This window comes from Pseudophryne corroboree, chromosome 7 (assembly GCF_028390025.1).
Source record: "Pseudophryne corroboree isolate aPseCor3 chromosome 7, aPseCor3.hap2, whole genome shotgun sequence".
NCBI lineage: Eukaryota > Metazoa > Chordata > Amphibia > Anura > Myobatrachidae > Pseudophryne > Pseudophryne corroboree.
In genome coordinates, this window is record NC_086450.1 from 515,911,755 (window position 1) to 515,983,843 (window position 72,089).

The window sequence follows — 72,089 nt, forward strand, 5'->3', positions numbered from 1 at the left end:
CTGAGGTCCGAAAAGCTTTAGGCGTGGTGACTGGTGTTTCCTTGGATTATTCCTGGCGGTGACAGTTTCCTACAAGTTGGTACAGTGTATCCGGACCACTGATCCACATCACCCCATTTGAGATCTGGGAGGGTAACCTCACGAATGCCTGGCATATATCCATATCCACTATAAGTGGTCTACATGCTTTTTATCTATTTGTATATTGTGAGTGCAATTTATTAAAACATCAAATCAAAAGTTGCATTCGACTGTACTTGCACTATGTTTGTTTATCTTTGAAAATTTAAAGGTAACATCTATCTCTGTGGTGGAGACATATGTGAGGATAAGAGGCTATATCTCTAACCAAGGTCCTCTCTCGCACGGCACCCAGATCATTCTGGGAGGGATTCTAAAAAAGAGGTTGATTATTCCGGAAACATTGTTTGATGTAAGATAATTCGACCTTATTTTGAACATGTGTGACTAGCGCATTGGTGATCATATATCTTGTTTCACTCTAGAGGAGTGGAGATATCTGTTGGAGGGAGCTTCTCATTCAATCACTATACTTCGACCACAAGAATCTTTTATATTTGAAAAGCGCACAATGTCTTAACCCTCGTCAGTCCAGATGGGCACTTTTCTTTTCCAGGTTCGACTTTAAACTCCAGTTCTGTCCGGGCTCTCAGAATCGCAAGGCCGATGCCCTTTCCCGCTCATGGGAGCAAGAAAATGCGTCAGAGTCTTCAGATAAGCATCCTATTATTAATCCGATGGCATTCTCCACGGTAGGGATGGACTCTACGCCCCCACCAGGGAAAAGTTTTGTGAAGCCGGTGTTAAGGAAGAAGCTCATGCATTGGGCCCATGCTTCCCGTTTTGCCGGACATACAGGTATCCAAAAAAAACCTTGAGTTTATCTCTAGGTCCTATTGGTGGCCAACTCTGAAGAAGGACGTCATGGAGTTCATTGCATCTTGCCCAAAGTGTGCCCAACACAAAGTATCCCGCCAGTCGCCTGCGGGGCAACTGGTTCCATTATCCGTTCCCCGTCGACCATGGACCCATTTATCAATGGACTTTGTTACGGACTTGCCTATGTGCAACAAGTTCAATACCATCTGGGTGGTAGTTGACCGGTTCACCAAGATGGCACACTTCATTCCTCTTACCGGTCTTCCGTCAGCTTCCAAGTTGGCTCAAGTGTTCATACAAGAGATCTTCCGACTCCACGGTCTTTCTGAAGAAATTATCTCAGATCGAGGAGTCCAATTCACAGCCAAATTCTGGCGAAGTTTGTGTCAAGTCCTCCAAGTCAAGCTAAAGTTTTCCACAGCTTACCATCCTCAGACCAATGGTCAAACTGAAAGGGTGAATCAGGACTTGGAGGCCTTCCTCCGCATCTATGTGTCCTCCTCTCAAGATGACTGGGTTCAACTACTTCCCTGGGCCGAGTTCTGTCATAACAACCAATATCATTCCTCATCTTATTCAACACCATTCTTCACTAACTATGGATTCCACCCTAAAGTTCCTGAATTCCAACCGCTTCCAGCAACTTCTGTTCCAGCAGTGGATATCACCTTGCGTCAGTTTGCAAACAACTGGAAGAATGTCCGAGCGGCTCTGCTCAAAGCATCGTTCAGGTACAAGAAGTTTGCTGATAAAAAGCGTAGAGCGGTTCCTGCTCTCAAGGTGGGTGATCGTGTGTGGTTGTCTACTAAGAATTTGAGGTTAAGAGTTCCCAGCATGAAGTTTGCACCTCGTTACATCGGTCCTTTCAAAATTGAAGAAGTCATCAATCCTGTTGCCTACAGACTCCAGTTACCTCCTTTCTTAAAAATTCCCAGGACATTCCATGTTTCCTTGTTGAAACCGCTGATCCTGAATCGGTTTCATTCTACACTTCCTCCAGCTCCGAAAGTCCAAACTCAACGAGGAGTTGAGTACGAAGTGGCTAAGATTCTGGATTCACATCATCGTTACGGTCAATTACATTATCTTATTGACTGGAAGGGTTATGGTCCTGAGGAACGCTCATGGACCAATGCTTCTGATGTCCATGCTCCTGCCTTGGTCCGGAATTTCCATTCCAAGTTTCCTCAAAAGCCAAAGAAGTGTCCTGGGGCCACTCCTAAAGGGGGGGGTGCTGTCACGATCCGGGTATCTGGACGCCATTACTTACCTTTCAGATGCCTCCTAAGGCTGGCTCAGCGTTCCAGGACCGGATCCCATCTGTTATACTGATGTCCACATTCCTGCCTCCTCTCCTGTCACTCTGAGACGCTGTCACAGCGGCGCCATGTTTACATCCGGAATGGCGTCTCCCGCGGCCTCCGCCGCCGTCCCTGAGTTTCTGCATGCAGGATGTCAGAGTGGCGCTTACGTCAGCCGCGGCCTCCGCTGTGCCCGCGTGGTTCTAATGTGCACTCATCAGTCTGGCGTCTCCTATCTACTGTGGCCGGCGCCGCCATTGTTGCAAAGTTCCCACATGGATTACCAAACCAATCTTCCCTCCAAGTGTCTGCATGGGCGCAGCCATGTTGGATTCTGTCACCTGTTCATTTCCACCAATCTGTTGTTACCATTGTAATCTGCATAATTGCCTAGCCAATCCCTTCCTTGCTGCAGGTATAAATATTCTGTGCCTGAGCAAGGAAGGCGTCAGTGCTTTGGTTGTCAAACCTAGTTCCAGTTTGTCTCTCTCTCCTGTGGTTGTTTTCCAGGTTCCAGTTTCCATCTCCAAACCTCCACTAAAGAGACCCGCCCCAGTCTACCACCTGCGGTGCAGCCTGACTCTCCAGTCCTCTGGGACTCATCTGTTTCCAGCTACAGATTTACCTGCTTCCAGCAGAGATCAGCTCTTCTTAAAGTGCCGGTACCATTTCTGCAGATTACCACTCACCACCGGTACTATTTGTTTCACCGCTCTCAAGCTCCATATATCCATCATATTTCATCGCTCTCAAGCTTCATTTATTATTTGGCTGGTTCTATCCAGCAACCCACTCCATGCATTTCATCTGTCTGGTTTCAACCAGTACCCACAGCAGCTATTTTATCTACAGCAGCCCAGCTTTTCCTAGAACACCAGCTGGTACAATCCTGGGCTATCTCCATTACTACAGACGGGCCTGGTAAGGACTTTCCACCTAGAGGATAATAAGAACTGTCTCATACTACCAGAGCCCTGTGGCCCTTGCCCTCCTGTAGTACCCAGGAACTGTGTCATTTAAACTGCTGATTTTATGTTTCTCTTTTATTGCTGCTGTGATACATGGAGTATGTCAAATAAACAACATTGACTTTTATTTTGGTTGTCGTGGTCACGCCTTCGGGCAATCTTCTTACATGTACCTTACATGTCTAGGGGTCTGATACAACCTCCCAGGTTCCACTACACCTCAGCCCCTACAACTGAGGCTGCCTCCCGTCAGCTCAGGCCCTCAGTTGTGACAGGAGCACTCAGTGGGCAATGATCCACCAGGCTCCTCTCCTCAGGGTGTTGGTGCAGTATGAGGTGTATGGGAGCACTCAGTGGGCAATGATCCACCAGGCTACTCTCCTCAGGGTGTTGGTGCAGTATGAGTTGCATTGGAGCACCCAGTGGGCAATGATCCACCAGGCTCCTCTTCTCAGGGTGTTTGTGCAGTATGAGGTGTATGGGAGCACTCAGTGGGCAATGATCCACCAGGCTCCTCTCCTCAGGGTGTTTGTGCAGTATGAGGTGTATGGGAGCATTCAGAGGGCAATGATCCACCAGGCTCCTCTCCTCAGGGTGTTGGTGCAGTATGAGGTATATGGGAGCACTCAGTGGGCAATGATCCACCAGGCTCCTCTCCTCAGGGTGTTGGTGCAGTATGAGGTATATGGGAACACTCAGTGGGCAATGATCCACCAGGCTCCTCTCCTCAGGGTGTTGGCGCAGTATGAGGTATATGGGAACACTCAGTGGGCAATGATCCACTAGGCTCCTCTCCTCAGGGTGTTTGTGCAGTATGAGGTGTATTGGAGCACTCAGTGGGCAATGATCCACCAGGCTTCTCTCCTCAGGGTGTTGGTGCAGTATGAGGTGTATTGGAGCATTCAGTGGGCAATGATCCACCAGGCTTCTCTCCTCAGGGTGTTGGTGCAGTATGAGGTGTATGGGAGCATTCAGTGGGCAATGACCCACCAGGCTTCTCTCCTCAGGGTGTTGGTGCAGTATGAGGTGTATTGTAGCACTCAGTGGGCAATGATCCACCAGGCTTCTCTCCTCAGGGTGTTGGTGCAGTATGAGGTGTATTGGAGCACTCAGTGGGCAATGATCCACCAGGCTCCTCTCCTCAGGGTGTTGGTGCAGTATGAGGTGTATTGGAGCATTCAGTGGGCAATGATCCACCAGGCTTCTCTCCTCAGGGTGTTGGTGCAGTATGAGGTGTATGGGAGCATTCAGTGGGCAATGATCCACCAGGCTTCTCTCCTCAGGGTGTTGGTGCAGTATGAGGTGTATTGTAGCACTCAGTGGGCAATGATCCACCAGGCTTCTCTCCTCAGGGTGTTGGTGCAGTATGAGATGTATGGGAGCATTCAGTGGGCAATGATCCACCAGGCTCCTCTCCTCAGGGTGTTGGTGCAGTATGAGGTGTATGGGAGCACTCAGTGGGCAATGATCCACCAGGCTCCTCTCCTCAGGGTGTTGGTGCAGTATGAGGTGTATGGGAGCACTCAGTGGGCAATGATCCACCAGGCTCCTCTCCTCAGGGTGTTGGTGCAGTATGAGGTGTATGGGAGCACTCAGAGGGCAATGATCCACTAGGCTCCTCTCCTCAGGGTGTTGGTGCAGTATGAGGTGTATGGTAGCACTCAGTGGGCAATGATCCACCAGGCTCCTCTCCTCAGGGTGTTGGTGCAGTATGAGGTGTATTGGAGCATTCAGTGGGCAATGATCCACTAGGCTCCTCTCCTCAGGGTGTTGGTGCAGTATGAGGTATATGGGAACACTCAGTGGGCAATGATCCACCAGGCTCCTCTCCTCAGGGTGTTGGTGCAGTATGAGGTGTATGGTAGCACTCAGTGGGCAATGATCCACCAGGCTCCTCTCCTCAGGGTGTTGGTGCAGTACGAGGTGCATGGGAGCACTCAGAGGGCAATGATCCACCAGGCTCCTCTCCTCAGGGTGTTGGTGCAGTATGAGGTATATGGGAACACTCACTGGGCAATGATCCACCAGGCTCCTCTCCTCAGGGTGTTGGCGCAGTATGAGGTATATGGGAACACTCAGTGGGCAATGATCCACTAGGCTCCTCTCCTCAGGGTGTTTGTGCAGTATGAGGTATATTGGAGCACTCAGTGGGCAATGATCCACCAGGCTTCTCTCCTCAGGGTGTTGGTGCAGTATGAGGTGTATTGGAGCATTCAGTGGGCAATGAGCCACCAGGCTTCTCTCCTCAGGGTGTTGGTGCAGTATGAGGTGTATGGGAGCATTCAGTGGGCAATGATCCACCAGGCTTCTCTCCTCAGGGTGTTGGTGCAGTATGAGGTGTATTGTAGCACTCAGTGGGCAATGATCCACCAGGCTTCTCTCCTCAGGGTGTTGGTGCAGTATGAGGTGTATTGGAGCACTCAGTGGGCAATGATCCACCAGGCTCCTCTCCTCAGGGTGTTGGTGCAGTATGAGGTGTATTGGAGCATTCAGTGGGCAATGATCCACCAGGCTTCTCTCCTCAGGGTGTTGGTGCAGTATGAGGTGTATGGGAGCATTCAGTGGGCAATGATCCACCAGGCTTCTCTCCTCAGGGTGTTGGTGCAGTATGAGGTGTATTGTAGCACTCAGTGGGCAATGATCCACCAGGCTTCTCTCCTCAGGGTGTTGGTGCAGTATGAGGTGTATTGGAGCACTCAGTGGGCAATGATCCACTAGGCTCCTCTCCTCAGGGTGTTGGTGCAGTATGAGGTGTATGGGAGCACTCAGTGGGCAATGATCCACCAGGCTCCTCTCCTCAGGGTGTTTGTGCAGTATGAGATGTATTGGAGCACTCAGTGGGCAATGATCCACCAGGCTCCTCTCCTCAGGGTGTTGGTGCAGTATGAGATGTATGGGAGCATTCAGTGGGCAATGATCCACCAGGCTCCTCTCCTCAGGGTGTTGGTGCAGTATGAGGTGTATGGGAGCACTCAGTGGGCAATGATCCACCAGGCTCCTCTCCTCAGGGTGTTGGTGCAGTATGAGGTGTATGGGAGCACTCAGTGGGCAATGATCCACCAGGCTCCTCTCCTCAGGGTGTTGGTGCAGTATGAGGTGTATGGGAGCACTCAGAGGGCAATGATCCACTAGGCTCCTCTCCTCAGGGTGTTGGTGCAGTATGAGGTGTATGGTAGCACTCAGTGGGCAATGATCCACCAGGCTCCTCTCCTCAGGGTGTTGGTGCAGTATGAGGTGTATTGGAGCATTCAGTGGGCAATGATCCACCAGGCTTCTCTCCTCAGGGTGTTGGTGCAGTATGAGGTGTATTGGAGCATTCAGTGGGCAATGATCCACCAGGCTCCTCTCCTCAGGGTGTTGGTGCAGTATGAGGTGTATTGTAGCACTCAGTGGGCAATGATCCACCAGGCTTCTCTCCTCAGGGAGTTGGTGCAGTATGAGGTGTATTGTAGCACTCAGTGGGCAATGATCCACCAGGCTTCTCTCCTCAGGGTGTTGGTGCAGTATGAGGTGTATTGGAGCACTCAGTGGGCAATGATCCACCAGGCTTCTCTCCTCAGGGTGTTGGTGCAGTACGAGGTGTATGGGAGCACTCAGTGGGCAATGATCCACCAGGCTCCTCTCCTCAGGCTATGTTGGTGCAGTATGAGGTGTATGGGAGCATTCAGAGGGCAATGATCCACCAGGCTCCTCTCCTCAGGGTGTTGGTGCAGTATGAGGTATATGGGAGCACTCAGAGGGCAATGATCCACCAGGCTCCTCTCCTCAGGGTGTTGGTGCAGTATGAGGTGTATTGGAGCACTCAGTGGGCAATGATCCACCAGGCTTCTCTACTCAGGGTGTTGGTGCAGTATGAGGTATAAGGGAGCACTCAGTGGGCAATGATTCACCAGGCTTCTCTCCTCAGGGTGTTGGTGCAGTATGAGGTGTATTGGAGCACTCAGTGGGCAATGATCCACCAGGCTTCTCTCCTCAGGGTGTTGGTGAAGTATGAGGTGTATTGGAGCATTCAGTGGGCAATGATCCACCAGGCTCCTCTCCTCAGGGTGTTGGTGCAGTATGAGGTGTATTGGAACACTCAGTGGGCAATGATCCACTAGGCTCCTCTCCTCAGGGTGTTGGTGCAGTATGAGGTATATGGGAACACTCAGTGGGCAATGATCCACCAGGCTCCTCTCCTCAGGGTTTTTGGTGCAGTATGAGGTGTATTGGAGCACTCAGTGGGCAATGATCCGCCAGGCTCCTCTCCTCAGGGTGTTGGTGCAGTATGAGGTGTATTGGAGCACTCAGTGGGCAATGATCCACTAGGCTCCTCTCCTCAGGGTGTTGGTGCAGTATGAGGTGTATGGGAGCACTCAGTGGGCAATGATCCACCAGGCTCCTCTCCTCAGGGTGTTTGTGCAGTATGAGATGTATTGGAGCACTCAGTGGGCAATGATCCACCAGGCTCCTCTCCTCAGGGTGTTGGTGCAGTATGAGATGTATGGGAGCATTCAGTGGGCAATGATCCACCAGGCTCCTCTCCTCAGGGTGTTGGTGCAGTATGAGGTGTATGGGAGCACTCAGTGGGCAATGATCCACCAGGCTCCTCTCCTCAGGGTGTTGGTGCAGTATGAGGTGTATGGGAGCACTCAGTGGGCAATGATCCACCAGGCTCCTCTCCTCAGGGTGTTGGTGCAGTATGAGGTGTATGGGAGCACTCAGAGGGCAATGATCCACTAGGCTCCTCTCCTCAGGGTGTTGGTGCAGTATGAGGTGTATGGTAGCACTCAGTGGGCAATGATCCACCAGGCTCCTCTCCTCAGGGTGTTGGTGCAGTATGAGGTGTATTGGAGCATTCAGTGGGCAATGATCCACCAGGCTTCTCTCCTCAGGGTGTTGGTGCAGTATGAGGTGTATTGGAGCATTCAGTGGGCAATGATCCACCAGGCTCCTCTCCTCAGGGTGTTGGTGCAGTATGAGGTGTATTGTAGCACTCAGTGGGCAATGATCCACCAGGCTTCTCTCCTCAGGGAGTTGGTGCAGTATGAGGTGTATTGTAGCACTCAGTGGGCAATGATCCACCAGGCTTCTCTCCTCAGGGTGTTGGTGCAGTATGAGGTGTATTGGAGCACTCAGTGGGCAATGATCCACCAGGCTTCTCTCCTCAGGGTGTTGGTGCAGTATGAGGTGTATGGGAGCACTCAGAGGGCAATGATCCACCAGGCTCCTCTCCTCAGGGTGTTGGTGCAGTACGAGGTGTATGGGAGCACTCAGTGGGCAATGATCCACCAGGCTCCTCTCCTCAGGCTATGTTGGTGCAGTATGAGGTGTATGGGAGCATTCAGAGGGCAATGATCCACCAGGCTCCTCTCCTCAGGGTGTTGGTGCAGTATGAGGTATATGGGAGCACTCAGAGGGCAATGATCCACCAGGCTCCTCTCCTCAGGGTGTTGGTGCAGTATGAGGTGTATGGGAGCATTCAGAGGGCAATGATCCACTAGGCTCCTCTCCTCAGGGTGTTGGTGCAGTATGAGGTATATGGGAACACTCAGTGGGCAATGATCCACCAGGCTCCTCTCCTCAGGGTGTTCGTGCAGTATGAGGTGTATGGGAGCACTCAGTGGGCACTGATCCACCAGGCTCCTCTCCTCAGGGTGTTGGTGCAGTATGAGGTGTATGGGAGCACTCAGTGGGCAATGATCCACCAGGCTCCTCTCCTCAGGGTGTTGGTGCAGTATGAGGTGTATTGGAGCACTCAGTGGGCAATGATCCACCAGGCTTCTCTACTCAGGGTGTTGGTGCAGTATGAGGTATAGGGGAGCACTCAGTGGGCAATGATTCACCAGGCTTCTCTCCTCAGGGTGTTGGTGCAGTATGAGGTGTATTGGAGCACTCAGTGGGCAATGATCCACCAGGCTTCTCTCCTCAGGGTGTTGGTGAAGTATGAGGTGTATTGGAGCATTCAGTGGGCAATGATCCACCAGGCTCCTCTCCTCAGGGTGTTGGTGCAGTATGAGGTGTATTGGAACACTCAGTGGGCAATGATCCACTAGGCTCCTCTCCTCAGGGTGTTGGTGCAGTATGAGGTATATGGGAACACTCAGTGGGCAATGATCCACCAGGCTCCTCTCCTCAGGGTTTTTGGTGCAGTATGAGGTGTATTGGAGCACTCAGTGGGCAATGATCCGCCAGGCTCCTCTCCTCAGGGTGTTGGTGCAGTATGAGGTGTATTGGAGCACTCAGTGGGCAATGATCCACCAGGCTTCTCTCCTCAGGGTGTTGGTGCAGTATGAGGTGTATTGGAACACTCAGTGGGCAATGATCCACCAGGCTCCTCTCCTCAGGGTGTTGGTGCAGTATGAGGTGTATTGGAGCACTCAGTGGGCAATGATCCACCAGGCTTCTCTCCCCAGGGTGTTGGTGCAGTATGAGGTATATGGGAGCACTCAGTGGGCAATGATCCACCAGGCTTCTCTCCTCAGGGTGTTGGTGCAGTATGAGGTGTATTGGAGCACTCAGTGGGCAATGATCCACCAGGCTTCTCTCCTCAGGGTGTTGGTGCAGTATGAGGTCTATTGGAGCACTCACTGCGCTCTTCCTGGATGTGTTTTTACTTCCAGGAAGAGCGCAGGAAGTAACAACACTTTTTGGCCCATGTGTTACAGTAATTATCTGCTTGTTGGCACGTGTCAGAGGTCAACATATGTGCAAAGTCTTCAGCAAATAGTTCAATTTTATTATTTAAAATACACATTATGTTTGAACAAGACGTAGGTTCTTAGGACCTATATAGAAAATATATACAGTACATATTAGAAACAAACAATAGATACAATTAGTAATATATACATTTCCCTACCGCAGTCCTTCATATCAAATAAAAAGTTCTGAAGTGAATGTGGAGCCCAGATTCTCGCAGTGAGGACATTACAATTGGCTCCAACGATCAGTTCTGTAGATCCACAAATTATAGAGTCCATGAGCCAGAAATCCCACCCAAGTGGTGCATGGCTCCTTTGTTGCTGTAACCTCTCGTAGATTAATTGTTACAGCTTAGAATTACAGATGTTACTCAATAAGAGTCATGATGTACGATATGAAGACCACCAGGAAGGGTAGACACACTAAAGCACCAAGAAACACAGCTATACTCAGCACTGAGAACTTCCGAGATCGTCGAGAGAGTAGCTCATGCTTCGGTTGGTCTTTTTCTTGCTCTGCCTGTGAGAGGGAGTAAATAAATATGTTAGTCACAAAAACTTACCAATACCAGTCATACTAACCTACCAGTCACCCTAACCAGTTCCACAGGCCTACCAGTCACTTACACATATTTACAAGTAACTCACATACACTGATCTACCAGTCACGCTGACCTACCAGTCGTCTACACTGACCAGTCACTCTCATGTCACATACATTGACCTACCAGTCACACCGATTTACAAGTAACCCAAACAGACCAGTGTACCAGTCATACACCCACTGACCAGTGACACAGACTTATTGGCCACCTATACTGTCCTACCAGTCATCAACACCTGCAAGGGCAGAGAGGAGAGTCAGGGTATATGAGGATTATGGATATTTTTGAGAAGGATAATGCCCTGTTATGGGAGCTGCCTACTTGAGTGGCGGTTGGGCTGCCCATGGAGGGTGAATAAACCCATGTTTCAGGTATAAAGCCTATATGTCATGTCAAAATTAATAGAAAAATCTTGAAACAGGCCCAAACTTTTCTAGCATATCCAGGAGGGAACGCAAAGATGGGTTTGAAAGATAAATAAGGAACGTCATTGGCAAATGCTCTAAGTAATTTCAATGTCGCCAATACTAATGCCCTGTAAAGCAAGCCAAGTAGGGGGGTCAAGCAAAAGATGAAATAATAAACAGATGGTAGGGTACAAAGTTTGGGGGCAGATCATGGGATGAGGGAGAGAGTAGGGTGTGAGGGTAAGGGCAGATTAGAAGTTCGGAGGAATGGGGCAGAGAGAAAGGTCAGGGTAGATGGAGGTAATCGGATGGTAACAGCAGAGGGCAGAATTTGTTGTTTGGGGCCAGATCAGGGGATGAGGGAGAGAGGAATGCATGGGGGTAAGGGGAGATTAGAAGATAGGAGGAATGAGGCCAGGGTAGATGACTGGATGATATGAGCTGAGGCCAGTGTTGGGGGCAGATCAGGGGATGAGGGAGAGAGTAGGGTATGGGGTAAGGGCAGATTAGAAGATTGGAGGAATGTGGGCAGAGAGGAGGGTCAGGGTAGATGGGGATGATGAGATGATCACATGGTAAGAGCAATGGGTAGTGTTGGGGCAGATCAGGGCAGCGTGTGCCCTAACCAATATGTTGCCCTAGGCAAGATTATGGCTGGTGCCCCCTAGCACTGCCGCTATATCCGCCTCTGACCCTGCACCCCTTTCCCAGCACCATCACCCATAGCACTCCTAATTTTGGTGCTCCTACCCCCTATTTCTCTAGCATCCATAAGGGATATTGGGGGAAACTAGTATGATGGAGTATAGACAGGGTCCAAAGGAGCCAGTGCACTTTAAATTTCTTCAACTGGGTGTGCTGGCTCCTCCCCTCTATGCCCCTCCCACAGGCAGTTTAGAAAAAAGTGCCCTCAGGAGAGGATGCACACTGCAGCTTCAGCGTTTTCTTCAATTTATTTTCAATCTTGTATTCTGTATGCTGTCTGCACGCCGCACACCCCTAACGCTGCCTGAAGGTGACATCGGTGGTGAGTACACCCCGGGGGCCCCGCTAGGGGGGTTCCTGGTTCAAAGTGCGGCTGATAACGTGCGCAATGTATGGAACCTTCCCAGGGGGGTCCCGCTAGGATGTCCTTGACTAGACTGGCTCTAACATGCTTAACCAAGTACTTGTGCAAGGTTATATTACATTAAAACCAATGTTTTTGTTTTTAAATACTGTGCCCAGTGCTCAGGGCTGGGCTCCCCTAGCCCTGCAGCATGGCTGCTAGGGCTATCTCTCGGTGCTGGAGGTAGGGGGCTGGCTTCCCCCATCCTCCAGCCTGCCTGCCTGTCACTGGGGTCCAGGGAGCTGGCTCTCCCTGTCTCCCCAGTGTGGCACTCATTTGGTGGCCTCGCCGCATGGTGCGGCGCACCCCCCTGATCTAAAGTACGGCGGCTCATGACGCTTGTCCCAGCCGCCGTGGCTCTGTGTCCTTTGTAGCACTGAGGTGCCGGAGCTCCCGGACCTCAGCACACAGCGCACCCGCCGAACAGGGGGACGGATAGCCTGGTCCCCCAGTGGCCAGTGCAGCGGCTCTCCCCCGGCGTGCACACACAGCACAGCGCGCCGGGGGGCTCCCTCACTGTCACGGTCGCCAGAGAGGTCCGGGACCGCGGCACACAATTAAAAATAAATTTTCTTTTAAAACATATTAAACACCCGGCGCCTAGCGCCCTATACATTTAAAATTGGCGCCTAGTTTGCCTATGCCTAGGGCCGGCTCTGGATCAGGGGATGAGGGAGAGAGGAGAGCTGGTTAGATTGGGACGATGACATGATCACATGGTAAGAACAGGGTAGGGTTGGGACAGATCAGGGGATGAGGGAGAGAGGAGAGCTGGTTAGATTGGGACGATGACATGATCACATGGTAAGAACAGAGGGTAGGGTTGGGACAGATCAGGGGATGAGGCAGAGAGGAGAGCTGGTTAGATTGGGACGATGAGATGATCACATGGTAATAGCAGAGGGTAGGGTTGGGGCAGATCAGGGGATGAGGGAGAGGGGAGAGCTGGTTAGATTGGGACGATGAGATGATCACATGGTAAGAGCAGAGGGTAGGGTTGGGGCAGATCAGGGGATGAGGGAGAGAGGAGAGCTGGTTAGATTGGGACGATGAGATGATCACATGGTGAGAACAGAGGGTATGGTTGGGGCAGATCAGGGGATGTGGGAGATAGGAGAGCTGGTTAGATTGGGATGATGAGATGATCACATGGTAAAAGCAGAGGGTAGGGTTGGGGCAGATCAGGAGATGAGGGAGAGAGGAGAGTTGGTTAGATTGGGACGATGAGATGATCACATGGTAATAGCAGAGGGTAGGGTTGGGGCAGATCGGGATGAGGGAGAGAGGAGAGCTGGTTAGATTGGGACGATGAATGAGATGATCACATGGTAATAGCAGAGGGTAGGGTTGGGGCAGATCAGAGGATGAGGGAGAGAGGAGAGCTGGATAGATTGGGACAATGAGATGATCACATGGTAAGAACAGAGGGTAGTGTTGGGACAGATCAGGGGATGTGGGGGAAAGGAGAGCTGGTTAGATTGGGACGATGAGATAATCACATGGTAAGAGCAGAGGGTAGGGTTGGGGCAGATCAGGGGATGAGGGAGATAGGAGAGCTGGTTAGATTGGGACAATGAGATGATCACATGGCAAGAACAGAGGGTAGGGTTGGGACAGATCAGGGGATGAGGGAGAGAGGAGAGCTGGTTAGATTGGGACAATGAGATGATCACATGATAAGAGCAGAGGGTAGTGTTGGGGCAGATCAGGAGATGAGGGAGAGAGGAGAGCTGGTTAGATTGGGACGATGAGATGATCACATGGTAATAGCAGAGGGTAGGGTTGGGGCAGATCAGAGGATGAGGGAGAGAGGAGAGCTGGTTAGATTGGGACAATGAGATGATCACATGTTAAAAACAGAGGGTAGTGTTGGGACAGATCAGGGGATGGGAGAGAGAGGAGAGCTGGTTAAATTGGGACGATGAGATGATCACATGGTAAGAGCAGAGGGTAGGGTTGGGGCAGATCAGGGGATGAGGGAGAGAGGAGAGCTGGTTAGATTGGGACGATGAGATGATCACATGGTAATAGCAAAGGGTAGGGTTGGGGCAGATCAGGGGATGAGGGAGAGAGGAGAGCTAGTTAGATTGGGACGATGAGATGATCACATGGTAAGAGCAGAGGGTAGGGTTGGGGCAGATCAGGGGATGAGGGAGAGGGAAGAGCTGGTTAGATTGAGATGATCACATGGTAATAGCAGAGGGTAGGGTTGGGGCAGATCAGGGGATGTGGGAGAGAGGAGAGCTGGTTAGATTGGGACGCTGAGATGATCACATGGTAATAGCAGAGGGTAGGGTTGGGGCAGAATAGGGGATGTGGGAGATAGGAGAGCTGGTTAGATTGGGACGATGAGATGATCACATTTTAAGGACAGAGGGTAGGGTTGGGGCAGATCAGGGGATGAGGGAGAGAGGAGAGCTGGTTAGATTGGGACGATGAGATGATCACATGGTAAGAGCAGAGGGTAGGGTTGGGACAGATCAGAGGATGAGGGAGAGGGGAGAGCTGGTTAGATTGAGATGATCACATGGTAAGAACAGAGGGTAGGGTTGGAGCAGATCAGGGGATGAGGGAGAGAGGAGAGCTGGTTAGATTGGGATGATGAGATGATCACATGGTAAGAACAAAGGGTAGGGTTGGAGCAGATCAGGGGATGTGGGAGATAGGAGAGCTGGTTAGATTGGGACGATGAGATGATCACATGGTAAGAGCAGAGGGTAGGGTTGGGGCAGAACAGGGAATGTGGGAGATAGGAGAGCTGGTTAGATTGGGACGATGAGATGATCACATGGTAAGAGCAGAGGGTAGGGTTGGGGCAGATCAGGAGATGAGGGAGAGAGGAGAGCTGGTTAGATTGGGACGATGAGATGATCACATGGTAATAGCAGAGGGTAGGGTTGGGGCAGATCAGGGGATGAGGGAGAGAGGAGAGCTGGTTAGATTGGGACGATGAGATGATCACATGGTAAGAACAGAGGGTAGGGTTGGGGCAGATCAGGGGATGAGGGAGAGTGGAGAGCTGGTTTGATTGGGACGATGAGATGATCACATGGTAATAGCAGAGGGTAGGGTTGGGGCAGATCAGGGGATGAGGGAGAGAGGAGAGCTGGTTAGATTGGGATGATGAGATGATCACATGGTAAGAGCAGAGGGTAGGGTTGGGGCAGATCACGGGATGTGGGAGAGAGGAGAGCTGGTTAGATTGGGATGATGAGATGATCACATGGTAAGAGCAGAGGGTAGGGTTGGGGCAGATCAGGGGATGAGGGAGAGAGGAGAGCTGGTTAGATTGGGACGATGAGATGATCACATGGTAAGAACAGAGGGTAGGGTTGGGGCAGATCAGGGGATGAGGGAGAGAGGAGAGCTGGTTAGATTGGGACGATGAGATGATCACATGGTAAGAGCAGAGGGTAGGGTTGGGGCAGATCAGGGGATGAGGGAGAGAGGAGAGCTGGTTAGATTGGGACGATGAGATGATCACATGGTAATAGCAGAGGGTAGGGTTGGGGCAGTACAGGGGATGAGGGAGAGGGGAGAGCTGGTTAGATTGGGACGATGAGATGATCACATGGTAACAGCAGAGGGTAGGGTTGGAGCAGATCAGGGGATGAGGGAGAGAGGAGAGCTGGTTAGATTGGGACGATGAGATGATCACATGGTAAGAGCAGAAGGTAGGGTTGGGGCAGATCAGGAGATGAGGGAGAGAGGAGAGCTGGTTAGATTGAGATGATCACATGGTAAGAACAGAGGGTAGGGTTGGGACAGATCAGGGGATGAGGGAGAGAGGAGAGCTGGTTAGATTGGGACAATGAGATGATCACATGATAAGAGCAGAGGGTAGTGTTGGGGCAGATCAGGAGATGAGGGAGAGAGGAGAGCTGGTTAGATTGGGACGATGAGATGATCACATGGTAATAGCAGAGGGTAGGGTTGGGGCAGATCAGAGGATGAGGGAGATAGGAGAGCTGGTTAGATTGGGACAATGAGATGATCACATGTTAAAAACAGAGGGTAGTGTTGGGACAGATCAGGGGATGGGAGAGAGAGGAGAGCTGGTTAAATTGGGACGATGAGATGATCACATGGTAAGAGCAGAGGGTAGGGTTGGGGCAGATCAGGGGATGAGGGAGAGAGGAGAGCTGGTTAGATTGGGACGATGAGATGATCACATGGTAATAGCAGAGGGTAGGGTTGGGGCAGATCAGGGGATGAGGGAGAGAGGAGAGCTGGTTAGATTGGGACGATGAGATGATCACATGGTAAGAGCAGAGGGAAGGGTTGGGGCAGATCAGGGGATGAGGGAGAGGGAAGAGCTGGTTAGATTGAGATGATCACATGGTAATAGCAGAGGGTAGGGTTGGGGCAGATCAGGGGATGTGGGAGAGAGGAGAGCTGGTTAGATTGGGACGCTGAGATGATCACATGGTAATAGCAGAGGGTAGGGTTGGGGCAGATCAGGGGATGTGGGAGATAGGAGAGCTGGTTAGATTGGGACGATGAGATGATCACATGGTAAGAGCAGAGGGTAGGGTTGGGGCAGATCAGAGGATGAGGGAGAGAGGAGAGCTGGTTAGATTGGGACAATGAGATGATCACATGTTAAAAACAGAGGGTAGTGTTGGGACAGATCAGGGGATGGGAGAGAGAGGAGAGCTGGTTAAATTGGGACGATGAGATGATCACATGGTAAGAGCAGAGGGTAGGGTTGGGGCAGATCAGGGGATGAGGGAGAGAGGAGAGCTGGTTAGATTGGGACGATGAGATGATCACATGGTAATAGCAAAGGGTAGGGTTGGGGCAGATCAGGGGATGAGGGAGAGAGGAGAGCTAGTTAGATTGGGACGATGAGATGATCACATGGTAAGAGCAGAGGGTAGGGTTGGGGCAGATCAGGGGATGAGGGAGAGGGAAGAGCTGGTTAGATTGAGATGATCACATGGTAATAGCAGAGGGTAGGGTTGGGGCAGATCAGGGGATGTGGGAGAGAGGAGAGCTGGTTAGATTGGGACGCTGAGATGATCACATGGTAATAGCAGAGGGTAGGGTTGGGGCAGAATAGGGGATGTGGGAGATAGGAGAGCTGGTTAGATTGGGACGATGAGATGATCACATTTTAAGGACAGAGGGTAGGGTTGGGGCAGATCAGGGGATGAGGGAGAGAGGAGAGCTGGTTAGATTGGGACGATGAGATGATAACATGGTAAGAGCAGAGGGTAGGGTTGGGACAGATCAGAGGATGAGGGAGAGGGGAGAGCTGGTTAGATTGAGATGATCACATGGTAAGAACAGAGGGTAGGGTTGGAGCAGATCAGGGGATGAGGGAGAGAGGAGAGCTGGTTAGATTGGGATGATGAGATGATCACATGGTAAGAACAAAGGGTAGGGTTGGAGCAGATCAGGGGATGTGGGAGATAGGAGAGCTGGTTAGATTGGGACGATGAGATGATCACATGGTAAGAGCAGAGGGTAGGGTTGGGGCAGAACAGGGAATGTGGGAGATAGGAGAGCTGGTTAGATTGGGACGATGAGATGATCACATGGTAAGAGCAGAGGGTAGGGTTGGGGCAGATCAGGAGATGAGGGAGAGAGGAGAGCTGGTTAGATTGGGACGATGAGATGATCACATGGTAATAGCAGAGGGTAGGGTTGGGGCAGATCAGGGGATGAGGGAGAGAGGAGAGCTGGTTAGATTGGGACGATGAGATGATCACATGGTAAGAACAGAGGGTAGGGTTGGGGCAGATCAGGGGATGAGGGAGAGTGGAGAGCTGGTTTGATTGGGACGATGAGATGATCACATGGTAATAGCAGAGGGTAGGGTTGGGGCAGATCAGGGGATGAGGGAGAGAGGAGAGCTGGTTAGATTGGGATGATGAGATGATCACATGGTAAGAGCAGAGGGTAGGGTTGGGGCAGATCACGGGATGTGGGAGAGAGGAGAGCTGGTTAGATTGGGATGATGAGATGATCACATGGTAAGAGCAGAGGGTAGGGTTGGGGCAGATCAGGGGATGAGGGAGAGAGGAGAGCTGGTTAGATTGGGACGATGAGATGATCACATGGTAAGAACAGAGGGTAGGGTTGGGGCAGATCAGGGGATGAGGGAGAGAGGAGAGCTGGTTAGATTGGGACGATGAGATGATCACATGGTAAGAGCAGAGGGTAGGGTTGGGGCAGATCAGGGGATGAGGGAGAGAGGAGAGCTGGTTAGATTGGGACGATGAGATGATCACATGGTAATAGCAGAGGGTAGGGTTGGGGCAGTACAGGGGATGAGGGAGAGGGGAGAGCTGGTTAGATTGGGACGATGAGATGATCACATGGTAACAGCAGAGGGTAGGGTTGGAGCAGATCAGGGGATGAGGGAGAGAGGAGAGCTGGTTAGATTGGGACGATGAGATGATCACATGGTAAGAGCAGAAGGTAGGGTTGGGGCAGATCAGGAGATGAGGGAGAGAGGAGAGCTGGTTAGATTGAGATGATCACATGGTAAGAACAGAGGGTAGGGTTGGGACAGATCAGGGGATGAGGGAGAGAGGAGAGCTGGTTAGATTGGGACAATGAGATGATCACATGATAAGAGCAGAGGGTAGTGTTGGGGCAGATCAGGAGATGAGGGAGAGAGGAGAGCTGGTTAGATTGGGACGATGAGATGATCACATGGTAATAGCAGAGGGTAGGGTTGGGGCAGATCAGAGGATGAGGGAGATAGGAGAGCTGGTTAGATTGGGACAATGAGATGATCACATGTTAAAAACAGAGGGTAGTGTTGGGACAGATCAGGGGATGGGAGAGAGAGGAGAGCTGGTTAAATTGGGACGATGAGATGATCACATGGTAAGAGCAGAGGGTAGGGTTGGGGCAGATCAGGGGATGAGGGAGAGAGGAGAGCTGGTTAGATTGGGACGATGAGATGATCACATGGTAATAGCAGAGGGTAGGGTTGGGGCAGATCAGGGGATGAGGGAGAGAGGAGAGCTGGTTAGATTGGGACGATGAGATGATCACATGGTAAGAGCAGAGGGAAGGGTTGGGGCAGATCAGGGGATGAGGGAGAGGGAAGAGCTGGTTAGATTGAGATGATCACATGGTAATAGCAGAGGGTAGGGTTGGGGCAGATCAGGGGATGTGGGAGAGAGGAGAGCTGGTTAGATTGGGACGCTGAGATGATCACATGGTAATAGCAGAGGGTAGGGTTGGGGCAGATCAGGGGATGTGGGAGATAGGAGAGCTGGTTAGATTGGGACGATGAGATGATCACATGGTAAGAGCAGAGGGTAGGGTTGGGACAGATCAGGGGATGAGGGAGAGGGGAGAACTGGTTAGATTGAGATGATCACATGGTAAGAACAGAGGGTAGGGTTGGAGCAGATCAGGGGATGAGGGAGAGAGGAGAGCTGGTTAGATTGGGATGATGAGATGATCACATGGTAAGAACAAAGGGTAGGGTTGGAGCAGATCAGGGGATGTGGGAGATAGGAGAGCTGCTTAGATTGGGACGATGAGATGATCACATGGTAATAGCAGAGGGTAGGGTTGGGACAGATCAGGGGATGAGGGAGAGAGGAGAGCTGGTTAGATTGGAACGATGAGATGATCACATGGTAATAGCAGAGGGTAGGGTTGGGGCAGATCAGGGGATGAGGGAGAGAGGAGAGCTGGTTAGATTGGGACGATGAGATGATCACATGGTAAGAACAGAGGGTAGGGTTGGGGCAGATCAGGGGATGAGGGAGAGAGGAGAGCTGGTTAGATTGGGACGATGAGATGATCACATGGTAATAGCAGAGGGTAGGGTTGGGGCAGATCAGGGGATGAGGGAGAGAGGAGAGCTGGTTAGATTGGGACGATGAGATGATCACATGGTAATAGCAGAGGGTAGGGTTGGGGCAGATCAGGGGATGAGGGAGAGAGGAGAGCTGGTTAGATTGGGACGATGAGATGATCACATGGTAATAGCAGAGGGTAGGGTTGGGGCAGATCAGGGGATGAGGGAGAGAGGAGAGCTGGTTAGATTGGGATGATGAGATGATCACATGGTAAGAGCAGAGGGTAGGGTTGGGGCAGATCAGGGGATGTGGGAGAGAGGAGAGCTGGTTAGATTGGGATGATGAGATAAACACATGGTAAGAGCAGAGGGTAGGGTTGGGGCAGATCAGGGGATGAGGGAGAGAGGAGAGCTGGTTAGATTGGGACGATGAGATGATTACATGGTAAGAGTAGAGGGTAGGGTTGGGGCAGATCAGGGGATGTGGGAGATAGGAGAGCTGGTTAGATTGGGATGATGAGATGATCACATGGTAAGAGCAGAGGGTAGGGTTGGAGCAGATCAGGGGATGAGGGAGAGAGGAGAGCTGGTTAGATTGGGATGATGAGATGATCACATGGTAAGAGCAGAGATTAGGGTTGGGGCAGATCAGGAGATGAGGGAGAGAGGAGAGCTGGTTAGATTGGGACGATGAGATGATCACATGGTAAGAACAGAGGGTAGGGTTGGGGCAGATCAGAGGATGAGGGAGAGAGGAGAGCTGGTTAGATTGGGACGATGAGATGATCACATGGTAAGAACAGAGGGTAGGGTTGGGGCAGATCAGGGGATGAGGGAGAGAGGAGAGCTGGTTAGATTGAGATGATCACATGGTAAGAACAGAGGGTAGGGTTGGGGCAGATCAGGGGATGTGGGAGAGAGGAGAGCTGGTTAGATTGGGACGATGAGATGATCACATGGTAATAGCAGAGGGTAGGGTTGGGGCAGTACAGGGGATGAGGGAGAGGGGAGAGCTGGTTAGATTGGGACGATGAGATGATCACATGGTAACAGCAGAGGGTAGGGTTGGAGCAGATCAGGGGATGAGGGAGAGAGGAGAGCTGGTTGGATTGGGACGATGAGATGATCACATGGTAAGAGCAGAAGGTAGGGTTGGGGCAGATCAGGAGATGAGGGAGAGAGGAGAGCTGGTTAGATTGAGATGATTACATGGTAATAGCAGAGGGTAGGGTTGGGGCAGATCAGGGGATGAGGGAGAGAGGAGAGCTAATTAGATTGTGACGATGAGATGATCACATGGTAAGAGCAGAGGGTAGGGTTGGGGTAGATCAGGGGATGAGGGAGAGAGGAGAGCTGGTTAGATTGGGACGATGAGATGATCACATGGTAAGAGCAGAGGGTAGGGTTGGAGCAGATCAGGGGATGAGGGAGAGAGGAGAGCTGGTTAGATTGGGACGATGAGATGATCACATGGTGAGAACAGAGGGTAGGATTAGGACAGATCAGGGGATGTGGGAGATAGGAGAGCTGGTTAGATTGAGATGATGAGATGATCACATGGTAAGAGCAGAGGGTAGGGTTGGGGCAGATCAGGGGATAAGGGAGAGTGCAGAGCTGGTTAGATTGAGATGATCACATGGTAAAAGCAGAGGGTAGGGTTGGGGTAGATCAGGGGATGAGGGAGAGAGGAGAGATGGTTAGATTGGGATGATGAGATGATCACATGGTAATAGCAGAGGGTAGGGTTGGGACAGATCAGGGGATGAGGGAGAGAGGAGAGCTGGTTAGATTGGGATGATGAGATGATCACATGGTAAGAACAGAGGGTAGGGTTGGGGCAGATCAGAGGATGAGGGAGAGAGGAGAGCTGGTTAGATTGGGATGATGAGATGATCACATGGTAAGAGCAGAGGGTAGGGTTGGAGCAGATCAGGGGATGAGGGAGAGAGGAGAGCTGGTTAGATTGGGACGATGAGATGATCACATGGTAAGAGCAGAGGGTAGGGTTGGGGCAGATCAGGGGATGTGGGAGATAGGAGAGCTGGTTAGATTGGGACGATGAGATGATCACATGGTAAGAGCAGAGGGTAGCGTTGGGGCAGATCATGGGATGAGGGAGAGAGGAGAGCTGGTTAGATTGGGATGATGAGATGATCACATGGTAATAGCAGAGGGTAGTGTTGGGACAGATCAGGGGATGTGGGAGATAGGAGAGCTGGTTAGATTGGGACAATGAGATGATCACATTGTAATAGCAGAGGGTAGGGTTGGGGCAGATCAGGGGATGTGGGAGATAGGAGAGCTGGTTAGATTGGGACGATGAGATGATCACATGGTGAGAACAGAGGGTAGGGTTGGGGCAGATCAGGAGATGAGGGAGAGAGGAGAGCTGGTTAGATTGGGACGATGAGATGATCACATGGTAAGAACAAAGGGTAGGGTTGGGGCAGATCAGGGGATGAGGGAGAGGGCAGTGCTGGTTAGATTGAGATGATCACATGGTAATAGCAGAGGGTAGGGTTGGGGCAGATCAGGGGATGAGGAAGAGAGGAGAGATGGTTAGATTGGGATGATGAGATGATCACATGGTAAGAACAGAGGGTAGGGTTGGGGCAGATCAGGGGATGTGGGAGAGAGGAGAGCTGGTTAGATTGGGACGATGAGATGATCACATGGTAAGAACAGAGGGTAGGGTTGGGGCAGATCAGGAGATGAGGGAGAGAGGAGAGCTGGTTAGATTGGGACGATGAGATGATCACATGGTAAGAACAAAGGGTAGGGTTGGGGCAGATCAGGGGATGAGGGAGAGGGCAGTGCTGGTTAGATTGAGATGATCACATGGTAATAGCAGAGGGTAGGGTTGGGGCAGATCAGGGGATGAGGAAGAGAGGAGAGATGGTTAGATTGGGATGATGAGATGATCACATGGTAAGAGCAGAGGGTAGGGTTGGAGCAGATCAGGGGATGAGGGAGAGAGGAGAGCTGGTTAGATTGGGACGATGAGATGATCACATGGTGAGAACAGAGGGTAGGATTAGGACAGATCAGGGGATGTGGGAGATAGGAGAGCTGGTTAGATTGAGATGATGAGATGATCACATGGTAAGAGCAGAGGGTAGGGTTGGGGCAGATCAGGGGATAAGGGAGAGTGCAGAGCTGGTTAGATTGAGATGATCACATGGTAAAAGCAGAGGGTAGGGTTGGGGTAGATCAGGGGATGAGGGAGAGAGGAGAGATGGTTAGATTGGGATGATGAGATGATCACATGGTAAGAGCAGAGGGTAGGGTTGGAGCAAATCAGGGGATGAGGGAGAGAGGAGAGCTGGTTAGATTGGGACGATGAGATGATCACATGGTAAGAACAGAGGGTAGGGTTGGGGCAGATCAGGGGATGTGGGAGAGAGGAGAGCTGGTTAGATTGGGACGATGAGATGATCACATAGTAAGAGCAGAGGGTAGGTTTGGGGCAGATTAGGAGATGAGGGAGAGCTGGTCAGATTGGGACGATGAGATGATCACATGGTAAGAACAAAGGGTAGGGTTGGGGCAGATCAGGGGATGAGGGAGAGGGCAGAGCTGGTTAGATTGAGATGATCACATGGTAATAGCAGAGGGTAGGGTTGGGACAGATCAGGGGATGAGGGAGAGAGGAGAGCTGGTTAGATTGGGATGATGAGATGATCACATGGTAAGAACAGAGGGTAGGGTTGGGGCAGATCAGAGGATGAGGGAGAGAGGAGAGCTGGTTAGATTGGGATGATGAGATGATCACATGGTAAGAGCAGAGGGTAGGGTTGGAGCAGATCAGGGGATGAGGGAGAGAGGAGAGCTGGTTAGATTGGGACGATGAGATGATCACATGGTAAGAGCAGAGGGTAGGGTTGGGGCAGATCAGGGGATGTGGGAGAGAGGAGAGCTGATTAGATTGGGACGATGAGATGATCACATGGTAAGAACAGAGGGTAGAGTTGGGGCAGATCAGGGGATGTGGGAGATAGGAGAGCTGGTTAGATTGGGATGATGAGATGATCACATGGTAAGAGCAGAGGGTAGCGTTGGGGCAGATCATGGGATGAGGGAGAGAGGAGAGCTGGTTAGATTGGGATGATGAGATGATCACATGGTAATAGCAGAGGGTAGTGTTGGGACAGATCAGGGGATGTGGGAGATAGGAGAGCTGGTTAGATTGGGACAATGAGATGATCACATTGTAATAGCAGAGGGTAGGGTTGGGGCAGATCAGGGGATGTGGGAGATAGGAGAGCTGGTTAGATTGGGACGATGAGATGATCACATGGTGAGAACAGAGGGTAGGGTTGGGGCAGATCAGGAGATGAGGGAGAGAGGAGAGCTGGTTAGATTGGGACGATGAGATGATCACATGGTAAGAACAAAGGGTAGGGTTGGGGCAGATCAGGGGATGAGGGAGAGGGCAGTGCTGGTTAGATTGAGATGATCACATGGTAATAGCAGAGGGTAGGGTTGGGGCAGATCAGGGGATGAGGAAGAGAGGAGAGATGGTTAGATTGGGATGATGAGATGATCACATGGTAAGAACAGAGGGTAGGGTTGGGGCAGATCAGGGGATGTGGGAGAGAGGAGAGCTGGTTAGATTGGGACGATGAGATGATCACATGGTAAGAACAGAGGGTAGGGTTGGGACAGATCAGGGGATGTGGGAGATAGGAGAGCTGGTTAGATTGGGATGATGAGATGATCACATGGTAATAGCAGAGGGTAGGGTTGGGGCAGATCAGGGGATGTGGGAGATAGGAGAGCTGGTTAGATTGGGATAATGAGATGATCACATGGTGAGAACAGAGGGTAGAGTTGGGACAGATCAGGGGATGTGGGAGATAGGAGAGCTGGTTAGATTGGGACGATGAGATGATCACATGGTAAGAGCAGAGGGTAGGGTTGGAGCAGATCAGGGGATGAGGGAGAGAGGAGAGCTGGTTAGATTGGGACGATGAGATGATCACATGGTAAAAACAGAGGGTAGGGTTGGGACAGATCAGGGGATGTGGGAGAGAGGAGAGCTGGTTAGATTGGGACGATGAGATGATCACATGGTAATAGCAGAGGGTAGGGTTGGGGCAGATCAGGGGATGAGGGAGAGAGGAGAGCTGGTTAGATTGGGACGATGAGATGATCACATGGTAAGAGCAGAGGGTAGGGTTGGGGCAGATCAGGGGATGTGGGAGAGAGGAGAGCTGATTAGATTGGGACGATGAGATGATCACATGGTAATAGCAGAGGGTAGGGTTGGGGCAGATCAGGGGTTGTGGGAGATAGGAGAGCTGGTTAGATTGGGATGATGAGATGATCACATGGTAAGAGCAGAGGGTAGCGTTGGGGCAGATCAGGAGATGAGGGAGAGAGAAGAGCTGGTTAGATTGGGACGATGAGATGATCACATGGTAAGAGCAGAGGGTAGGGTTGGAGCAGATCAGGGGATGAGGGAGAGAGGAGAGCTGGTTAGATTGGGACGATGAGATGATCACATGGTAATAGCAGAGGGTAGGGTTGGGGCAGATCAGGGGATGTGGGAGATAGGAGAGCTGGTTAGATTGGGACGATGAGATGATCACTGTCACGATCCGGGTATCTGGACGCCATTTCTTACCCATCAGATGCCTCCTAAGGCTGGCTCAGCGCTCCAGGACCGGATCCCATCTGTTATCCTGATGTGTACATTCCTGTATCCTCTCCTGTCACTCTGGGACGCTGTCACAGTAAACGCCATATTACACCTGGCATGGCTTCTCCCGCGGCCTCCGCCGCCATCCCTGAACTTCTGCATGCAGAGTGTCTGAGTGGCGATTACGTCAGCCGCGGCCTCCGCTGTGTCCGCGTGGTTGGATGTGCATCTGTCAGCCTGGCGCCTCCTGTCTCCGGTGGCCGGCGCCGCCATTACTGTTTTCATTACCACATGGATTACAAACCAAACTTCCCTCCAAGTGTCTGCATGGGCGCAGCCATCTTGGATTCTGTCAGCTGATCATTTCCACCAATCTGTTCTCAGTATTGATAATCTGCATAATTGCCTAGCCAATCCCTTCCTTGCTGCAGGTATAAATACACTGTGCCTGAGCAAGGAAGGCGTCAGTGCTTTGGTTGTCAAACCTAGTTCCTGTTTGTGTCTCTCTCCTGTGATTGTCTTCCAGGTTCCAGCTCCTGTCTCAAGACTTCCACCATAGAGACCCGCACCAGCATTCCACCTGCGGTGTAGCCTGACTCTCCAATCCATTGTGGATTCATCTGTTTCCAGCTACAACATTACCTGCTTCCAGCTCAGCTTCCAGCAGAGTACAGCTTCCCTTAAAGGGCCGGTGTCCTTTCTACACTTTACCACTCTCCACCGGTATTATTATTTCTCCGCTCTCAAGTTCTACATTTCAGTTCATATTTCATCGCTCCCAAGTTCATTTATTATTTAACTGGTTCCAGCCAGTATCCACTCCGTGCTAACGACAGTCTGGTTCCAGCCAGTATCCACAGCAGCTGTTTTATCTTCAGCAACCCAGCTTTTCCTGGAACACCAGCTGGCACAATCCTGGGTTATCTCCATTGCTACAGTCGGGCCTGGTAAGGACTTTCCATCTAGAAGATCATAAGAACTATCTCACACTACCAGTGCCCTGTGGCTCCTGCCATCCTGTAGTACCCAGGAACTGTATTTATTCTTTGCTGACTTTTACGTTTTCTTTTACTGCTGCTGTGTTGCGGAGTTGTCATAATAAACATCATTGACTTTTATCCAAGTTGTCGTGGTCACGCCTTCGGGCAGTTATTATTCATGTTACTTACATGTCCAGGGGTCTGATACAACCTCCCAGGTTCCGGTACATCTCAGCCCCTACAACTGAGGCTGCCTCCCGTCAGCTCAGGCCCTCAGTTGTGACAGTAAGCACTGACCTAATGAATCCAGCCGGAGACCAGGATCAAGCGGCCAGGCCGATGCAAGAACTGGCAGCCCGACTAGAACATCAGGAGGCTGCACAGGGCCACATCATCCGCTGTCTCCAGGATCTCTCTACTCGGCTGGATGGGATTCAGACAACTCTCCGTGGATCAGGCGCGTCTGGTGAGTCAACCACAGTGACTCCAGCTATAACCCCACCCACCTTACCCATTTCTGCTCCACGTCTTCATCTTCCAACGCCAGCAAAATTTGACGGATCTCCAAGATTCTGCAGGGGATTTCTCAACCAGTGTGAGATTCAGTTTGAGCTACAACCTGGCAATTTTCCCAGTGACCGTACAAAAATTGCCTACATTATTTCTCTTCTCAGTGGCTCAGCCCTTGATTGGGCATCACCGTTATGGGAGAGGTCCGACACCCTGCTATCTTCCTACACTGCCTTCGTGTCAACATTCAGGCGCATCTTCGACGAGCCAGGCCGGGTAACCTCAGCTTCATCCGAGATTCTCCGTTTACGCCAGGGGTCACGTACTGTAGGACAATATCTGATACAGTTCCAGATCCTGGCATCCGAACTGGCATGGAACGACGAGGCCCTGTATGCTGCATTCTGGCATGGCTTATCTGAGCTTATTAAAGATGAGTTAGCTACCAGAGACTTACCTTCTAAGTTAGATGAGCTAATCTCACTCTGCACGAAAGTTGATTTACGTTTCAGAGAGAGAGCAACTGAGCGTGGAAGATCATCTGCTCCAAAATCTTCTGCTCCTCCTCCTCGTCAACTGTCACCATCTAAAGATGAGCCCATGCAACTTGGCCGTTCCCGTTTAACTCCTGCTGAGCGCCGAAGACGTCTCTCCGAGTTTCTTTGTCTCTATTGTGCAGCTCCGTCTCACACCATTAATGCCTGTCCCAAACGTCCGGGAAACTCCAAATCCTAGCTCGCCAAGGAGAGGGCCGGCTAGGAGTAATGATCTCCTCTCCATCTCCTCAAGATTGTAATCTCCCAGTCTCGCTTCAAGTTGCTCAACGTTATCGGAACGTCATTGCCCTCCTTGATTCCGGAGCAGCTGGGAACTTTATTACCGAAGCCTATGTTAAACGGTGGTCCCTACCCACCGAGAGACTTCCTTCGTCCATTTCTTTAACTGCCGTGGATGGCAGCAAAATTTTTGATGCAGTTATTTCTTTAAGGACTCTACCAGTTCGTCTGAGAGTGGGAGTTCTTCATTCCGAACTTATTTCTTTTTTAGTGATTCCAAGAGCCACACATCCTGTGGTCCTGGGCCTTCCATGGCTCCGTCTTCACAATCCTACAATTGATTGGACGACTACGCAAATCCTGGCATGGGGTTCCTCCTGTGCTGAGACATGTTTGTTTAAAGTATTGCCTGTCTGTTCTTCCTCCCCCAGGTCGTCTGATGTTCCACCTCCTCCATATCAAGATTTCACGGATGTGTTCAGTAAAGCTTCTGCTGATATCCTTCCTCCTCATAGAGAATGGGACTGTCCGATTGATCTCGTTCCAGGGAAGGTTCCACCTCGAGGCCGAACTTATCCGTTGTCTCTGCCTGAGACGCATTCTATGGAGGAATATATTAAAGAGAACCTAGCAAAGGGGTTCATTCGACCTTCTTCTCCAGCCGGCGCAGGCTTCTTTTTTGTAAAAAAGAAAGATGGTGGTCTGCGGCCGTGCATCGACTACAGAGGTTTGAACGACATTACCATCAAGAACCGTTATCCTTTACCCCTGATTACTGAGCTCTTTGACAGAGTTAGCGGAGCTACCATCTTTACAAAGCTGGACTTGCGAGGTGCATACAATCTCATCCGGATCCGTGAGGGTGACGAGTGGAAGACCGCCTTTAACACCCGTGACGGACATTATGAGTACCTCGTCATGCCCTTCGGATTGAGCAATGCTCCAGCTGTCTTCCAGCATTTTGTCAATGAGATCTTCAGAGACATTCTATACCGTCATGTCGTGGTCTATCTAGACGATATCCTCATTTTTGCCAACGATTTAGAGGAACATCGTTTTTGGGTTAAAGAGGTTCTGTCCCGTCTCCGTGTCAATCATCTCTATTGCAAATTAGAAAAATGCGTCTTTGAAGTCAAGTCCATTCCGTTTCTAGGGTACATTGTGTCCGGTTCCGGACTAGAGATGGATCCTGAGAAACTACAAGCAATCCAAAATTGGCCGGTACCCTTAACCCTCAAAGGGGTCCAGAGGTTCTTAGGGTTCGCCAACTATTACCGAAAGTTTATACGAGACTTTTCCACCATTGTGGCGCCTATTACTGCTTTCACTAAGAAGGGTGCTAACCCGTCCAAGTGGTCTGAAGAAGCCATGCAAGCATTTCATCTTTTAAAACAAAGGTTCATCTCTGCGCCTGTTCTGAAACAGCCTGACATCGACTCTCCTTTCATCTTAGAGGTGGATGCCTCCTCCGTTGGAGTAGGAGCGGTGTTATCTCAGAGGGCTAAAGATGGCCATTTACACCCTTGCAGTTTCTTCTCCCGGAAGTTCTCCCCAGCTGAGCGCAACTATGCCATTGGCGACCAGGAGTTGCTAGCCATCAAGCTCGCTCTAGAAGAGTGGAGGTATCTGTTGGAGGGAGCTTCTCATTTAATCACCATACTTACAGACCACAAGAACCTTTTATACCTGAAGGGCGCACAATGTCTCAACCCTCGTCAGGCCAGATGGGCACTTTTCTTTTCCAGGTTCGACTTTAAACTCCAGTTCTGTCCGGGCTCTCAGAATCGCAAGGCCGATGCCCTTTCCCGCTCATGGGAGCAAGAAAATGAGTCAGAGTCTTCAGACAAGCATCCTATTATAAATCCGTTGGCATTCTCCACGGTAGGGATGGACTCTACGCCCCCATCAGGGAAAAGTTTTGTGAAGCCGATGCTAAGGAAGAAGCTCATGCATTGGGCCCATGCTTCCCGTTTTGCCGGACATACAGGTATCCAAAAAACCCTGGAGTTTATCTCTAGGTCCTATTGGTGGCCAACTCTGAAAAAGGACGTCTTGGAGTTTATTGCATCTTGCCCAAAGTGTGCCCAACATAAAGTATCCCGCCAGTCGCCTGCGGGGCAACTGGTTCCACTATCCGTTCCCCGTCGACCATGGACCCACTTGTCGATGGATTTCATTACAGACTTACCCATGTGCAACAAGTTCAATACCATCTGGGTGGTAGTTGACCGGTTCACCAAGATGGCACACTTCATTCCTCTCACCGGTCTTCCGTCAGCTTCCAAGTTGGCTCAAGTATTCATACAAGAGATCTTCCGACTCCACGGTCTTCCTGAAGAAATTATCTCAGATCGAGGAGTTCAATTCACAGCCAAATTCTGGCGAAGTTTATGTCAAGTCCTCCAAGTCAAGCTAAAGTTTTCCACGGCTTACCATCCTCAGACCAATGGTCAAACCGAGAGGGTGAATCAGGACTTGGAGGCCTTCCTCCGCATCTATGTGTCCTCCTCTCAAGATGACTGGGTTCAATTACTTCCCCGGGCCGAGTTCTGTCATAACAACCAGTATCATTCTTCATCTGCTTCAACACCATTCTTCACTAACTTTGGATTCCACCCTAAAGTCCCTGAGTTCCAACCGCTTCCAGCAACATCTGTTCCCGCAGTGGATATCACCTTGCATCAGTTTGCCAATATCTGGAAGAGCGTACGATCAGCTCTGCTCAAGGCATCGTTCAGGTACAAGAAGTTTGCGGATAAGAAGCGTCGAGCAGTTCCTGCTCTCAAGGTGGGTGATCGGGTATGGTTATCCACGAAGAATTTGAGGTTAAGAGTTCCCAGTATGAAGTTTGCACCTCGCTATATCGGTCCTTTCAAGATTGAACAAGTCATCAATCCTGTTGCTTACAGACTCCAGTTGCCTCCCTTCTTAAAAATACCCAGGACATTCCATGTTTCCCTGTTGAAACCGCTGATCTTGAATCGGTTTCATTCCTCACTTCCTCCAACTCCGAAAGTCCAAACTCAACGAGGCGTTGAGTATGAAGTGGCCAAGATCCTGGACTCACGTCACCGTTACGGTCAACTACAATATCTTATTGACTGGAAGGGTTATGGTCCTGAGGAACGTTCATGGACCAATGCTTCTGATGTCCATGCTCCTGCCTTGGTCCGGAGATTCCATTCCAAGTTTCCTCAAAAGCCAAAGAAGTGTCCTGGGGCCACTCCTAAAGGGGGGGGTGCTGTCACGATCCGGGTATCTGGACGCCATTTCTTACCCATCAGATGCCTCCTAAGGCTGGCTCAGCGCTCCAGGACCGGATCCCATCTGTTATCCTGATGTGTACATTCCTGTATCCTCTCCTGAAACTCTGGGACGCTGTCACAGTAAACGCCATATTACACCTGGCATGGCGTCTCCCGCGGCCTCCGCCGCCGTCCCTGAACTTCTGCATGCAGAGTGTCTGAGTGGCGATTACGTCAGCCGCGGCCTCCGCTGTGTCCGCGTGGTTGGATGTGCATCTGTCAGCCTGGCGCCTCCTGTCTCCGGTGGCCGGCGCCGCCATTACTGTTTTCATTACCACATGGATTACAAACCAAACTTCCCTCCAAGTGTCTGCATGGGCGCAGCCATCTTGGATTCTGTCAGCTGATCATTTCCACCAATCTGTTCTCAGTATTGATAATCTGCATAATTGCCTAGCCAATCCCTTCCTTGCTGCAGGTATAAATACACTGTGCCTGAGCAAGGAAGGCGTCAGTGCTTTGGTTGTCAAACCTAGTTCCTGTTTGTCTCTCTCCTGTGATTGTCTTCCAGGTTCCAGCTCCTGTCTCAAGACTTCCACCATAGAGACCCGCACCAGCATTCCACCTGCGGTGTAGCCTGACTCTCCAATCCATTGTGGATTCATCTGTTTCCAGCTACAACATTACCTGCTTCCAGCTCAGCTTCCAGCAGAGTACAGCTTCCCTTAAAGGGCCGGTGTCCTTTCTACACTTTACCACTCTCCACCGGTATTATTATTTCTCCGCTCTCAAGTTCTACATTTCAGTTCATATTTCATCGCTCCCAAGTTCATTTATTATTTAACTGGTTCCAGCCAGTATCCACTCCGTGCTAACGACAGTCTGGTTCCAGCCAGTATCCACAGCAGCTGTTTTATCTTCAGCAACCCAGCTTTTCCTGGAACACCAGCTGGCACAATCCTGGGTTATCTCCATTGCTACAGTCGGGCCTGGTAAGGACTTTCCATCTAGAAGATCATAAGAACTATCTCACACTACCAGTGCCCTGTGGCTCCTGCCATCCTGTAGTACCCAGGAACTGTATTTATTCTTTGCTGACTTTTACGTTTTCTTTTACTGCTGCTGTGTTGCGGAGTTGTCATAATAAACATCATTGACTTTTATCCAAGTTGTCGTGGTCACGCCTTCGGGCAGTTATTATTCATGTTACTTACATGTCCAGGGGTCTGATACAACCTCCCAGGTTCCGGTACATCTCAGCCCCTACAACTGGGGCTGCCTCCCGTCAGCTCAGGCCCTCAGTTGTGACAATCACATGGTAAGAGCAGAGTATAGGGTTGGGCAGATCAGGAGATGAGGGAGAGAGGAGAGCTGGTTAGATTGGGACGATGAGATGATCACATGGTAATAGCAGAGGGTAGGGTTGGGGCAGATCAGGGGATGAGGGAGAGAGGAGAGCTGGTTAGATTGGGACGATGAGATGATCACATGGTAAGAGCAGAGGGTAGGGTTGGTGCAGATCAGGGGATGTGGGAGATAGGAGAGCTGGTTAGATTGGGATGATGAGATGATCACATGGTAAGAGCAGAGGGTAGGGTTGGGGCAGATCAGGAGATGAGGGAGAGAGGAGAGCTGGTTAGATTGGGACGATGAGATGATCACATGGTAAGAACAGAGGGTAGGGTTGGGGCAGATCAGGGGATGAGGGAGATAGGAGAGCTGGTTAGATTGGGACGATGAGATGATCACATGGTAAGGGCAGAGGGTAGGGTTGGGGCAGAACAGGGGATGTGGGAGATAGGAGAGCTGGTTAGATTGGGACTATGAGATGATCACATGGTAATAGCAGAGGGTAGGGTTTGGACAGATCAGGGGATGTGGGAGAGAGGAGAGCTGGTTAGATTGGGATGCTGAGATGATCACATGGTAAGAACAGAGGGTAGGGTTGGGACAGATCAGGAGATGAGGGAGAGAGGAGAGCTGGTTAGATTGGGACGATGAGATGATCACATGGTAATAGCAGAGGGTAGGGTTGGGGCAGATCAGGGGATGAGGGAGAGAGGAGAGCTGTTTAGATTGGGACGATGAGATGATCACATGGTAAGAGCAGAGGGTAGGGTTGGGGCAGATCAGGGGATGTGGGAGAGAGGAGAGCTGATTAGATTGGGACGATGAGATGATCACATGGTAAGAACAGAGGGTAGGGTTGGGGCAGATCAGGGGATGTGGGAGATAGGAGAGCTGGTTAGATTGGGACGATGAGATGATCACATGGTAAGAGCAGAGGGTAGGGTTGGGGCAGATCAGGGGATGAGGGAGAGAGGAGAGCTGGTTAGATTGGCATGATGAGATGATCACATGGTAATAGCAGAGGGTAGTGTTGGGACAGATCAGGGGATGAGGCAGAGAGGAGAGCTGGTTAGATTGGGACGATGAGATGATCACATGGTAAGAGCAGAGGGTAGGGTTGGAGCAGATCAGGAGATGAGGGAGAGAGGAGAGCTGGTTAGATTGGGACGATGAGATGATCACATGGTAATAGCAGAGGGTAGGGTTGGGGCAGATCAGGGGATGAGGGAGAGAGGAGAGCTGGTTAGATTGGGATGATGAGATGATCACATGGTAAGAGCAGAGGGTAGGGTTGGGGCAGATCAGGAGATGAGGGAGAGGGGAGAGCTGGTTAGATTGGGACGATGAGATGATCACATGGTAATAGCAGAGGGTAGGGTTGGGGCAGATCAGGGGATGAGGGAGAGAGGAGAGCTGGTTACATTGGGACGATGAGATGATCACATGGTAAGAGCAGAGGGTAGGGTTGGGTGTTTGGGGCAAATCAGGGGGAGAAGGTGTGGTGGTAAGATTTGAGGAATTTAGGCTGAGAGGAGAGTCAGGGTAGATGAGGATAAGATGGGGTGAGGTGAGGACAGAGTAGAGTCCTATACCCAGGAGAGGGAGGGCTAGAAGAGGGCACTAGGATGAGATGACATAGCTGTACTTACCCGCAGAGCAAGGATTAATGCTTTAATGCCGATACAGGAGACTCCACACACAATACTCATTATAGCCAGTCTGCGGAGGCTGCAGGAGGAAAAATGTCGACAATGCGTCTCTCCTGAGTCTGATGGACTTTGCTGATTGAAGCCTGAAGGTTGCTGGGAGGGATCATGTTTGTCGATAAGTACCTTGATCTCCTCTACTGATCCATTCTGCAGTGTCTGCTCACCACTGGCTGCCAGTATCTAGATAGGATAATACAGAACGTGTGAGGTGAGCAATAAATGTATGAAGTGGAGCAGAGAGCAGCCCGTGTACATAGCGTGTCCTTATTGTATGTAGATTACAGTTACAGTCAGGACTAGCTGTCCTTGTCTATGTCCCCTAGACATTATACCGGCAGTGCCTGTCCCCTCACCCCTCTAACATTATACCAGCAGTGCCTGTCCCCCCTAAAATTATACCGGCAGTGCCTGTCCCCCCTAACATTACACCGGCAGTGCCTGTCCCCCCTAAAATTATACCGGCAGTGCCTGTCCCCCCTAAAATTATACCGGCAGTGCCTATCCCCCCTAACATTACACCGGCAGTGCCTGTCCCCCCTAAAATTATACCGGCAGTGCCTGTCCCCCCTAACATTACACCGGCAGTGCCTGTCCCCCCTAACATTACACCGGCAGTGCCTGTCCCCCCTAACATTACACCGGCGGTGCTTGTACCCCCCTAACATTATACTGACAGCGACTGTGTCCCCCTAACATTATACCGACAGCGACCGCGTCCCCTAAACATTATACCGACAGTGCCTGTCCCCCCACCCCCAACATTATACTGACAGCGACTGTGTCCCCCTATCATTATACCGGCAGTGCCTGTCCCCCCACATTATACCGGCAGTGCCTGTCCCCCCTAACATTATACCAGCAGTGCCTGTTCCCCCACCCCCCCCAATATTATACCGACAGTGCCTGTCCCCCCTAAAATTATACCGGCAGTGCCTGTCCCCCCTAACATTACACCGGCAGTACCTGTCCTCCCACCCCCCTAACATTACACCGGCCGTGCTTGTACCCCCCTAACATTATACTGACAGCGACTGTGTCCCCCTAACATTATACCGACAGCGACCATGTCCCCTAAACATTATACGAGCAGTGCCTGTCCCCCCCCTAACATTATACCGACAGCGACCATGTCCCCTAAACATTATACCGATAGTGCCTGTCCCCCCACCCCCAACATTATACTGACAGCGACTGTGTCCCCCTAACATTATACCGGCAGCGACTGTGTCCCCCTAACATTATACAGACAGCGACTGTGTCCCCCCCTAACATTATACAGACAGCGACTGTGTCCCCTTAACATTATACAGACAGCGACTGTGTCCCCTAAACATTATACAGACAGCGACTGTGTCCCCCTAACATTAAACTGACAGCGACTGTATCCCCCTAACATTATACTGACAGCGACTGTGTCCCCCTAACATTATACAGACAGCGACTGTGTCCCCTAAACATTATACAGATAGCGACTGTGTCCCCCTAACATTATACAGACAGCGACTGTGTCCCCTAAACATTATACAGATAGCGACTGTGTCCCCCTAAACATTATACAGATAGCGACTGTGTCCCCCTAAACATTATACAGATAGCGACTGTGTCCCCCTAACATTATACAGACAGCGACTGTGTCCCCCTAACATTATACTGACAGCGACTGTGTCCCCTAAACATTATACCGGCAGTGACTGTGTCCCCCTAACATTATACCGACAGCGACTGTGTCCCCCTAACATTATACCGACAGCGACTGTGTCCCTCTAACATTATACCGACAGCGACTGTGTCCCCCTAACATTATACCGACAGCGACTGTGTCCCTCTAACATTATACCGACAGCGACTGTGTCCCCCTAATATTATACCGACAGCGACCGTGTCCCCTAAACATTATACAGACAGCGACTGTGTCCCCCTAACATTATACCGACAGCGACTGTGTCCCCCTAACATTATACCGACAGCGACTGTGTCCCCCTAATATTATACTGACAGCGACTGTGTCCCCCTAACATTATACCGACAGCGACTGTGTCCCCCTAACATTATACAGACAGCGACTGTGTCCCCCTAACATTATACCGACAGCGACTGTGTCCCCCTAACATTATACCGACAGCGACTGTGTCCCCCTAACATTATACCGACAGCGACTGTCCCCCCTAAACATTATACCGGCAGTAACTGTGTCCCCCTAACATTATACCGACAGCGACTGTGTCCCCTAAACATTATACCGACAGCGACTGTGTCCCCCTAACATTATACAGACAGCGACTGTGTCCCCCTAACATTATACAGACAGCGACTGTGTCCCCCTAACATTATACCGACAGCGACTGTGTCCCCCTAACATTATACCGACAGCGACTGTGTCCCCCTAACATTATACCGACAGCGACTGTGTCCCCTAAACATTATACCGGCAGCGACTGTGTCCCCCTAACATTATACAGATAGCAACTGTGTCCCCCTAACATTATACCGACAGCGACTGTGTCCCCCTAACATTATACAGATAGCGACTGTGTCCCCCTAACATTATACCGACAGCGACTGTGTCCCCTAAACATTATACAGATAGCGACTGTGTCCCCCTAACATTATACCGACAGCGACTGTGTCCCCCTAACATTATACCGACAGCGACTGTGTCCCCCTAACATTATACAGACAGCGACTGTGTCCCCTAAACATTATACAGACAGCGACTGTGTCCCCCTAACATTATACCGACAGCGACCGTGTCCCCTAAACATTATACAGACAGCGACTGTGTCCCCCTAACATTATACCGACAGCGACTGTGTCCCCCTAATATTATACCGACAGCGACCGTGTCCCCTAAACATTATACAGACAGCGACTGTGTCCCCCTAACATTATACCGACAGCGACTGTGTCCCCCTAACATTATACCGACAGCGACTGTGTCCCCCTAATATTATACTGACAGCGACTGTGTCCCCCTAACATTATACCGACAGCGACTGTGTCCCCCTAACATTATACAGACAGCGACTGTGTCCCCCTAACATTATACCGACAGCGACTGTGTCCCCCTAACATTATACCGACAGCGACTGTGTCCCCCTAACATTATACCGACAGCGACTGTCCCCCCTAAACATTATACCGGCAGTAACTGTGTCCCCCTAACATTATACCGACAGCGACTGTGTCCCCTAAACATTATACCGACAGCGACTGTGTCCCCCTAACATTATACAGACAGCGACTGTGTCCCCCTAACATTATACAGACAGCGACTGTGTCCCCCTAACATTATACCGACAGCGACTGTGTCCCCCTAACATTATACCGACAGCGACTGTGTCCCCCTAACATTATACCGACAGCGACTGTGTCCCCTAAACATTATACCGGCAGCGACTGTGTCCCCCTAACATTATACAGATAGCAACTGTGTCCCCCTAACATTATACCGACAGCGACTGTGTCCCCCTAACATTATACAGATAGCGACTGTGTCCCCCTAACATTATACCGACAGCGACTGTGTCCCCTAAACATTATACAGATAGCGACTGTGTCCCCCTAACATTATACCGACAGCGACTGTGTCCCCCTAACATTATACCGACAGCGACTGTGTCCCCCTAACATTATACAGACAGCGACTGTGTCCCCTAAACATTATACAGACAGCGACTGTGTCCCCCTAACATTATACCGGCAGTGACTGTGTCCCCCTAACATTATACCGACAGCGACTGTGTCCCCTAAACATTATACCGACAGCGACTGTGTCCCCCTAACATTATACAGACAGCGACTGTGTCCCCCTAACATTATACAGACAGCGACTGTGTCCCCCTAACATTATACCGGCAGCGACTGTGTCCCCCTAACATTATACCGACAGCGACTGTGTCCCCCTAATATTATACCGACAGCGACCGTGTCCCCTAAACATTATACAGACAGCGACTGTGTCCCCCTAACATTATACAGACAGCGACTGTGTCCCCCTAACATTATACCGGCAGCGACTGTGTCCCCCTAACATTATACCGACAGCGACTGTGTCCCCCTAATATTATACCGACAGCGACCGTGTCCCCTAAACATTATACAGACAGCAACTGTGTCCCCTAACATTATACAGACAGCGACTGTGTCCCCCTAACATTATACCGACAGCGACCGTGTCCCCTAAACATTATACCGACAGCGACTGTGTCCCCCTAACATTATACCGACAGCGACTGTGTCCCCCTAACATTATACCGACAGCGACTGTGTCCCCCTAACATTATACAGACAGCGACTGTGTCCCCCTAACATTATATTGACAGCGACTGTGTCCCCCTAACATTATACCGACAGCGACTGTGTCCCCTAAACATTATACCGGCAGCGACTGTGTCCCCCTAACATTATACCGACAGCGACTGTGTCCCCCTAATATTATACCGACAGCGACCGTGTCCCCTAAACATTATACAGATAGCGACTGTGTCCCCCTAACATTATACAGATAGCGACTGTGTCCCCCTAACATTATACAGATAGCGACTGTGTCCCCCTAACATTATACCGACAGCGACTGTGTCCCCTAAACATTATACCGGCAGTGACTGTGTCCCCCTAACATTATACAGACAGCGACTGTGTCCCCCTAACATTATACCGACAGCGACTGTGTCCCCCTAATATTATACCGACAGCGACTGTGTCCCCCTAACATTATACCGACAGCGACTGTGTCCCCCTAACATTATACCGACAGCGACTGTGTCCCCCTAACATTATACAGACAGCGACTGTGTCCCCCTAACATTATACCGACAGCGACTGTGTCCCCCTAACATTATACCGACAGCGACTGTGTCCCCCTAACATTATACCGACAGCGACTGTCCCCCCTAAACATTATACCGGCAGTAACTGTGTCCCCCTAACATTATACCGACAGCGACTGTGTCCCCCTAACATTATATTGACAGCGACTGTGTCCCCCTAACATTATACAGACAGCGACTGTGTCCCCCTAACATTATACCGACAGCGACTGTGTCCCCCTAACATTATACCGACAGCGACTGTGTCCCCTAAACATTATACAGATAGCGACTGTGTCCCCCTAACATTATACCGACAGCGACTGTGTCCCCCTAACATTATACCGACAGCGACTGTGTCCCCCTAACATTATACCGACAGCGACTGTGTCCCCCTAACATTATACCGACAGCGACTGTGTCCCCCTAACATTATACCGACAGCGACTGTGTCCCCTAAACATTATACCGGCAGCGACTGTGTCCCCCTAACATTATACAGATAGCAACTGTGTCCCCCTAACATTATACCGACAGCGACTGTGTCCCCCTAACATTATACAGATAGCGACTGTGTCCCCCTAACATTATACCGACAGCGACTGTGTCCCCTAAACATTATACAGATAGCGACTGTGTCCCCCTAACATTATACCGACAGCGACTGTGTCCCCCTAACATTATACCGACAGCGACTGTGTCCCCCTAACATTATACAGACAGCGACTGTGTCCCCTAAACATTATACAGACAGCGACTGTGTCCCCCTAACATTATACCGGCAGTGACTGTGTCCCCCTAACATTATACCGACAGCGACTGTGTCCCCTAAACATTATACCGACAGCGACTGTGTCCCCCTAACATTATACAGACAGCGACTGTGTCCCCCTAACATTATACAGACAGCGACTGTGTCCCCCTAACATTATACCGGCAGCGACTGTGTCCCCCTAACATTATACCGACAGCGACTGTGTCCCCCTAATATTATACCGACAGCGACCGTGTCCCCTAAACATTATACAGACAGCGACTGTGTCCCCCTAACATTATACAGACAGCGACTGTGTCCCCCTAACATTATACCGGCAGCGACTGTGTCCCCCTAACATTATACCGACAGCGACTGTGTCCCCCTAATATTATACCGACAGCGACCGTGTCCCCTAAACATTATACAGACAGCAACTGTGTCCCCTAACATTATACAGACAGCGACTGTGTCCCCCTAACATTATACCGACAGCGACCGTGTCCCCTAAACATTATACCGACAGCGACTGTGTCCCCCTAACATTATACCGACAGCGACTGTGTCCCCCTAACATTATACCGACAGCGACTGTGTCCCCCTAACATTATACAGACAGCGACTGTGTCCCCCTAACATTATATTGACAGCGACTGTGTCCCCCTAACATTATACCGACAGCGACTGTGTCCCCTAAACATTATACCGGCAGCGACTGTGTCCCCCTAACATTATACCGACAGCGACTGTGTCCCCCTAATATTATACCGACAGCGACCGTGTCCCCTAAACATTATACAGATAGCGACTGTGTCCCCCTAACATTATACAGATAGCGACTGTGTCCCCCTAACATTATACAGATAGCGACTGTGTCCCCCTAACATTATACCGACAGCGACTGTGTCCCCTAAACATTATACCGGCAGTGACTGTGTCCCCCTAACATTATACAGACAGCGACTGTGTCCCCCTAACATTATACCGACAGCGACTGTGTCCCCCTAATATTATACCGACAGCGACTGTGTCCCCCTAACATTATACCGACAGCGACTGTGTCCCCCTAACATTATACCGACAGCGACTGTGTCCCCCTAACATTATACAGACAGCGACTGTGTCCCCCTAACATTATACCGACAGCGACTGTGTCCCCCTAACATTATACCGACAGCGACTGTGTCCCCCTAACATTATACCGACAGCGACTGTCCCCCCTAAACATTATACCGGCAGTAACTGTGTCCCCCTAACATTATACCGACAGCGACTGTGTCCCCCTAACATTATATTGACAGCGACTGTGTCCCCCTAACATTATACAGACAGCGACTGTGTCCCCCTAACATTATACCGACAGCGACTGTGTCCCCCTAACATTATACCGACAGCGACTGTGTCCCCTAAACATTATACAGATAGCGACTGTGTCCCCCTAACATTATACCGACAGCGACTGTGTCCCCCTAACATTATACCGACAGCGACTGTGTCCCCCTAACATTATACCGACAGCGACTGTGTCCCCCTAACATTATATTGACAGCGACTGTGTCCCCCTAACATTATACCGACAGCGACTGTGTCCCCCTAACATTATACCGACAGCGACTGTGTCCCCCTAACATTATACCGACAGCGACTGTGTCCCCCTAATATTATACCGACAGCGACTGTGTCCCCCTAACATTATACCGACAGCGACCGTGTCCCCTAAACATTATACAGACAGCGACCGTGTCCCCTAAACATTATACAGACAGCGACTGTGTCCCCCTAACATTATACAGACAGCGACTGTGTCCCCCTAACATTATATTGACAGCGACTGTGTCCCCCTAACATTATACAGACAGCGACTGTGACCCCCTAACATTATACCGACAGCGACTGTGTCCCCCTAACATTATACTGACAGCGACTGTGTCCCCCTAACATTATACAGACAGCGACTGTGTCCCCCTAACATTATACCGACAGCGACTGTGTCCCCCTAACATTATACTGACAGCGACTGTGTCCCCCTAACATTATACAGACAGCGACTGTGACCCCCTAACATTATACCGACAGCGACTGTGTCCCCCTAACATTATACTGACAGCGACTGTGTCCCCCTAACATTATACAGACAGCGACTGTGTCCCCCTAACATTATACTGACAGCGACTGTGTCCCCCTAACATTATACAGACAGCGACTGTGTCCCCCTAACATTATACCGGCAGTGACTGTGTCCCCCTAACATTATACAGACAGCGACTGTGTCCCCCTAACATTATACTGACAGCGACTGTGTCCCCCTAACATTATACAGACAGCGACTGTGTCCCCCTAACATTATACCGACAGCGACTGTCCCCCCTAAACATTATACCGGCAGTAACTGTGTCCCCCTAACATTATACCGACAGCGACTGTGTCCCCTAAACATTATACCGACAGCGACTGTGTCCCCCTAACATTATACAGACAGCGACTGTGTCCCCCTAACATTATACAGACAGCGACTGTGTCCCCCTAACATTATACCGGCAGCGACTGTGTCCCCCTAACATTATACCGACAGCGACTGTGTCCCCCTAATATTATACCGACAGCGACCGTGTCCCCTAAACATTATACAGACAGCAACTGTGTCCCCCTAACATTATACTGACAGCGACTGTGTCCCCCTAACATTATACCGACAGCGACTGTGTCCCCCTAACATTATACCGACAGTGACTGTGTCCCCCTAACATTATACCGACAGCGACTGTGTCCCCCTAACATTATACCGACAGCGACTGTGTCCCCCTAACATTATACCGACAGCGACTGTGTCCCCCTAACATTATACCGACAGCGACTGTGTCCCCCTAACATTATACAGACAGCGACTGTGTCCCCCTAACATTATACCGACAGCGACTGTGTCCCCTAAACATTATACCGACAGCGACTGTGTCCCCTAAACATTATACCGACAGCGACTGTGTCCCCTAAACATTATACCGACAGCGACTGTGTCCCCCTAACATTATACCGACAGCGACTGTGTCCCCCTAACATTATACAGACAGCGACTGTGTCCCCCTAACATTATACCGACAGCGACTGTGTCCCCCTAACATTATACCGACAGCGACTGTGTCCCCCTAACATTATACAGACAGCGACTGTGTCCCCCTAACATTATACCGACAGCGACTGTGTCCCCCTAACATTATACCGACAGCGACTGTGTCCCCCTAACATTATACTGACAGCGACTGTGTCCCCCTAATATTATACAGACAGCGACTGTGTCCCCCTAACATTATACAGATAGCGACTGTGTCCCCCTAACATTATACCGACAGCGACTGTGTCCCCCTAACATTATACAGACAGCGACTGTGTCCCCCTAACATTATACCGGCAGCGACTGTGTCCCCCTAACATTATACCGACAGCGACTGTGTCCCCCTAATATTATACCGACAGCGACCGTGTCCCCTAAACATTATACAGACAGCAACTGTGTCCCCCTAACATTATACCGACAGCGACTGTGTCCCCCTAACATTATACAGATAGCGACTGTGTCCCCCTAACATTATACCGACAGCGACTGTGTCCCCCTAACATTATACAGACAGCGACTGTGTCCCCCTAACATTATACCGACAGCGACTGTGTCCCCCTAACATTATACCGACAGCTACTGTGTCCCCCTAACATTATACAGACAGCGACTGTGTCCCCCTAACATTATACCGACAGCGACTGTGTCCCCTAAACATTATACCGACAGCGACTGTGTCCCCTAAACATTATACAGATAGCGACTGTGTCCCCCTAACATTATACTGACAGCGACTGTGTCCCCTAAACATTATACCGACAGCGACTGTGTCCCCCTAACATTATACCGACAGCGACTGTGTCCCCCTAACATTATACAGACAGCGACTGTGTCCCCCTAACATTATACCGACAGCGACTGTGTCCCCCTAACATTATACCGACAGCGACTGTGTCCCCCTAACATTATACAGACAGCGACTGTGTCCCCCTAACATTATACCGACAGCGACTGTGTCCCCCTAACATTATACCGACAGCGACTGTGTCCCCCTAACATTATACTGACAGCGACTGTGTCCCCCTAATATTATACAGACAGCGACTGTGTCCCCCTAACATTATACAGATAGCGACTGTGTCCCCCTAACATTATACCGACAGCGACTGTGTCCCCTAAACATTATACAGATAGCGACTGTGTCCCCCTAACATTATACCGACAGCGACTGTGTCCCCTAAACATTATACAGACAGCGACTGTGTCCCCCTAACATTATACCGACAGCGACTGTGTCCCCCTAACATTATACCGACAGCGACTGTGTCCCCTAAACATTATACAGATAGCGACTGTGTCCCCCTAACATTATACCGACAGCGACTGTGTCCCCTAAACATTATACAGACAGCGACTGTGTCCCCCTAACATTATACCGACAGCGACTGTGTCCCCCTAACATTATACCGACAGCGACTGTGTCCCCCTAACATTATACCGACAGCGACTGTGTCCCCTAAACATTATACCGACGGCGACTGTGTCCCCCTAACATTATACCGACAGCGACTGTGTCCCCCTAACATTATACCGACAGCGACTGTGTCCCCCTAACATTATACCGGCAGCGACTGTGTCCCCCTAACATTATACCGGCAGCGACTGTGTCCCCCTAACATTATACCGACAGCGACTGTGTCCCCCTAACATTATACCGACAGCGACTGTGTCCCCCTAACATTATACCGACAGCGACTGTCCCCCCTAACATTATACCGACAGCGACTGTGTCCCCCTAACATTATACCGACAGCAACTGTGTCCCCCTAACATTATACCGACAGCGACTGTGTCCCCCTAACATTATACAGATAGCGACTGTGTCCCCCTAACATTATACCGACAGCGACTGTGTCCCCTAAACATTATACAGACAGCAACTGTGTCCCCCTAACATTATACCGACAGCGACTGTGTCCCCCTAACATTATACAGATAGCGACTGTGTCCCCCTAACATTATACCGACAGCGACTGTGTCCCCCTAACATTATACCGACAGCGACTGTGTCCCCCTAACATTATACCGACAGCGACTGTGTCCCCTAAACATTATACAGACAGCAACTATGTCCCCCTAACATTATACCGACAGCGACTGTGTCCCCCTAACATTATACCGACAGCGACTGTGTCCCCCTAACATTATACCGACAGCGACTGTGTCCCCCTAACATTATACCGACAGCGACTGTGTCCCCCTAACATTATACAGACAGCGACTGTGTCCCCCTAATATTATACCGGCAGCGACTGTGTCCCCCTAACATTATACCGACAGCGACTGTGTCCCCCTAACATTATACCGACAGCGACTGTGTCCCCCTAACATTATACCGACAGCGACTGTGTCCCCTAAACATTATACAGACAGCAACTGTGTCCCCCTAACATTATACCGACAGCGACTGTGTCCCCCTAACATTATACCGACAGCGACTGTGTCCTCCTAACATTATACCGACAGCGACTGTGTCCCCCTAACATTATACCGACAGCGACTGTGTCCCCCTAACATTATACCGACAGCGACTGTGTCCCCCTAACATTATACCGACAGCGACTGTGTCCCCCTAACATTATACAGACAGTGCCCGGGTTCCCCTAACATTATACAGACAGCGACTGTGTCCCCCTAACATTATACTGACAGCGACTGTGTCCCCTAAACATTATACCGACAGCGACTGTGTCCCCCTAACATTATACCGACAGCGACTGTGTCCCCCTAACATTATACCGACAGCGACTGTGTCCCCCTAATATTATACCGACAGCGACTGTATCCCCCTAACATTATACTGACAGCGACTGTGTCCCCTAAACATTATACCGACAGCGACTGTGTCCCCCTAACATTATACCGACAGCGACTGTGTCCCCCTAACATTATACCGACAGCAACTGTGTCCCCCTAACATTATACCGACAGCGACTGTATCCCCCTAACATTATACCGACAGCGACTGTGTCCCCCTAACATTATACAGACAGCGACTGTGTCCCCCTAACATTATACCGACAGCGACTGTGTCCCCCTAACATTATACTGACAGCGACTGTGTCCCCCTAACATTATACTGACAGCGACTGTGTCCCCCTAATATTATAGACAGCGACTGTGTCCCCCTAACATTATACAGATAGCGACTGTGTCCCCCTAACATTATACCGACAGCGACTGTGTCCCCTAAACATTATACAGATAGCGACTGTGTCCCCCTAACATTATACCGACAGCGACTGTGTCCCCTAAACATTATACAGACAGCGACTGTGTCCCCCTAACATTATACCGACAGCGACTGTGTCCCCCTAACATTATACCGACAGCGACTGTGTCCCCTAAACATTATACAGATAGCGACTGTGTCCCCCTAACATTATACCGACAGCGACTGTGTCCCCTAAACATTATACCGACAGCGACTGTGTCCCCTAAACATTATACAGATAGCGACTGTGTCCCCCTAACATTATACCGACAGCGACTGTGTCCCCCTAACATTATACAGACAGCGACTGTGTCCCCCTAACATTATACCGGCAGCGACTGTGTCCCCCTAACATTATACCGACAGCGACTGTGTCCCCCTAACATTATACCGACAGCGACTGTGTCCCCCTAACATTATACCGACAGCGACTGTGTCCCCTAAACATTATACAGACAGCAACTGTGTCCCCCTAACATTATACCGACAGCGACTGTGTCCCCCTAACATTATACAGATAGCGACTGTGTCCCCCTAACATTATACCGACAGCGACTGTGTCCCCCTAACATTATACCGACAACGACTGTGTCCCCCTAACATTATACCGACAGCGACTGTGTCCCCCTAACATTATACCGACAGCGACTGTGTCCCCCTAAACATTATACAGATAGCGACTGTGTCCCCCTAACATTATACCGACAGCGACTGTGTCCCCCTAACATTATACCGACAGCGACTGTGTCCCCCTAACATTATACCGACAGCGACTGTGTCCCCCTAAACATTATACAGATAGCGACTGTGTCCCCCTAACATTATACCGACAGCGACCGTGTCCCCCTAACATTATACCGACAGCGACCGTGTCCCCCTAACATTATACCGACAGCGACCGTGTCCCCCTAACATTATACCGACAGCGACTGTGTCCCCCTAACATTATACAGACAGCGACTGTGTCCCCCTAATATTATACCGGCAGCGACTGTGTCCCCCTAACATTATACCGACAGCGACTGTGTCCCCCTAACATTATACCGACAGCGACTGTGTCCCCCTAACATTATACCGACAGCGACTGTGTCCCCTAAACATTATACAGACAGCAACTGTGTCCCCCTAACATTATACCGACAGCGACTGTGTCCCCCTAACATTATACCGACAGCGACTGTGTCCCCCTAACATTATACCGACAGCGACTGTGTCCCCCTAACATTATACCGACAGCGACTGTGTCCCCCTAACATTATACCGACAGCGACTGTGTCCCCCTAACATTATACCGACAGCGACTGTGTCCCCCTAACATTATACCGACAGCGACTGTGTCCCCCTAACATTATACCGACAGCGACTGTGTCCCCCTAACATTATACAGACAGTGCCCGGGTTCCCCTTAACATTGTATAAACTGACAGTACCCAAACCCCCCTAACATTATACCAGCAGTGCCTGTGTCCCCCCTAACATTACACTGGCAGTTCCTATGACCCCCCACCCCCCTCAACAGTATTCCGGCAGTGCCTGTGTCCCCCCTAGCATTGTTCCGGCAGTGCCTGTGTCCCCCCTAGCATTGTTCCGGCAGTGCCTGTGTCCCCCCTAGCATTGTTCCGGCAGTGCCTGTGTCCCCCCTAGCATTGTTCCGGCAGTGCCTGTGTCCCCCCTAGCATTGTTCCGGCAGTGCCTGTGTCCCCCCTAGCATTGTTCCGGCAGTGCCTGTGTCCCCCCTAGCATTGTTCCGGCAGTTTCTGTGTCCCCCCTAGCATTGTTCCGGCAGTGCCTGTGTCCCCCCTAGCATTGTTCCGGTAGTGCCTGTGTCCCCCCTAGCATTGTTCCGGCAGTTCCTGTGTCCCCCCTAGCATTGTTCCGGCAGTGCCTGTGTCCCCCCTAGCATTGTTCCGGCAGTGCCTGTACCCCGGAATATATATTATGTATCACTATATGACTGGGGGATAATGTATCAGGGACAGATAAAATGTAATCTCTGTGTAAGAAGCCTTTACCCCACTTCCTCCTGTATCTGAGCAGCTTGATGCATTCCACCCTCCTCCAGGCAGGACACCATGTTACACAGACCCAGGTGACCGAGGCGACTCTCCCACCCTCTCACCTGTAGCTCCTGTGTCTCAGGCATCTTCTGTCCGGGGTGCTGACATCCTGCAGTGTGTGTCCGGAGAGCTGCACTCGGGTATCGCAGTGTAGGTGTGGAGTGGGCGGACTCTCAGTGACTCAGTCAGGTATGATATACCTGCAGCAGCTGTGCTTCCCCTCTGACTCGCAGGGCTTGGAATGAAGCTACATTCCACCACCGGCCCATCCCTCTGGCTGGGAGCAGACGCTTTGTATGGGTGTTGTGGAATGTTGTGTGTGTATCGGTGTGTTATTATTACCGAGGCACTTTGTGAATGACGTCAGAGTCTGGATACAGGGCGTCTCATCCAACCAGCCAGAGATGGTGGATAATTACAGCATATATAATAAGGAGACCTGCGTTCATATATCACTTATCTAGTATTATATTCAGTATCGTTCAGTCTGGTACATTGCTGGCCATGTGACGCACCATCAGACCTTCTCCTACAGTATATGGATGTGCTAGACTCGCATACTGTAGACAGAAGTACTTTCCCATCGTACAGTTGTATAGAGAGGATCAGCAAGGAACAGTCCTAGCTGCGGCCTCTCACACATACGTACTGATATTTACTGTGACCATCCCACTTTCCACCTGGGGGCCGCCACGTATATTTGCTGAGGCCGTAGTGAGAGCACAAATAGGCGATACCCAGCAGAATATGCAGACTTTGCTGGTGACGGGAAACTCTTTCTGTCCGTTATCCCTCCTAGCCCCCACCGATGTAAAAGCCTCACAACACCCAGATGTCTTGCAGGAAATCACAAGCAGACTTTACAGCGCCATCCCAGAGTGTGGCCCGGGGCCCTTGCTCTACGGCCCAGGTCCTTTGCTCTACGGCCCAGGTCCTTTGCTCTACGGCCCAGGTCCCTTGCTCTACAGCCCAGGTCCTTTGCTCTACAACCCAGGTCCCTTGCTCTACGGCCCAGGTCCCTTGCTCTACGGCCCAGGTCCCTTGCTCTACGGCCCAGGTCCCTTGCTCTACAGCCCAGGTTCCCACTCCCTTGCTCTACGGCCCAGGTCCCTTGCTCTACAGCCCAGGTCCCCACTCCCTTGCTCTACGGCCCAGGTCCCTTGCTCTACAGCCCAGGTCCCCACTCCCTTGCTCTACGGCCCAGGTCCCTTGCTCTACGGCCAAGGACACATTTACATACTGGAATTTCCCACCCAATCCCTGCATTGGACTGAGGGATAGAAAAGGACTGCAAATGAGAGTTTGTGCTCACTTTGTCCTTGTGGCACAACAGTTGCAGTTGGTCTATGAGTCTTTGGATCCTACCAGGGTCCAGGCTTATAGGCAGCCAGCCTGCCAACAGTAACCTTTATTCAATAGGGAAAGCCCAGTGGTATGCAGTCAAAGCGTGTACTCTACCGGGAGTCTTCAGCGGCTCCTCCGACATAGTGTATCAGCAAAACTTCTGAATCCCTTCAGCAGGTCATTGACCGTGCTCTGTAAAGTGACTCGCACATCCTTCATCCCAAATTGCATGGACTTAAACTGAAACATGCCACATAAGGTGATGGTTCTTGAGCCTCAGGGGCTCATTGGTATCAGTCAAAACCACTCATTAAAGTAAAAATTTGAGATGTACTTTGCTCCTGTCATCTCATCTAACAAGGCATCAACGCAGGTAAAGGAGTAGGCATTATATTTGGTCATCTTGTTCAACCAGTGGTAAGCTGCACAAAACAACATTGTCCGTTTCTTCTTGGGAACCAATACAACGGAAGTAACCCGGGGGCTGTTGGGGCGCGGAATTACACTTCGCACTAATATCACCTACACCTTGTTGTAGAGTCCCCTGTGCCTCTGGTGATACCCGATACGTGGGTTCCCAAATCGGCTTATGCTCACCAGTGTCTGTGTGGTGTGTATGTAAGGAAGTCAGGACGGGCTTCTTACTGATCTGGGCATCAAAGGATCACATCACTGACTCTAGATGTTCCCTCTTGAGGCAACCAAGTTCATTGCTCCAGCGGACTTCCTCTACACCATGCTACTTCTGGCATCCACAAGGTCAAGAAATGGATCATTTCCTCGTTTCTCCATTGGTCAGCAGCTACCAACTCCATAAGCTCCTGGTATGCCTTCAACGTATTTACATGGTAGGTGTGCTGCCTCCTACCATTGCTATCAAATGACACCACATAAGTGATGCCACTTAGGCATTTTGAGACCAGGGGGGTAATTCCAAGTTGATCGCAGCAGGAAATTTTTTAGCAGTTGGGCAAAACCATGTGCACTGCAGGGGAGGCAGATATAACATGTGCAGAGAGAGTTAGATTTGGGTGGGTTATTTTGTTTCTGTGCAGGGTAAATACTGGCTGCTTTATTTTTACACTGCAATTTAGATTGCAGATTGAACACACCCCACCCAGATCGAAGTCTCTCTGCACATGTTATATCTGCCTCCCCTGCAGTGCACATGGTTTTGCCCAATTCCTAACAAAACTCCTGATGTGATCAACTCAGAATTATGCCCCATGCACGGTCCCGCTCATGGAGCCTGGAGCTTTTTTTGACACATGGCATCATACCAAGTTTTCTGCATGGTCTGCACTTTCATAAGATTTGCTTGTCTGACATTCTGGGCCAGAAGAAGTTTGGAGTCAGGCACTTCAGTGTTCAGTCCCTTCCCTGGTAGCCCACCCAAGGGATTTTGTGCGCAACTGACATCAACTTAGGAACTTGCGGCATAACTGGCCTTTCCCCTTCTGCCTTGGCTACATCATGCATAGTTTATAATCACTGCATGCATGTCACCCACATTTAGGGCTGCTTCCAGAGATTCCCCAGGCTGGCTTCTCATCCCAATCGGCTCCTGTCCAGGGACCTCATGCCTGCAATGCCCCATACTGCCTTAAGGGCAGGGCAACTTCTAGGGCTGGGCGAACCGTGCAATTGCACAGGGCACCTGCGGTCAGTATATCTGCCGCAGTACTACATGAGGTCTGGCCATCCGCATGGAATACTTGTGAAAATGTCCTTCCCAAAATGGCTGCCACCTCAGAGGCAACAATCGTGATGGATGTTAGAGGACCAGTAGCACCTCTAGTAACAGGAAAAGGTGGAGGTGCAAACAGCGGTTCCTGGAAGCACCGGGACCAGTGACCCACTGGGAAAATGCTGCAGTGACCGCAGGCTCCAAACAGGGGGCAGCATGAAACCCCTGATGAGCAGCTGGTTTAAAAGTTGGTGTTGCCTTACCTTGTGGCATATTGTGTAAGGGGCGTAACTGTGTGGGGCATATTGTGTAAAGGCATTACTGTGTGGGGCATATTGTGTAAGGGACATTACTGTGTGGGGCATATTGTGTAAGGGGCGTAACTGTGTGGGGCATATTGTGTAATAGGCATTACTGTGTGGGACATATTGTGTAAAGGCATTACTGTGTGGGGCATATTGTGTAAGGGGCATTACTGTGTGGGGCATATTGTGTAAAGGCATTACTGTGTGGGGCATATTGTGTAAAGGCATTACTGTGTGGGGCATATTGTGTAAGGGGCATTACTGTGTGGGGCATATTGTGTAAAGGCATTACTGTGTGGGACATATTGTGTAAAGGCATTACTGTGTGGGGCATATTGTGTAAGGGGCATTACTGTGTGGGGCATATTGTGTAAAGGCATTACTGTGTGGGGCATATTGTGTAAAGGCATTACTGTGTGGGGCATATTGTGTAAAGGCATTACTGTGTGGGCCATATTGTGTAAGGGACATTACTGTGTGGGGCATATTGTGTAAGGGGCATTACTGTGTGGGACATATTGTGTAAAGGCATTACTGTGTGGGGCATATTGTGTAAGGAGCATTACTGTGTGGGGCATATTGTGTAAGGGGCATTACTGTGTGGGGCATATTGTGTAAAGGCATTACTGTGTGGGGCATATTGTGTAAAGGCATTACTGTGTGGGGCATATTGTGTAAAGGCATTACTGTGTTGGGCATATTGTGTAAGGGGCATTACTGTGTGGGGCATATTGTGTAAGGGGCGTAACTGTGTGGGGCATATTGTGTAAGGGGCGTAACTGTGTGGGGCATATTGTGTAAAGTCATTACTGTGTGGGGCATATTGTGTAAGGGACATTACTGTGTGGGGCATATTGTGTAAGAGGCATTACTGTGTGGGACATATTGTGTAAAGGCATTACTGTGTGGGGCATATTGTGTAAGGGGCATTACTGTGTGGGGCATATTGTGTAAGAGGCATTACTGTGTGGGACATTGTGTAAAGGCATTACTGTGTGGGGCATATTGTGTAAGGGACATTACTGTGTGGGGCATATTGTGTAAGGGGCATTACTGTGTGGGGCATATTGTGTAAGAGGCATTACTGTGTGGGACATATTGTGTAAAGGCATTACTGTGTGGTGCATATTGTGTAAGGGGCGTAACTGTGTGGGGCATATTGTGTAAAGGCATTACTGTGTGGGGCATATTGTGTAAAGGCATTACTGTGTGGGGCATATTGTGTAAGGGGCATTACTGTGTGGGGCATATTGTGTAAGGGGCATTACTGTGTGGGGAATATTGTGTAAAGGCATTACTGTGTGGGGCATATTGTGTAAAGGCATTACTGTGTGGGGCATATTGTGTAAAGGCATTACTGTGTGGGGCATATTGTGTAAGGGACATTACTGTGTGGGGCATATTGTGTAAGTGGCATTACTGTGTGGGGCATATTGTGTAAGAGGCATTACTGTGTGGGACATATTGTGTAAAGGCATTACTGTGTGGGGCATATTGTGTAAGGAGCATTACTGTGTGGGGCATTTTGTGTAAGGAGCATTACTGTGTGGGGCATATTGTGTAAGGGGCGTGACTGTGTGGGGCATATTGTGTAAGGGACATTACTGTGTGGGGCATATTGTGTAAGGGGTATTACTGTGTGAGGCATATTGTGTAAGAGGCATTACTGTGGGACATATTGTGTAAAGGCATTACTGTGTGGGGCATATTGTGTAAGGGGCATTACTGTGTGGGGCATATTGTGTAAGGGGCATTACTGTGTGGGGCATATTGTGTAAAGGCATTACTGTGTGGGGCATATTGTGTAAAGGCATTACTGTGTGGGGCATATTGTGTAAAGGCATTACTGTGTTGGGCATATTGTGTAAGGGGCATTACTGTGTGGGGCATATTGTGTAAGGGGCATTACTGTGTGGGGCATATTGTGTAAGGGGCGTAACTGTGTGGGGCATATTGTGTAAGGGGCGTAACTGTGTGGGGCATATTGTGTAAGGGGCGTAACTGTGTGGGGCATATTGTGTAAAGGCATTACTGTGTGGGGCATATTGTGTAAGGGGCATTACTGTGTGGGGCATATTGTGTAAGGGGCATTACTGTGTGGGGCATATTGTGTAAAGGCATTACTGTGTGGGGCATATTGTGTAAAGGCATTACTGTGTGGGGCATATTGTGTAAAGGCATTACTGTGTTGGGCATATTGTGTAAGGGGCATTACTGTGTGGGGCATATTGTGTAAGGGGCATTACTGTGTGGGGCATATTGTGTAAGGGGCGTAACTGTGTGGGGCATATTGTGTAAGGGGCGTAACTGTGTGGGGCATATTGTGTAAGGGGCGTAACTGTGTGGGGCATATTGTGTAAGGGTCATTACTGTGTGGGGCATATTGTGTAAGAGGCATTACTGTGTGGGACATATTGTGTAAAGGCATTACTGTGTGGGGCATATTGTGTAAGGGGCATTACTGTGTGGGGCATATTGTGTAAGGGGCATTACTGTGTGGGGCATATTGTGTAAAGGCATTACTGTGTGGGGCATATTGTGTAAAGACATTACTGTGTTGGGCATATTGTGTAAGGGGCATTACTGTGTTGGGAATATTGTGTCAGGGGCATTACTGTGTGGGGCATATTGTGTAAGGGGCATTACTGTGTGGGGCATATTGTGTAAGGGGCATTACTGTGTGGGGCATATTGTGTAAAGGCATTATTGTGTGGGGCATATTGTGTAAGGGACATTACTGTGTGGGGCATATTGTGTAAAGACATTACTGTGTTGGGCATATTGTGTAAGGGGCATTACTGTGTGGGGCATATTGTGTAAGAGGCATTACTGTGTGGGACATATTTTGTAAAGGCATTACTGTGTGGGGCATATTGTGTAAGGGGCATTACTGTGTGGGGCATATTGTGTAAGGGGCATTACTGTGTGGGGCATATTGTGTAAAGGCATTACTGTGTGGGGCATATTGTGTAAAGGCATTACTGTGTGGGGCATATTGTGTAAAGGCATTACTGTGTGGGGCATATTGTGTAAAGGCATTACTGTGTGGGGCATATTGTGTAAGGGACATTACTGTGTGGGGCATATTGTGTAAGGGGCATTACTGTGTGGGGCATATTGTGTAAGAGGCATTACTGTGTGGGACATATTGTGTAAAGGCATTACTGTGTGGGGCATATTGTGTAAGGAGCATTACTGTGTGGGGCATATTGTGTAAGGCGTAACTGTGTGGGGCATATTGTGTAAAGGCATTACTGTGTGGGGCATATTGTGTAAGGGACATTACTGTGTGGGGCATATTGTGTAAGGGGCATTACTGTGTGGGGCATATTGTGTAAGAGGCATTACTGTGTGGGACATATTGTGTAAAGGCATTACTGTGTGGGGCATATTGTGTAAGGAGCATTACTGTGTGGGGCATATTGTGTAAGAGGCGTAACTGTGTGGGGCATATTGTGTAAGGGACATTACTGCGTTGGGCATATTGTGTAAGGGGCATTACTGTGTGGGGCATAATGTGTAAGAGGCATTACTGTGTGGGACATATTGTGTAAAGGCATTACTGTGTGGGGCATATTGTGTAAAGGCATTACTGTGTGGGGCATATTGTGTAAAGGCATTACTGTGTGGGGCATATTGTGTAAAGGCATTACTGTGTGGGGCATATTGTGTAAAGGCATTACTGTGTTGGGCATATTGTGTAAGGGGCATTACTGTGTGGGGCATATTGTGTAAGGGGCATTACTGTGTGGGGCATATTGTGTAAGAGGCATTACTGTGTGGGACATATTTTGAAAGGGGCATTACTGTGTGGTATAATATGGTGAAAGGGGCATTATTGTGTGGGGCTTATTGTGTAAGGGACATTACTGTGTGGGGCATATTGGGAAAGGGGCATTACTGTGTGGGGCATATTGTGTAAGGGGCATTACTGTGTGGGGCATATTGTGTAAGGGGCATTACTGTGTGGGGCATATTGTGTAAGAGGCATTACTGTGTGGGACATATTGTGAAAGGGGCACTACTGTGGGGCATAATATGGTGAAAGGGGCATTATTGTGTGGGGCTTATTGTGTAAGGGACATTACTGTGTGGGGCATATTGTGTAAGGGGCATTACTGTGTGGGGCATATTGTGTAAGAGGCATTACTGTGTGGGGCATATTGTGAAAGGGGCATTACTGTGTGGCATAATATGGTGAAAGGGGCATTATTGTGTGGGGCTTATTGTGTAAGGGACTTTACTGTGTGGGGCATATTGGGAAAGGGGCATTACTGTGTGGGGCATATTGTGTAAGGGGCATTACTGTGTGGGGCATATTGTGTAAGGGGCATTACTGTGTGGGGCATATTGTGTAAGAGGCATTACTGTGTGGGACATATTGTGAAAGGGGCACTACTGTGGGGCATAATATGGTGAAAGGGGCATTATTGTGTGGGGCTTATTGTGTAAGGGACATTACTGTGTGGGGCATATTGGGAAAGGGGCATTACTGTGTGGGGCATATTGGGAAAGGGGCATAACTGTGGGGCATAATATGGTACAAGGGTAATTACTGTGTGGGGCATATTGTGTAAGGGGCATTACTGTGTGGGGCATATTGTGTAAAAGGCATTACTGTGTGGGGCATATTGGGAAAGGGGCATAACTGTGGGGCATAATATGGTGCAAGGGTAATTACTGTGTGGGGCATAATATGGTGCAAGGGTAATTACTGTGTGGGGCATATTATGTAAGGGGCATTACTGTGTGGGGCATATTGTGTAAGAGGCATTACTGTGTGGGGCATATTGTGTAAGGGACATTACTGTGTGGGACATATTGTGTAAAAGTCATTACTGTGTGGGGCATATTGTGTAAGGGGCATTACTGTGTGGGGCATATTGTGTAAGAGGCATTACTGTGTGGGACATATTGTGAAAGGGGCACTACTGTGGGGCATAATATGGTGAAAGGGGCATTATTGTGTGGGGCTTATTGTGTAAGGGACATTACTGTGTGGGGCATATTGGGAAAGGGGCATTACTGTGTGGGGCATATTGGGAAAGGGGCATAACTGTGGGGCATAATATGGTACAAGGGTAATTACTGTGTGGGGCATATTGTGTAAGGGGCATTACTGTGTGGGGCATATTGTGTAAAAGGCATTACTGTGTGGGGCATATTGGGAAAGGGGCATAACTGTGGGGCATAATATGGTGCAAGGGTAATTACTGTGTGGGGCATAATATGGTGCAAGGGTAATTACTGTGTGGGGCATATTATGTAAGGGGCATTACTGTGTGGGGCATATTGTGTAAGGGACATTACTGTGTGGGGCATATTGTGTAAGAGGCATTACTGTGTGGGGCATATTGTGTAAGGGACATTACTGTGTGGGACATATTGTGTAAAAGTCATTACTGTGTGGGGCATATTGTGTAAGGGGCATTACTGTGTGGGGCATATTGTGTAAAAGGCATTACTGTATGGGGCATATTGTGTAAGGGGCATTACTGTGTGGGGCATATTATGTAAAGGGCATTACTGTGTAAGGGGCATTACTGTGTGGGGCATATTGTGTAAGGGGCATTACTGTGTGGGGCATATTATGTAAAGGGCATTACTGTGTAAGGGGCATTACTGTGTGGGGCATATTGTGTAAGAGGCATTACTGTGTGGGGCATATTGTGTAAGAGGCATTACTGTGTGGGACATATTGTGAAAGGGGCACTACTGTGGGGCATAATATGGTGAAAGGGGCATTATTGTGTGGGGCTTATTGTGTAAGGGACATTACTGTGTGGGGCATATTGGGAAAGGGGCATTACTGTGTGGGGCATATTGTGTAAGGGGCATTACTGTGTGGGGCATATTGTGTAAGGGGCATTACAGTGTGGGGCATATTGTGTAAAGGCATTTATGTGTGGGGCATATTGTGTAAAGGCATTACTGTGTGGGGCATATTGTGTAAGGGACATTACTGTGTGGGGCATATTGTGTAAGGGGCATTACTGTGTGGGACATATTGTGTAAAGGCATTACTGTGTGGGGCATATTGTGTATGGGGCATTACTGTGTGGGGCATATTGTGTAAAGGCATTACTGTGTGGGGCATATTGTGTAAAGGCATTACTGTGTGGGGCATATTGTGTAAAGGCATTACTGTGTGGGGCATATTGTGTAAAGGCATTACTGTGTTGGGCATATTGTGTAAGGGGCATTACTGTGTGGGGCATATTGTGTAAGGGGCATTACTGTGTGGGGCATATTGTGTAAGGGGCGTAACTGTGTGGGGCATATTGTGTAAAGTCATTACTGTGTGGGGAATATTGTGTAAGGGACATTACTGTGTGGGGCATATTGTGTAAGAGGCATTACTGTGTGGGACATATTGTGTAAAGGCATTACTGTGTGGGGCATATTGTGTAAGGGGCATTACTGTGTGGGGCATATTGTGTAAGAGGCATTACTGTGTGGGACATTGTGTAAAGGCATTACTGTGTGGGGCATATTGTGTAAGGGACATTACTGTGTGGGGCATATTGTGTAAGGGGCATTACTGTGTGGGGCATATTGTGTAAGAGGCATTACTGTGTGGGGCATATTGTGTAAAGGCATTACTGTGTTGGGCATATTGTGTAAGGGGCGTAACTGTGTGGGGCATATTGTGTAAAGGCATTACTGTGTGGGGCATATTGTGTAAAGGCATTACTGTGTGGGGCATATTGTGTAAGGGGCATTACTGTGTGGGGCATATTGTGTAAGGGGCATTACTGTGTGGGGAATATTGTGTAAAGGCATTACTGTGTGGGGCATATTGTGTAAAGGCATTACTGTGTGGGGCATATTGTGTAAAGGCATTACTGTGTGGGGCATATTGTGTAAGGGACATTACTGTGTGGGGCATATTGTGTAAGTGGCATTACTGTGTGGGGCATATTGTGTAAGAGGCATTACTGTGTGGGACATATTGTGAAAAGGCATTACTGTGTGGGGCATATTGTGTAAGGAGCATTACTGTGTGGGGCATTTTGTGTAAGGAGCATTACTGTGTTGGGGCATATTGTGTAAGGGGCGTGACTGTGTGGGGCATATTGTGTAAGGGACATTACTGTGTGGGGCATATTGTGTAAGGGGTATTACTGTGTGAGGCATATTGTGTAAGAGGCATTACTGTGGGACATATTGTGTAAAGGCATTACTGTGTGGGGCATATTGTGTAAGGGGCATTACTGTGTGGGGCATATTGTGTAAGGGGCATTACTGTGTGGGGCATATTGTGTAAAGGCATTACTGTGTGGGGCATATTGTGTAAAGGCATTACTGTGTGGGGCATATTGTGTAAAGGCATTACTGTGTTGGGCATATTGTGTAAGGGGCATTACTGTGTGGGGCATATTGTGTAAGGGGCATTACTGTGTGGCGCATATTGTGTAAGGGGCGTAACTGTGTGGGGCATATTGTGTAAGGGGCGTAACTGTGTGGGGCATATTGTGTAAGGGGCGTAACTGTGTGGGGCATATTGTGTAAGGGGCATTACTGTGTGGGGCATATTGTGTAAGAGGCATTACTGTGTGGGACATATTGTGTAAAGGCATTACTGTGTGGGGCATATTGTGTAAGGGGCATTACTGTGTGGGGCATATTGTGTAAGGGGCATTACTGTGTGGGGCATATTGTGTAAAGGCATTTCTGTGTGGGGCATATTGTGTAAAGGCATTACTGTGTGGGGCATATTGTGTAAAGACATTACTGTGTTGGGCATATTGTGTAAGGGGCATTACTGTGTTGGGAATATTGTGTCAGGGGCATTACTGTGTGGGGCATATTGTGTAAGGGGCATTACTGTGTGGGGCATATTGTGTAAAGGCATTATTGTGTGGGGCATATTGTGTAAGGGACATTACTGTGTGGGGCATATTGTGTAAGGGGCATTACTGTGTGGGGCATATTGTGTAAGAGGCATTACTGTGTGGGACATATTGTGTAAAGGCATTACTGTGTGTGGCATATTGTGTAAGGGGCATTACTGTGTGGGGCATATTGTGTAAGGGGCATTACTGTGTGGGGCATATTGTGTAAAGGCATTACTGTGTGGGGCATATTGTGTAAAGGCATTACTGTGTGGGGCATATTGTGTAAGGGACATTACTGTGTGGGGCATATTGTGTAAGGGACATTACTGTGTGGGGCATATTGTGTAAGGGGCATTTCTGTGTGGGGCATATTGTATAAGAGGCATTACTGTGTGGGACATATTGTGTAAAGGCATTACTGTGTGGGGCATATTGTGTAAGGAGCATTACTGTGTGGGGCATATTGTGTAAGAAGCGTAACTGTGTGGGGCATATTGTGTAAGGGACATTACTGCGTTGGGCATATTGTGTAAGGGGCATTACTGTGTGGGGCATAATGTGTAAGAGGCATTACTGTGTGGGACATATTGTGTAAAGGCATTACTGTGTGGGGCATATTGTGTAAAGGCATTACTGTGTGGGGCATATTGTGTAAAGGCATTACTGTGTGGGGCATATTGTGTAAAGGCATTACTGTGTTGGGCATATTGTGTAAGGGGCATTACTGTGTGGGGCATATTGTGTAAGGGGCATTACTGTGTGGGGCATATTGTGTAAGAGGCATTAATGTGTGGGACATATTTTGAAAGGGGCATTACTGTGTGGTATAATATGGTGAAAGGGGCATTATTGTGTGGGGCTTATTGTGTAAGGGACATTACTGTGTGGGGCATATTGGGAAAGGGGCATTACTGTGTGGGGCATATTGTGTAAGGGGCATTACTGTGTGGGGCATATTGTGTAAGAGGCATTACTGTGTGGGACATATTGTGAAAGGGGCACTACTGTGGGGCATAATATGGTGAAAGGGGCATTATTGTGTGGGGCTTATTGTGTAAGGGACATTACTGTGTGGGGCATATTGTGTAAGGGGCATTACTGTGTGGGGCATATTGTGTAAGAGGCATTACTGTGTGGGGCATATTGTGAAAGGGGCATTACTGTGTGGCATAATATGGTGAAAGGGGCATTATTGTGTGGGGCTTATTGTGTAAGGGACATTACTGTGTGGGGCATATTGGGAAAGTGGCATTACTGTGTGGGGCATATTGTGTAAGGGGCATTACTGTGTGGGGCATATTGTGTAAGGGGCATTACTGTGTGGGGCATATTGTGTAAGAGGCATTACTGTGTGGGACATATTGTGAAAGGGGCACTACTGTGGGGCATAATATGGTGAAAGGGGCATTATTGTGTGGGGCTTATTGTGTAAGGGACATTACTGTGTGGGGCATATTGGGAAAGGGGCATTACTGTGTGGGGCATATTGGGAAAGGGGAATAACGGTGGGGCATAATATGGTACAAGGGTAATTACTGTGTGGGGCATATTGCGTAAGGGGCATTACTGTGTGGGGCATATTGTGTAAAAGGCATTACTGTGTGGGGCATATTGGGAAAGGGGCATAACTGTGGGGCATAATATGGTGCAAGGGTAATTACTGTGTGGGGCATAATATGGTGCAAGGGTAATTACTGTGTGGGGCATATTATGTAAGGGGCATTACTGTGTGGGGCATATTGTGTAAGAGGCATTACTGTGTGGGGCATATTGTGTAAGGGGCATTACTGTGTGGGGCATATTGTGTAAAAGGCATTACTGTATGGGGCATATTGTGTAAGGGGCATTACTGTGTGGGGCATATTATGTAAAGGGTATTACTGTGTAAGGGGCATTACTGTGTGGGGCATATTGTGTAAGGGGCATTACTGTGTGGAGCATATTGTGTAAGGGGCATTACTGTGTGGGGCATATTATGTAAAGGGCATTACTGTGTAAGGGGCATTACTGTGTGGGGCATATTGTGTAAGAGGCATTACTGTGTGGGGCATATTGTGTAAGAGGCATTACTGTGTGGGACATATTGTGAAAGGGGCACTACTGTCGGGCATAATATGGTGAAAGGGGCATTATTGTGTGGGGCTTATTGTGTAAGGGACAATACTGTGTGGGGCATATTGGGAAAAGGGCATTACTGTGTGGGGCATATTGGGAAAGGGGCATAACTGTGGGGCATAATATGGTACAAGGGTAATTACTGTGTGGGGCATATTGTTTAAGTGGCATTACTGTGTGGGGCATATTGTGTAAAAGGCATTACTGTGTGGGGCATATTGGGAAAGGGGCATAACTGTGGGGCATAATATGGTGCAAGGGTAATTACTGTGTGGGGCATAATATGGTGCAAGGGTAATTACTGTGTGGGGCATATTATGTAAGGGGCATTACTGTGTGGGGCATATTGTGTAAGAGGCATTACTGTGTGGGGCATATTGTGTAAGGGACATTACTGTGTGGGACATATTGTGTAAAAGTCATTACTGTGTGGGGCATATTGTGTAAGGGGCATTACTGTGTGGGGCATATTGTGTAAAAGGCATTACTGTATGGGGCATATTGTGTAAGGGGCATTACTGTGTGGGGCATATTATGTAAAGGGCATTACTGTGTAAGGGGCATTACTGTGTGGGGCATATTGTGTAAGAGGCATTACTGTGTGGGGCATATTGTGTAAGAGTTATTACTGTGTGGGACATATTGTGAAAGAGGCACTACTGTGGGGCATAATATGGTGAAAGGGGCATTATTGTGTGGGGCTTATTGTGTAAGGGACATTACTGTGTGGGGCATATTGGGAAAGGGGCATTACTGTGTGGGGCATATTGTGTAAGGGGCATTACTGTGTGGGACATATTGTGTAAAGGCATTACTGTGTGGGGCATATTGTGTAAGGGGCATTACTGTGTGGGGCATATTGTGTAAGAGGCATTACTGTGTGGGACATTGTGTAAAGGCATTACTGTGTGGGGCATATTGTGTAAGGGACATTACTGTGTGGGGCATATTGTGTAAGGGGCATTACTGTGTGGGGCATATTGTGTAAGAGGCATTACTGTGTGGGGCATATTGTGTAAAGGCATTACTGTGTTGGGCATATTGTGTAAGGGGCGTAACTGTGTGGGGCATATTGTGTAAAGGCATTACTGTGTGGGGCATATTGTGTAAAGGCATTACTGTGTGGGGCATATTGTGTAAGGGGCATTACTGTGTGGGGCATATTGTGTAAGGGGCATTACTGTGTGGCGCATATTGTGTAAGGGGCGTAACTGTGTGGGGCATATTGTGTAAGGGGCGTAACTGTGTGGGGCATATTGTGTAAGGGGCGTAACTGTGTGGGGCATATTGTGTAAGGGGCATTACTGTGTGGGGCATATTGTGTAAGAGGCATTACTGTGTGGGACATATTGTGTAAAGGCATTACTGTGTGGGGCATATTGTGTAAGGGGCATTACTGTGTGGGGCATATTGTGTAAGGGGCATTACTGTGTGGGGCATATTGTGTAAAGGCATTTCTGTGTGGGGCATATTGTGTAAAGGCATTACTGTGTGGGGCATATTGTGTAAAGACATTACTGTGTTGGGCATATTGTGTAAGGGGCATTACTGTGTTGGGAATATTGTGTCAGGGGCATTACTGTGTGGGGCATATTGTGTAAGGGGCATTACTGTGTGGGGCATATTGTGTAAAGGCATTATTGTGTGGGGCATATTGTGTAAGGGACATTACTGTGTGGGGCATATTGTGTAAGGGGCATTACTGTGTGGGGCATATTGTGTAAGAGGCATTACTGTGTGGGACATATTGTGTAAAGGCATTACTGTGTGTGGCATATTGTGTAAGGGGCATTACTGTGTGGGGCATATTGTGTAAGGGGCATTACTGTGTGGGGCATATTGTGTAAGGGGCATTACTGTGTGGGGAATATTGTGTAAAGGCATTACTGTGTGGGGCATATTGTGTAAAGGCATTACTGTGTGGGGCATATTGTGTAAAGGCATTACTGTGTGGGGCATATTGTGTAAGGGACATTACTGTGTGGGGCATATTGTGTAAGTGGCATTACTGTGTGGGGCATATTGTGTAAGAGGCATTACTGTGTGGGACATATTGTGAAAAGGCATTACTGTGTGGGGCATATTGTGTAAGGAGCATTACTGTGTGGGGCATTTTGTGTAAGGAGCATTACTGTGTTGGGGCATATTGTGTAAGGGGCGTGACTGTGTGGGGCATATTGTGTAAGGGACATTACTGTGTGGGGCATATTGTGTAAGGGGTATTACTGTGTGAGGCATATTGTGTAAGAGGCATTACTGTGGGACATATTGTGTAAAGGCATTACTGTGTGGGGCATATTGTGTAAGGGGCATTACTGTGTGGGGCATATTGTGTAAGGGGCATTACTGTGTGGGGCATATTGTGTAAAGGCATTACTGTGTGGGGCATATTGTGTAAAGGCATTACTGTGTGGGGCATATTGTGTAAAGGCATTACTGTGTTGGGCATATTGTGTAAGGGGCATTACTGTGTGGGGCATATTGTGTAAGGGGCATTACTGTGTGGCGCATATTGTGTAAGGGGCGTAACTGTGTGGGGCATATTGTGTAAGGGGCGTAACTGTGTGGGGCATATTGTGTAAGGGGCGTAACTGTGTGGGGCATATTGTGTAAGGGGCGTAACTGTGTGGGGCATATTGTGTAAGGGGCATTACTGTGTGGGGCATATTGTGTAAGAGGCATTACTGTGTGGGACATATTGTGTAAAGGCATTACTGTGTGGGGCATATTGTGTAAGGGGCATTACTGTGTGGGGCATATTGTGTAAGGGGCATTACTGTGTGGGGCATATTGTGTAAAGGCATTTCTGTGTGGGGCATATTGTGTAAAGGCATTACTGTGTGGGGCATATTGTGTAAAGACATTACTGTGTTGGGCATATTGTGTAAGGGGCATTACTGTGTTGGGAATATTGTGTCAGGGGCATTACTGTGTGGGGCATATTGTGTAAGGGGCATTACTGTGTGGGGCATATTGTGTAAAGGCATTATTGTGTGGGGCATATTGTGTAAGGGACATTACTGTGTGGGGCATATTGTGTAAGGGGCATTACTGTGTGGGGCATATTGTGTAAGAGGCATTACTGTGTGGGACATATTGTGTAAAGGCATTACTGTGTGGGGCATATTGTGTAAGGGGCATTACTGTGTGGGGCATATTGTGTAAGGGGCATTACTGTGTGGGGCATATTGTGTAAAGGCATTACTCTGTGGGGCATATTGTGTAAAGGCATTACTGTGTGGGGCATATTGTGTAAGGGACATTACTGTGTGGGGCATATTGTGTAAGGGACATTACTGTGTGGGGCATATTGTGTAAGGGGCATTACTGTGTGGGGCATATTGTGTAAGAGGCATTACTGTGTGGGACATATTGTGTAAAGGCATTACTGTGTGGGGCATATTGTGTAAGGAGCATTACTGTGTGGGGCATATTGTGTAAGAGGCGTAACTGTGTGGGGCATATTGTGTAAGGGACATTACTGCGTTGGGCATATTGTGTAAGGGGCATTACTGTGTGGGGCATAATGTGTAAGAGGCATTACTGTGTGGGACATATTGTGTAAAGGCATTACTGTGTGGGGCATATTGTGTAAAGGCATTACTGTGTGGGGCATATTGTGTAAAGGCATTACTGTGTGGGGCATATTGTGTAAAGGCATTACTGTGTTGGGCATATTGTGTAAGGGGCATTACTGTGTGGGGCATATTGTGTAAGGGGCATTACTGTGTGGGGCATATTGTGTAAGAGGCATTACTGTGTGGGGCATATTGTGAAAGGGGCATTACTGTGTGGCATAATATGGTGAAAGGGGCATTATTGTGTGGGGCTTATTGTGTAAGGGACATTACTGTGTGGGGCATATTGGGAAAGGGGCATTACTGTGTGGGGCATATTGTGTAAGGGGCATTACTGTGTGGGGCATATTGTGTAAGGGGCATTACTGTGTGGGGCATATTGTGTAAGAGGCATTACTGTGTGGGACATATTGTGAAAGGGGCACTACTGTGGGGCATAATATGGTGAAAGGGGCATTATTGTGTGGGGCTTATTGTGTAAGGGACATTACTGTGTGGGGCATATTGGGAAAGGGGCATTACTGTGTGGGGCATATTGGGAAAGGGGAATAACTGTGGGGCATAATATGGTACAAGGGTAATTACTGTGTGGGGCATATTGCGTAAGGGGCATTACTGTGTGGGGCATATTGTGTAAAAGGCATTACTGTGTGGGGCATATTGGGAAAGGGGCATAACTGTGGGGCATAATATGGTGCAAGGGTAATTACTGTGTGGGGCATAATATGGTGCAAGGGTAATTACTGTGTGGGGCATATTATGTAAGGGGCATTACTGTGTGGGGCATATTGTGTAAGAGGCATTACTGTGTGGGGCATATTGTGTAAGGGACATTAATGTGTGGGACATATTGTGTAAAAGTCATTACTGTGTGGGGCATATTGTGTAAGGGGCATTACTGTGTGGGGCATATTGTGTAAAAGGCATTACTGTATGGGGCATATTGTGTAAGGGGCATTACTGTGTGGGGCATATTATGTAAAGGGTATTACTGTGTAAGGGGCATTACTGTGTGGGGCATATTGTGTAAGGGGCATTACTGTGCGGGGCATATTGTGTAAGGGGCATTACTGTGTGGGGCATATTATGTAAAGGGCATTACTGTGTAAGGGGCATTACTGTGTGGGGCATATTGTGTAAGAGGCATTACTGTGTGGGACATATTGTGAAAGGGGCACTACTGTCGGGCATAATATGGTGAAAGGGGCATTATTGTGTGGGGCTTATTGTGTAAGGGACAATACTGTGTGGGGCATATTGGGAAAGGGGCATTACTGTGTGGGGCATATTGGGAAAGGGGCATAACTGTGGGGCATAATATGGTACAAGGGTAATTACTGTGTGGGGCATATTGTGTAAGTGGCATTACTGTGTGGGGCATATTGTGTAAGTGGCATTACTGTGTGGGGCATATTGTGTAAAAGGCATTACTGTGTGGGGCATATTGGGAAAGGGGCATAACTGTGGGGCATAATATGGTGCAAGGGTAATTACTGTGTGGGGCATAATATGGTGCAAGGGTAATTACTGTGTGGGGCATATTATGTAAGGGGCATTACTGTGTGGGGCATATTGTGTAAGAGGCATTACTGTGTGGGGCATATTGTGTAAGGGACATTACTGTGTGGGACATATTGTGTAAAAGTCATTACTGTGTGGGGCATATTGTGTAAGGGGCATTACTGTGTGGGGCATATTGTGTAAAAGGCATTACTGTATGGGGCATATTGTGTAAGGGGCATTACTGTGTGGGGCATATTATGTAAAGGGCATTACTGTGTAAGGGGCATTACTGTGTGGGGCATATTGTGTAAGGGGCATTACTGTGTGGGGCATATTGTGTAAGGGGCATTACTGTGTGGGGCATATTATGTAAAGGGCATTACTGTGTAAGGGGCATTACTGTGTGGGGCATATTGTGTAAGAGGCATTACTGTGTGGGGCATATTGTGTAAGAGGCATTACTGTGTGGGACATATTGTGAAAGGGGCACTACTGTGGGGCATAATATGGTGAAAGGGGCATTATTGTGTGGGGCTTATTGTGTAAGGGACATTACTGTGTGGGGCATATTGGAAAAGGGGCATTACTGTGTGGGGCATATTGTGTAAGGGGCATTACTGTGTGGGGCATATTGTGTAAGGGGCATTACTGTGTGGGGCATATTGTGTAAAGGCATTTCTGTGTGGGGCATATTGTGTAAAGGCATTACTGTGTGGGGCATATTGTGTAAGGGACATTACTGTGTGGGGCATATTGTGTAAGGGGCATTACTGTGTGGGACATATTGTGTAAAGGCATTACTGTGTGGGGCATATTGTGTATGGGGCATTACTGTGTGGGGCATATTGTGTAAAGGCATTACTGTGTGGGGCATATTGTGTAAAGGCATTACTGTGTGGGGCATATTGTGTAAAGGCATTACTGTGTGGGGCATATTGTGTAAAGGCATTACTGTGTTGGGCATATTGTGTAAGGGGCATTACTGTGTGGGGCATATTGTGTAAGGGGCATTACTGTGTGGGGCATATTGTGTAAGCGGCGTAACTGTGTGGGGCATATTGTGTAAAGTCATTACTGTGTGGGGCATATTGTGTAAGGGACATTACTGTGTGGGGCATATTGTGTAAGAGGCATTACTGTGTGGGACATATTGTGTAAAGGCATTACTGTGTGGGGCATATTGTGTAAGGGGCATTACTGTGTGGGGCATATTGTGTAAGAGGCATTACTGTGTGGGACATTGTGTAAAGGCATTACTGTGTGGGGCATATTGTGTAAGGGACATTACTGTGTGGGGCATATTGTGTAAGGGGCATTACTGTGTGGGGCATATTGTGTAAGAGGCATTACTGTGTGGGGCATATTGTGTAAAGGCATTACTGTGTGGTGCATATTGTGTAAGGGGCGTAACTGTGTGGGGCATATTGTGTAAAGGCATTACTGTGTGGGGCATATTGTGTAAAGGCATTACTGTGTGGGGCATATTGTGTAAGGGGCATTACTGTGTGGGGCATATTGTGTAAGGGGCATTACTGTGTGGGGCATATTGTGTAAGGGGCATTACTGTGTGGGGAATATTGTGTAAAGGCATTACTGTGTGGGGCATATTGTGTAAAGGCATTACTGTGTGGGGCATATTGTGTAAAGGCATTACTGTGTGGGGCATATTGTGTAAGGGACATTACTGTGTGGGGCATATTGTGTAAGTGGCATTACTGTGTGGGGCATATTGTGTAAGAGGCATTACTGTGTGGGACATATTGTGAAAAGGCATTACTGTGTGGGGCATATAGTGTAAGGAGCATTACTGTGTGGGGCATTTTGTGTAAGGAGCATTACTGTGTTGGGGCATATTGTGTAAGGGGCGTGACTGTGTGGGGCATATTGTGTAAGGGTATTACTGTGTGAGGCATATTGTGTAAGAGGCATTACTGTGGGACATATTGTGTAAAGGCATTACTGTGTGGGGCATATTGTGTAAGGGGCATTACTGTGTGGGGCATATTGTGTAAGGGGCATTACTGTGTGGGGCATATTGTGTAAAGGCATTACTGTGTGGGGCATATTGTGTAAAGGCATTACTGTGTGGGGCATATTGTGTAAAGGCATTACTGTGTTGGGCATATTGTGTAAGGGGCATTACTGTGTGGGGCATATTGTGTAAGGGGCATTACTGTGTGGCGCATATTGTGTAAGGGGCGTAACTGTGTGGGGCATATTGTGTAAGGGGCGTAACTGTGTGGGGCATATTGTGTAAGGGGCGTAACTGTGTGGGGCATATTGTGTAAGGGGCATTACTGTGTGGGGCATATTGTGTAAGAGGCATTACTGTGTGGGACATATTGTGTAAAGGCATTACTGTGTGGGGCATATTGTGTAAGGGGCATTACTGTGTGGGGCATATTGTGTAAGGGGCATTACTGTGTGGGGCATATTGTGTAAAGGCATTTCTGTGTGGGGCATATTGTGTAAAGGCATTACTGTGTGGGGCATATTGTGTAAAGACATTACTGTGTTGGGCATATTGTGTAAGGGGCATTACTGTGTTGGGAATATTGTGTCAGGGGCATTACTGTGTGGGGCATATTGTGTAAGGGGCATTACTGTGTGGGGCATATTGTGTAAAGGCATTATTGTGTGGGGCATATTGTGTAAGGGACATTACTGTGTGGGGCATATTGTGTAAGGGGCATTACTGTGTGGGGCATATTGTGTAAGAGGCATTACTGTGTGGGACATATTGTGTAAAGGCATTACTGTGTGGGGCATATTGTGTAAGGGGCATTACTGTGTGGGGCATATTGTGTAAGGGGCATTACTGTGTGGGGCATATTGTGTAAAGGCATTACTGTGTGGGGCATATTGTGTAAAGGCATTACTGTGTGGGGCATATTGTGTAAGGGACATTACTGTGTGGGGCATATTGTGTAAGGGACATTACTGTGTGGGGCATATTGTGTAAGGGGCATTACTGTGTGGGGCATATTGTGTAAGAGGCATTACTGTGTGGGACATATTGTGTAAAGGCATTACTGTGTGGGGCATATTGTGTAAGGAGCATTACTGTGTGGGGCATATTGTGTAAGAGGCGTAACTGTGTGGGGCATATTGTGTAAGGGACATTACTGCATTGGGCATATTGTGTAAGGGGCATTACTGTGTGGGGCATAATGTGTAAGAGGCATTACTGTGTGGGACATATTGTGTAAAGGCATTACTGTGTGGGGCATATTGTGTAAAGGCATTACTGTGTGGGGCATATTGTGTAAAGGCATTACTGTGTGGGGCATATTGTGTAAAGGCATTACTGTGTTGGGCATATTGTGTAAGGGGCATTACTGTGTGGGGCATATTGTGTAAGGGGCATTACTGTGTGGGGCATATTGTGTAAGAGGCATTAATGTGTGGGACATATTTTGAAAGGGGCATTACTGTGTGGTATAATATGGTGAAAGGGGCATTATTGTGTGGGGCTTATTGTGTAAGGGACATTACTGTGTGGGGCATATTGGGAAAGGGGCATTACTGTGTGGGGCATATTGTGTAAGGGGCATTACTGTGTGGGGCATATTGTGTAAGAGGCATTACTGTGTGGGACATATTGTGAAAGGGGCACTACTGTGGGGCATAATATGGTGAAAGGGGCATTATTGTGTGGGGCTTATTGTGTAAGGGACATTACTGTGTGGGGCATATTGTGTAAGGGGCATTACTGTGTGGGGCATATTGTGTAAGAGGCATTACTGTGTGGGGCATATTGTGAAAGGGGCATTACTGTGTGGCATAATATGGTGAAAGGGGCATTATTGTGTGGGGCTTATTGTGTAAGGGACATTACTGTGTGGGGCATATTGGGAAAGGGGCATTACTGTGTGGGGCATATTGTGTAAGGGGCATTACTGTGTGGGGCATATTGTGTAAGGGGCATTACTGTGTGGGGCATATTGTGTAAGAGGCATTACTGTGTGGGACATATTGTGAAAGGGGCACTACTGTGGGGCATAATATGGTGAAAGGGGCATTATTGTGTGGGGCTTATTGTGTAAGGGACATTACTGTGTGGGGCATATTGTGTAAGGGGCATTACTGTGTGGGGCATATTGTGTAAAGGCATTACTGTGTGGGGCATATTGTGTAAAGACATTACTGTGTGGGGCATATTGGGAAAGGGGCATTACTGTGTGGGGCATATTGTGTAAAGGCATTACTGTGTGGGGCATATTGTGTAAGGGGCATTACTGTGTGGGGCATATTGTGTAAAGGCATTACTGTGTGGGGCATATTGTGTAAAGGCATTACTGTGTGGGGCATATTGTGTAAAGGCATTACTGTGTGGGCCATATTGTGTAAGGGACATTACTGTGTGGGGCATATTGTGTAAGGGGCATTACTGTATGGGACATATTGTGTAAAAGGCATTACTGTGTGGGGCATATTGTGTAAGGAGCATTACTGTGTGGGGCATATTGTGTAAGGGGCATTACTGTGTGGGGCATATTGTGTAAAGGCATTACTGTGTGGGGCATATTGTGTAAAGGCATTACTGTGTGGGGCATATTGTGTAAAGGCATTACTGTGTTGGGCATATTGTGTAAGGGGCATTACTGTGTGGGGCATATTGTGTAAGGGGCGTAACTGTGTGGGGCATATTGTGTAAGGGGCGTAACTGTGTGGGGCATATTGTGTAAAGTCATTACTGTGTGGGGCATATTGTGTAAGGGACATTACTGTGTGGGGCATATTGTGTAAGAGGCATTACTGTGTGGGACATATTGTGTAAAGGCATTACTGTGTGGGGCATATTGTGTAAGGGGCATTACTGTGTGGGGCATATTGTGTAAGAGGCATTACTGTGTGGTACATTGTGTAAAGGCATTACTGTGTGGGGCATATTGTGTAAGGGACATTACTGTGTGGGGCATATTGTGTAAGGGGCATTACTGTGTGGGGCATATTGTGTAAGAGGCATTACTGTGTGGGACATATTGTGTAAAGGCATTACTGTGTGGTGCATATTGTGTAAGGGGCGTAACTGTGTGGGGCATATTGTGTAAAGGCATTACTGTGTGGGGCATATTGTGTAAAGGCATTACTGTGTGGGGCATATTGTGTAAGGGGCATTACTGTGTGGGGCATATTGTGTAAGGGGCATTACTGTGTGGGGAATATTGTGTAAAGGCATTACTGTGTGGGGCATATTGTGTAAAGGCATTACTGTGTGGGGCATATTGTGTAAAGGCATTACTGTGTGGGGCATATTGTGTAAGGGACATTACTGTGTGGGGCATATTGTGTAAGTGGCATTACTGTGTGGGGCATATTGTGTAAGAGGCATTACTGTGTGGGACATATTGTGTAAAGGCATTACTGTGTGGGGCATATTGTGTAAGGAGCATTACTGTGTGGGGCATTTTGTGTAAGGAGCATTACTGTGTGGGGCATATTGTGTAAGGGGCGTGACTGTGTGGGGCATATTGTGTAAGGGACATTACTGTGTGGGGCATTGTGTAAGGGGTATTACTGTGTGAGGCATATTGTGTAAGAGGCATTACTGTGGGACATATTGTGTAAAGGCATTACTGTGTGGGGCATATTGTGTAAGGGGCATTACTGTGTGGGGCATATTGTGTAAGGGGCATTACTGTGTGGGGCATATTGTGTAAAGGCATTACTGTGTGGGGCATATTGTGTAAAGGCATTACTGTGTGGGGCATATTGTGTAAAGGCATTACTGTGTTGGGCATATTGTGTAAGGGGCATTACTGTGTGGGGCATATTGTGTAAGGGGCATTACTGTGTGGGGCATATTGTGTATGGGGC

At 49.1% G+C, this 72,089-nt stretch overlaps 1 protein-coding gene across 1 annotated transcript; it reads right to left on the bottom strand.

Annotated features, from left to right (window-relative positions):
• Window positions 1-9,909: 9,909 nt before the first annotated feature.
• TMEM265 (transmembrane protein 265) lies at window positions 9,910-48,212 on the bottom strand. The gene is made up of 3 exons (XM_063932530.1): window positions 47,962-48,212; window positions 33,895-34,134; window positions 9,910-10,372 (listed from the first exon to the last, which is right to left on the bottom strand). Exons 1-3 carry the CDS (start codon window positions 47,983-47,985, stop codon window positions 10,220-10,222), a joined length of 417 nt encoding a protein of 138 aa, XP_063788600.1. The 5' UTR covers window positions 47,986-48,212; the 3' UTR covers window positions 9,910-10,219.
• Window positions 48,213-72,089: the final 23,877 nt, after the last annotated feature.

Excerpts from the sequence above, each read along its gene's own strand:
- TMEM265 (XM_063932530.1), bottom strand. The coding sequence starts at position 47,985 with ATGCCTGAGACACAGGAGCTACAG. Across the intron at positions 34,135-47,961 it reads CTGAGACACAGGAGCTACAG|ATACTGGCAGCCAGTGGTGA; the intron begins GTGAGAGGGTGG and ends TATCCTATCTAG. Across the intron at positions 10,373-33,894 it reads CATTAATCCTTGCTCTGCGG|GCAGAGCAAGAAAAAGACCA; the intron begins GTAAGTACAGCT and ends TCCCTCTCACAG.